The 72,089-nt window shown below is 32.8% G+C and overlaps 3 protein-coding genes across 3 annotated transcripts in view; all 3 read left to right on the top strand.

Moving 5' to 3' along the window:
- Positions 1–3,777, top strand: part of LOC139502697 (uncharacterized) — a 17,392-nt gene extending 13,615 nt beyond the window's left edge. The window contains exons 15-17 of the mRNA XM_071292240.1: positions 1,313–2,026; positions 2,540–2,688; positions 3,533–3,777. Coding sequence (XP_071148341.1) covers positions 1,313–2,026; positions 2,540–2,688; positions 3,533–3,763 — 1,094 coding nt within the window. The 3' untranslated portion in view covers positions 3,764–3,777. The remainder of the gene's footprint in view (positions 1–1,312; positions 2,027–2,539; positions 2,689–3,532) is intronic.
- Positions 3,778–12,772: 8,995 nt separating this feature from the next.
- Positions 12,773–24,153, top strand: LOC139502808 (sodium/hydrogen exchanger 9B2-like). The gene is made up of 11 exons (XM_071292392.1): positions 12,773–13,221; positions 14,596–14,690; positions 15,125–15,303; positions 15,767–15,942; positions 18,004–18,110; positions 19,005–19,169; positions 19,869–19,977; positions 20,855–20,991; positions 21,761–21,932; positions 22,513–22,875; positions 23,420–24,153. The coding sequence occupies exons 1-11, from the start codon at positions 12,786–12,788 to the stop codon at positions 23,863–23,865; spliced, it is 2,385 nt and encodes a 794-aa protein (XP_071148493.1). The 5' UTR covers positions 12,773–12,785; the 3' UTR covers positions 23,866–24,153.
- A 12,988-nt stretch (positions 24,154–37,141) lies between these two features.
- On the top strand, positions 37,142–67,197 carry LOC139503456 (NEDD8 ultimate buster 1-like). The gene is made up of 17 exons (XM_071293231.1): positions 37,142–37,279; positions 38,527–38,661; positions 39,149–39,316; positions 40,030–40,200; positions 41,701–41,830; positions 43,326–43,399; positions 46,103–46,209; positions 48,715–48,824; positions 51,129–51,205; positions 52,943–53,050; positions 57,706–57,757; positions 59,883–59,983; positions 60,639–60,727; positions 61,601–61,706; positions 63,014–63,097; positions 63,656–63,806; positions 64,738–67,197. The coding sequence occupies exons 2-17, from the start codon at positions 38,533–38,535 to the stop codon at positions 64,935–64,937; spliced, it is 1,857 nt and encodes a 618-aa protein (XP_071149332.1). The 5' UTR covers positions 37,142–37,279; positions 38,527–38,532; the 3' UTR covers positions 64,938–67,197.
- Positions 67,198–72,089: the final 4,892 nt, after the last annotated feature.

Here is a 72,089-nt window from a genome sequence, read left to right as displayed (position 1 = left end):
GGCACGTTTTATTTGTAGTATCATTTCGACTTATTAGTTTGAATGATTCTCTTGTATCTTTCGCCTCTCTTTTGTTATGTTAAATGCAATGGCAATGGTGTTATAGTCGATCTAATTATGAAAAAAAAGGATTCGTTGATTTCAACTACTTGATTTTAAAAAAACAAAGACACTTACACTGTCTGTTTTGCTTTAAGTATAACACCTAGGTCCTTTACTGATTAATTGCTATTTTTCCCCCGGGAAAAAGGACAAAAATCTAAAAAAACAAAAAATACCTATTATGAATGATTACTCAACATATTTTTTATGTCTAACAAAAAAATCCAAAACTTATTAAAAACTTGCCGCTAATTTTCACATAGTTTGAAAATATATTTCATAAAAGTACACATTCTAGCTCAGTCTTTTTTTTTTTGGAATTGCGTTCCGGAAATTTTTTACTCAAACAGTTAGGGACGACATCAAAAGATCGATGTAGGATAAAAAAAAAAATTAAATCGAATAGTTTGGGGTGGGGGGTCAACGTTGCTGCAAGTTTTGTTAATCTAAAATCGATTTTACATATATCCATATAGGTAAATCAATTTTTCCCAAATTAAGTTAAGAAGGGGGTAGGGGGGTCAGCGAAAAAACTATGTGAATTAAGTTTTTTTTATCCTACATTGAACTAATGATGTCGTCCCTTAGTACGTTATATATTTTGAATTAGTCTGTGATTTGTCAAAACTACAACTTAGTCCAGTTTTGTTCATTGCTCATCTGAGCGGATCAGTACTGTGTCAATACATAACATTACACAATACGATTAAAATTACTTTAAAACTTTTGTTTATAAGATATTGAATTATTAGTACTTAAACACCGAGGTTTTGCAACCCCCGGAAATAGATTGCCTTCACAGTATCTTGTATAACCTTTTTTGAATTTTTGGTTTATAATCAACAACTTTATATTTGATTTGCGCGTAACTGATGAGTGTCAAGTAGACAAAACGCACATCTGCATGACCATGGCGTGCCAAATTAGTAGCCTTGTATCTTTGATGTGTTCTAAATCCCAACAAACGAAGATAAACATGGATCCGAAAGTGAAATTACTATATAGTACTAGTTCATTCCCTAAATATCAATTTCAATATCTGTTATGTTGATTGTTGTTGTTTAAATTGATAAGTAAAAACTATTCTTTATGTTATAATTTTTTTTTGTCTAGAATAAATATCAATTTAGCCGGAAAGCTTTAAAAATAAACCACATTTTACCTAGTACAAGACCATAGTATTTTTGTAATAAAATTAACTCTTTTACAGAAAACTGTTTGTATGGTGACAGGAAAGGTATCATATTTAGTAACCTTGGTTGGACATGCGCGGATGCGTATGCTAACAATCCAGGCCTATGTACTTCTCAACCTGTTGTGTCTCAATTTTGTTGTGGTTCATGTTTCCCTGAAACAACGACATTGCCTATTTCAACACAACATTACGTCACTAGTACAGAACATTTTACAACAGAGGGCTCGGATACAACTACGCCGTTAAAAACAACTCCTACGGAACCAGAAACCACTTCCGAAACTATAACAACAATGGAAAAATCTACTGAATCAAAAACTACAACTCCCGCAATTCATACAACAATGGTAGATACTACAACACCTCAAGTAATAACGACCAACCCTTCAACAACTTCAAGTGTTGCAACAACACCTAAATCATCATCGACGGAACAGGTAGAAACTACATCAGCTACCACTACAAAACCGAAAAGTTCAACTAAAGGTGTGACTACAACAACGGAATTAACAACGAGACTTGAAGAAACGTCAAAATCAACAACAGAACATGTTACAACTACCACAACTGTTCTAACCTCAACGGCCCAAAAAGTTGGTACAACCAAAACTATAACAGAATCAACACCCACACAGAAAGTAACATTAGTGTCGACAGTCACAACTCAGCAGTCAGAGACATCTTCTGTCAATGTAACTGATGTTATAGATAATATTTACGGTATTATAGGTAGGTTAACACTGTAAACATCAATTCAATTGATAATTAAAAAGACATTTTAAACTTTAATTATCAGAATTCTGATACTAGCTGTTTTACTTGATTTTATATTTGTAAGAAGAGGAACACCGCTGAGGTCGTTTTTGGTTTTCTGTATTGAGTGGCTACTTATCTTTCCCGTCAAAGCAAAGCGTAGAACCTCTCATGCTCTCTTTCGCTCTCTTGTCGATTACTTGTTCGCTTCTCTAATACAAAGCTCTGTATCCTTGTCGGGTTTGTATCCTTGTTCGGGTTTGGCTTTACGGTTGGTAACGTTATTTTAAGGTTTAAATTACAAATATTGTTGTATCCAGCATCACGGAAAAATCAGAGCAATGTGAATCTTATGCAGTAATATTTAAACAGTAAATTGTATTCTTACAACTTTTACTACTTATCTCCCTTTTTATATTATACAGACAACTAAATTAAATTTAATGAATAAACAAATTACAATAAATACGCTTTTTATTCATATTGTAGACCCAGTTGTGATAGGAGTAGGAATTCCTGTGTTTGCTTTAACAATCCTTGGCATTGTTATAGTTTGTCTAACAGTGTACTATAGAAGACGTGGAAAACCATCGAAATACCACAGTCGGAGTAAAAAGGAGTTTAAGAAGTCTTCAGAGGTATGACTTAGATTCATCATTAACAGATGCACGACTTTTGTCACATTTGAAATGATTAACTCGTTGGTATTCTTCGAACAACATCCTATGTTTTATGTTTTTGTTTTGCATTGAACATTGTGATGTCAAAGATTATCCGATACCAACATCTTGTTAAGGTGGTACCCAACACTTTCACTAAAATTATTTTGGCTCGTTTAATTTTTCATAAAATTTTGTCACAGTATTTACTTTGACACTTTAACAAAAATATAAAAAAATTTAAAAATTTGAACCAACCGTTTTGTCAGAAAAATTACACTGGTTATATAGCAATTTGACAAACACCAAGTTTGATCATTGAGAAGCTTAATATTCCGTTTACAACACAACATAATTAAAAAGTTTCGCTGACTTTACATAGTTATCTCCCTGTAGTTTTAGGTACCACCTTAACAACCAAAAACCGTTGATTTAACTATATGTTGCTTAAAAACTCTTTCAGAATAAGGTCTTAAATGCTCTTCAACTTCGAACTTGATTCAACTTTTTTACTTATTTGAAAACCGATAAACTTTTTTCTTTGCTTTCTCCTTAAAAACGTTGACCTAGTCATTGAATAAAAGAAGCTAAAGTTTATACAAACGTACAAACATTCGTACATGCATTCATATGAAATTCAGACAACCGAACGTGTCATGTTCATCGTTTTGTTTCAACGAGAAACAAGTTTGACAGAACTTGTCACTGCAAGCATATCGAAGAAACCCGGCAAACAAATCTGGATACAAACAAAAACAATGACGTCATTGTAATCACTTTTGATATTACTTTACACTAACCTGATGAATGTCTTTTGTTTCAGCCCGATTATTTTGCATACGACAACCTCTCAACTCCGGTAATGGTAAATGGTACAACATCAGGAAGATGGCCGCGGAGGGTTTTGTACGGAGAACACTATTCACCACATGATATATACGATAACCAGTCGACAATCTCAAAAGGAGTAATAAGACCTGTCTGGAATGCACAGTATCATTATCAAGATCCTAATTCAAAAATGGACGCTTATAATTATGTAGACCTATATTAAATGTTTAAAACGAATTGCATTTTATTATTTGTACAAATTCATTCAAATACACATATTATGAAACACTACAGACTGTTTACAAATATAGACATACAATTGAGAATTGAAATGGGGAATGTGGCAAAGAGACAATAATCCGGCCGATGGGCAGAATACAGCAGAAGTCCACCAATGGGTCTTCAACGCAGCGCGAAAATCCCACACACAGAGGCGGGCTTCAACTGGCACCTAAACGAGTTGTCTGCCAGTTAAAATAAAATTAACATCACTCTAAACTCCAAAACATATAAATGAACTAAATATAAAAAAAACCATACAAGACTAACAAAAGCTAGAGGCTCCATGACTTGGAACAGGCGCAAAAAAATGTACTACTGCGTATACATTTTAGCGCATAACATATCATCGTATGATATTCATTGTCAACAGAAAGCTAGTAAAAATGTACCGAGCGCATGGGTGAGAAGAAAAAAAAGACATACAATTTAAAGTTCAAATATAGGACGATTTTGTATAATTGCCAAAACAACAACTATCTACCAAAGACCAAATGACGTAGAAGTAAGCAATTATCTATATAATTTCTTATGGTGTTCTTTCATGTTAAAAGATTGGCATTCTGCACATTCTTTAACAAGATTTAGAAAAAAACAGAATCTTTCTTTTTTTATTGTCATTTGCCTCGATCGTGTTCAGAGGTAAATATATCATGCAGATTCTAGACAAGAATATTGTATCAATTATAAATCTCAGTAATGCAAAGTGAAATTTATGTAGCACTCGTATAATGCAGTTGTTCATGTACATAGAATTGAGAATAGAAATGGGGAATGTGTCAAAGAGACAACAACCCGACCAAATAAAAAACAACAGCAGAGGGTCACCAACAGGTCTTCAATGTAGCGAGAAATTCCCGCACCCGGAGGCGTCCTTCAGCTGGCCCCAAAACAAATATATACTAGTCCAGTGATAATGAACGCCATATTTATTTCCAAATTGTACACAAGAAACTAAAATTAAAATAATACAAGACTAATAAAGGCCAGAGGCTCCTGACTTGGGACATTGAAAAAGATGCATTGAAAAAGATGCTGCTCATTTCGATGAAGTTGGTCTCGTTCCGGTTTTGTACGATTTCAACTATTTCAGGGTTGTACAACATGTATATACCTTAGCACAAACGGATGCTATATGAATATAAATCAATATACTGCCTTCTTTGTATGAAATAAAGTCATTATAGGAGTTTGACATAAAAAAAAAAAAGGAATGACGAAATGTCTTTCGTTTAAAATGTTCTTAGTTTGTATACCACATGGCCCCCATTTTTAAATGTGAAAGCTCGCTAAATAATGTTTTAAACTAATTTTGTCATGTAAACGTTTTCCTTGTCATATAAAACAAATATCTTCTGTCAGTAATTTCATTTTGAGAATTATTGTTAACGTTATTTGTCCTTTTAACAAATGAATATAACTAGCTTTTCCAGGAAGCAAAGGTGTTAAGTGTCAAGTTAATTTTTTAAAACCTAACTGACAGTCAGTAAGAAAACCACACCTATAAATAAACAGAGAACCCATAAATAACAGTCTAATAATAGTGTTGTTCAGTGGTTGTCGTTTGTTGATGTGGTTCAGAAGTAATTCTCGTTTTAAAAGATTAGACCGTTGGTTTTCCTGTTTAAAGGATTTTACACTAGTCATTGTGGTGCTCTTTATAGCTTGCTTTTCGATGTGAGCCAAGGTTTCTTGTTGAAGGCGGTACTTTTACCTACAATGATTTATTTTTTACAAATTATGACTTCGATAGAGAGTGGTCTCATAGGCATTCATGCCACATCTTCTTATATCTATGCTATTTATTTTCATCGTTGAAATCCTTCATTCTTTAATTAACAGTTGTATTTAGCAGTAACTTATTACTATTGAAAATCCTACATGTAGTGTTTACTTTCACAAGATTTCGAACAGAGTATATATCATTGTACGATCTAGATTCATTTCAAAAGAAAACACGAACTGACAGGACCTAACTTCTACTAGATCATTTGTTTTCATTTCCGGGTTTTGTCCTTGACCTTCGTTGGGTTTGTCACTACCTATAGTGTCATCCTACCCGGACACATTATTTTGATTCAAGGCAACATTTCTTCGCTCTTGTAATCCTAATACCGCTTGTTTTTTTAGGGGTTCGTGTTGCTCAGTCTTTAGTTTTTTATGTTGTGATTTGTTTATTTGTTTACTATTGTTTGTCTGTTGGTCTTTTTTTCGTTTTTAACATGGGTTTGTCTGGTTTTTTCTTGGTTTTTTATTTGGCATATGACTTTCAATGTACCTCTTTGGCCGCTTTTTTTTTTTATAGTGAGACAGGATTTGTTTCGAAAGACAAAAAGACCTTTAACTTGATGAAATATTCCTTTTTATTGATATTTTTACAAACAGAATCTTAATTGCGCTTTTTATTTTAATTTCCAACCAAAAGTCAATCATCAAAAACCAGGAATGGCAATTGCATGATGATGAGATGTTGAATTTAGGGCAGCCATTCTCTATATAAAGTGGTATATTTGAGATACACAACTACCAACAAATATGTGTGTTCTTAATTTGAAACCTAACGTAATGATTGTTTTTTGGGGTTTTTTTTCGTGCTTTTGATAGATTTGCGTTGAGTTTAGTTCTTTGGTCGACTGTTTTGAATTTGTTTTAAGCATGTTTTTTTCTCAAAGCTAAATAGATGTGAATATACCCTTTATCTTGAGATCCTTTTCTTTACATTTAAAGATTTCCAATTAAATATTCATTCTTTTTTTCAAATTAAAGATACCTTTTTGAAGAAGCGTGATTTCCAAATTTTGCTATTAGTAGGTTAGTTATATTTGTCAAGGCAAAGCCAACACGCTTTCTGTTCGTTACCAATACATTTATTACCAGGTTCGTTGCAATGGATGGAGAATGTGGTTCCTGCATCCTTCCTCTGCCCTAAAAGGGGCAGTTTACGAGTCCCTCTAATCTTAATGTAGTGATTCCACTCAGGTCTGTCTCAAGTTACGTCTCTCGTTTCCTTCAAGCTACCCATTTCAATGACTCAATAAATTTACTGCTATGTTTGTTGGGTGGAGAGCGGCTACCCGTATCCTTCCCCAGCGCTAAAAGATCGCTGATTCAGACTGTGGCGTGACGGGCGTGCAAACAACCTTAAATTTACAAAGCATGGGTTGTCTTCCGCTTAATTTAGATAGTTTTACTTCAAAATAGTTAAGTTTGCGCCCCCCCCCCCTCAAATCCTGGATCCGTCCCTAGACGCGATATCAGCGACCCTTAAATCCCAATCCTGTGCCTCCACTTTTCTCTGTGTATTTAGTTAGTCTGTAGGTGTCCCTCATTAATATGACTGAAGATTGACCATTGTAATAAATCGTATTTTATCTGTTGACACACCTTTTCATTTATCGTTTTTTTTTTTTTTTGTAACGTAAAGTTATGAAAAATAAAGCACGAAAAGTTATACATGTATACCAAACATGCATCGTTGGATGGAGGACGATTACCCATATCCCTCCCCACCCGTTTCTCCCAATGAAGTGCCTCCACTTATTTCTGTGTTAAGTTACGTATCTAGGTGTCCCTCATCAATATGACTCAAAATTGACCACTGTAATAAATCGTATTTTATCTCTTCTCACACCTTTTTATTTATCGTGTTGTGTAATGTTAAGCGATGAAATAAAGTCGAACGAATAGATACCAAACATTCATCGTTGGATGGGAGGCAAATACTCGTATCCCTCCCCATTCCCAGTAGTGGCGTTACCCGCGACCCTTAAATTCCAATGTAGTATCTCCACTAATTTCCGTGTCTTGTTACGTCTGTAGGTGTCCCTCATCAATATGACTCAAGATTGACCAGTGTAATAAATCGTATTTTATTTCTTGTCACACCTTTTTTATTTATCGTTTTGTGTAAACGTAAAGTGACGAAATAAAGAACAACTTAATATAACATGACATAAAATTCTGTATTCTAAACAATTACGCTTTTGACATACATACATCCATTGATGCATTGCCATCTTATGGTTGTCATATGTTAGAGTGACAGGGAGGACTATTAAGATATATTTTTTTCGTCAGTTGGAATTTTGTTTGTTTTGAAAAAGAGGCTTTAGAATTGCGGACACAGGTACGAATTTTAAAATTGTATTTAGTTGTGTGTTGAAATAGTGTTTGTTTTGATATTGGCATCGGAATCACGGAAAAGGGTACGATTTTTTTTTATTCAATTGTGTTGGGATTTTGTTTGTTTTGAAAAAGACGCATCGGCATTGCAAAAACAGGTACGAATTTAGATATCTTATTTAATTGTGTTAAAATTGTGTTTTTTCAAAGGTCATTCCTTAATTATTGTAGAATAATATACGCCAAATAAGACGAATTCCAATATTTTATTTTGTTTATATTTGTTACTGTATGCATAACATTACATATATTTAGTACTGCAACCAATTGTATATCACATGCAAATGTACACCTTTTTTTTTTAATTTTGTGTGTGATACGAGTGCGCTTAATTAGTGCAGTCACCACTATGCAGAAATCTAATTACATGCTTCTGAACATTTTTATTCGGTTGCAATGTAAGCTTTTTAATACAGTATATTTTGTTGATGAACAGTTTCCAATGATAAAAAAAGGCCTAGGAAAATCTCAAAAATTTAAGAGTGAAACAAATAATAAAAAGTTTGAGAATATTTATGAAATTATCAGACCACTAGTGCATTAAGGTCAACACTGCAACAAAAGTATCGGTCAATGCATATCACGTTAAAAAAGAGTATGTCTTCAGATATTTGGAAACTGGCGAACGAAGCTAACTTGTACAACTTCTTTGCATGCGATGATATTCTTAATATAAGTATACTTTTATTTGAGTGTATGTTTAACTTTTATTGTATTCTTAATAAAGCACTTTCTTATACTCATCTCACCAATGAATTAGCCAGTAAAATTTTATCTTGTGGTTTGCAAATGTTTGTCAAAATCTCAGGAGCTCTTAGTATTAGAAACAAGTTTCTACATTTGTCAGTAGACCAAACCTTTTCTCGATTGTTAGTGGTGGGACCAGGATTTCAAAAAGGGTTCAGCAAGGACCCACAAAAATATAAAATTGAGAATTGAAATGGGGAATGTATCAAAGAGACAACAACCCGACCATAGAGCAGACAACAGCAGAAGGTCACCCAAATAGTATACCCAAATGTCAAAAGTCACTCTGGAAATTCAGTCAGAAAGGGGAACGCCCCACTTCAGCATCATTTTGGACCATCCGTAGTGGTCAAAGACTAAGGAGTAAGAAAAGATTCAAAATATGTTGTTTTATAGATATAATGAGATGTGGTATGAGTGCCAATGGTCTGGGTTTTTTTTCTTTTTTTTCTTCTTTTTTTTCCTTTTTACTGAAATGGCAATAATACCAAAACTGAGACGATGTAATGAAGGCTGGCACGTAGATGACATTTATGACATTTGTCCATAAATGGTTGATAGATATGTTACAACTATTCTTGTCTCGTTTTTCACTTATCCGACACAAAACATCATAAATTTGTTTGGCTCGGACATTATTTTTACCACTTGTCAAATTAATACGTCATACCGGGGGACATCACATCCATGTTTTTATTTTATTTCTTAATTTTTCCTAAAAATGGAAACCACTCCCATTGTTAATGATTTCCTTAATTCGTTCTTATCCTTTTCTCGTTTCGTTTCTTTCTAATTTCATTAGACTTCATATATGTGGTACTCCTTTAACTATATTTTATTTTGCATGCATGTTTCTCTCTTCGAGTATCTTACGATTTGCTGTTATTACATTGTACATACAATGTAGCATGTTTACAAATGACATGTGGGTTCAATTTCTTAAGTCAAAGTTGACAGTTATTTTTTAATGCTGTCATTTCAAAATTGACAGTTACAAGTTCGGAGCTTACATTTCTAGCATCCAAGTTAGAAACTTAGAAACGAGAAATTAAGAACAAAAATGTCCCTAATAGTATATTGATCACAAATGTAAATTAGGATAGCGCCAACAGCTACAATTAAAATTGCCAATACATACCATTAGAGAGAACAACAGCATCAGCTAATGGAGACTAAATGTTGGACCTTTGCACGTTTTATCTATGTTAAATTTGTTTTATTTTTCATCCTATCCACACCCTATTGCCTGTTACTGGCAGGACAGCACAAGTCAAAATCTGCTATACAAGATTGCTAAAACATTTTTTAATAGCAACCAGGAATACTGGTTCTGTTGTGTCTGACGTACCAGGCGTGTTCTTTGTTTCAGAAATTATCTAACTCTATAGATTATCAAATGAAATGTGTGTAGAAAAAAGAAAGAAGAATTGCTTTATATGTTTAAAATCGATCTATAAAGAAATTTGCTATAAAATGTTACTCATTATCATTTGATATAAACTGCTTTTAGAAGACATATAGTTTAATGAAAATGACAAAAAAAGTTTATAGCAAACGGACAAAGAGTTAGTTCTGTTTGGACTTATAGAGAAATCTTTGACATAGTAAATGTCTTGTACTGATAAATGTTCTATAACTAATTTATTATTGTCTCCATGGTATCCTTTCCCTCTTTCCTCTTTTTGATTACACATTACGACTTTTTGCAACTTTTTAACTAAAAAAAGATATCTTGAGCAAACAGGTTTATATAAGTAGATTTAACAATTCTTCCTAAGAATTTACATCATTAACAATTAACAAAACACACACCAAAAGGCATGTTGTGGTCATGCTGTACATAGTCGTTGTGTTCCATCAAATAAAGGAGGTCTAAAAGTCACGTGTAATTGTAATGTCACTCCATGCCATCGTGCCTTAGGACAGTAAATGTTGTAGTGTTTTAACCTTGTAAGAGACAAAAACTACAGATAATTAATATTTTAAACATGCATTATTAACGAAAAGATATGTTACATAAGTAATTATATTAACTTTTACAACTTTATAATTTTCATTAATAAAACTTACTAAAAAAATCTCTGTATCTCCGACCTCGGTAATCTGTAATATTATGTTATTTGACTAGTATGTGTTGTTTAATTATTTGTATTAATTATTTTACAGCATTCTAGTGGTTGAATTATTTAAATCAGGAAATACCACAGGCATTCAAAACTTAGTACATGTATATTTTGACCTACTATGTGTTTTTTTTAAACTATATCCAAATTTAGTCAGAATGAGATTAATTGCTACCTCTTGGTGTCATTCGTTTTTTCTACATCTTTTTGTCGTTGTCTTGCTGCTGTCTCATTTATTTTATTCGCTTAATCTTTGTGCGCGCGACACAAATCAATGTACTGTTCTTTGATGAGGTCGTAATGTGTGCATTTATAAGGGATCTGAAAATACATATTTTTTAAATCAAATTACCAAAAATTTAAAAACAAACTAATTTTCTTTTGAGTCAACTGATATTAATTTTATTTGAACAGGTTCAGATAACAGAATTTATCCCGAAGAAAGTAAATTCACTAATATCAATAGACCAAGGTTGTCTCACTAAGACGCCATTATAATATTTTCTTCTTCGATACAGAGTTTATCCATCCGTGACACCCAAATCAATACATACATATTTTAGAACTTTGTGTCCTCAATGCTGTTCAAATTTTTACTTGTTTGGCTTTATAAGAGATGTCTGTTCAAGTCAGGAGCCTGTAGTTTTGTAGTTGTCGTTGTTTCATGTCTGTCATATTGGTTTGTTATTTTTTAATTTGTTTTGACAAATTGTTAAAAATAAAGCTGTTAATTTTTCATATTTTCCCTGCCTTTTATAGGTGACTATAAGATATGTTTTCTTTATTGTTGAAGGGCGTACGATTTCCTATAATTGCTTACATCCACTTCATGTGAACTTTTGTTGATAGTTGTCTATTAATTTTGCAATCATACCAAATCTTCTTATTTTTATATTAATCAGAAATTAATTTAGAAAATCCTCGATAAATATACTTGCGTCCAAATACTTTCAATGGTCTGTAATTTAAAGACACCATAAATGATCAACTTCCGAAGCAAGGTTGTCGGCTCTCCGAACTTTCACGAAGTTCTGCGTTTGATTGCCGAGTTTATGAGCTTCGGTCCTTGCTTGGAAGTTGGGTCTGTAAATTAAAGACACCATAAATGATGTCCGAGAAACCATACTAGATCATTAGTTCGAAATTATTCAATATTGATTAAGAGAAACTTGAAAGGACTGTGTTCGACATTTATTGTACATAGAAAGAAGAAAACTGTTAACTAAGTCAGACGAAAAACTGAAAGGAATTTTCGATAAATATACGAAGTTGGAGTATTTCCGCACAAAGGTGACTTTCATTTCGTTTGCTTACATAGTTTCTTTTACAAAATAAAAATTCTCCAGAATTTGCGCAATAGGTTTCTATGTATTTCAAAACTAATGGCGCAATAAGGTGTGATCCCAAAGGACGCACGGACGCAAAAGACTATGACAAAATTAAACCAGTGCGCTTTATTGTTTGTATGTGTTGACATTATAAACTGTATATGTTTAACAAACAACAATATGCCTCGAGGTATATTTTCATTGTACAGGTCATACACTTATGTTTTTGAAAAAAATTCAAGCATTCATTGTATATGTATACTATATTTTTAGTGATTGACGGTCGGCGATGTACTAAAATAATGTCAATACCCCCCCCCCCCCCCCCCCCCCAAAAAAAAAAAACAACATTAATTTATAACGTCGCACAGAAATTCGGGGGTTTGGTCCAAACCGATTTAGATTTGGTATTGACCGACACAAGTTAACATATTGGTCCAGTCCGTCAAGTTTAGATTGACAAGTGACCTATCCAGATCCTCATGTGTAATTTATCATACTCATAAATATATGTATGCCAATACAGCGTGTGACTAAAATATGATCTTTACCCATATATTTGTTTTTCAGAACTAATTGCAATAAAATGAATGGAAAATCTGAAATACGTCAACGTGACATAAACCATGGTGCCGGAAACGGAAAGATTCCAAACGGACATAAAGATAAAGATGAAGACAACAAAAAAGACAACGAATCAAATAAAACACCGAGTAAAATAGATCAGATACAAGATACATGTACCACGTGTTGTATACCATGTCTTACGAGTCACAACCCCCTTCCGGAGTATCCATCACGAATACAGCGGCTCGGGCATGCCTTCATGTTGCCTCTTCACGGAAATATTGCCACCTATCTCCAGTTTACTGTCGTCTGCGTCCAGTTGTGGATTATTATCTATTCGTTAACTCACGGACAAGCACTTCCGGGAGGAAATTTGTTTTCTTTACTGATACTGTTTATTGGTTGTGCTATTGGAGGCTATCTGATTTCTCTTATTCGATTACCTCCCTTATTAGGTGAGATAATTGTAAAGATAATTTTTCATATATATAATATTATTTATATTCATTTATTTCATTTAAATTATTTCACATTGATAAAATTTTGTATTTGATATACTTATAAAAATGGAATATTGTGTATAAATTAAAGAAAATGATAAATGTCAGAGAAACAAACATGGTAACCTGCTATTGGTACATAGACATAAAAAGGTACTTTTAAAAATGAAACTAGACGAAATATGATGTATAGAGTATCTAAAGAAATATTTGCCCGAACCAGTTAAAAGAGTAATGGTTGTTGCGCTTTACACTTCAGCACAGACGAAAATCATGTCAACACCAAATAAAATGTATCAAAAAAGTATATATGCAAATTGTTTGTGGAAGAAAACACTATATCCTTCATTCATCGTATATACTTGTTACTTCGCATCACGGTGCGGAGCTATTAGTTTCAGTCGAAATACACGCCATCTTGAATAAATTACGTATAGATTCTGATTGGTTGCATTATAATGAGGCTGAGATACAACAACAGCTATTGGCTTACATGAGATTCATAGATTATCGTTGATCATCTCAACGAGATTGATATTCTCGCTTGAGCCGAGACGGCGAAAGCGAGAAAGGCAATCGAGTTGAGATGATCAATGATAATCTGTTTATCGCTATTTCACCTATGACGACGATGTCAATTTCATGCCAATTTCGTTAGTAACGCCACGTGCCTGCTTAGTTTCTAGCGATAATTTTCCATCTCAAGCGAGTAGCATGATATGAAAATTGTCACAAAAACAGATCAAAGGAAAAATGCACAAAATAGCGATAAAATAGTTACAGACTTTTCTCGTCCAGGATAAGACATCAAATGCCGGAAAATTAACTATGTGTATATCAGTTTCCATCAACTGTCTTTAATTCATGATCGTTTTATTATGCATACATTTCACAGATGAATTCAATATTGAAATATCAATTATTAATACGTGTTTAATTGCTTTGTTACTTTGCCATTTGCACTATTTGCTTTGCTAAACAATGTACCTATACAATGTTTACAAACATAATTTATCTGTATTTTATAACTTCTGACAATAAAGGCACACCTAAAGAGTCGTGTCTAAATTTCTAAATTTCTAATTGTTTTAATTTTCAACAAGATTTTTTTTTAAAAGCATGGGTGTATAACGCACACTCTTAAAGTACATCCATTTTATATCAATCAATATCTAAATATACCACATTTCCAATACTAATTTAACAACTACATGCACACATATAACCTTGAATTAGTGTAGAGCGAAGCAGTCCATAGCTTTTTAGAAAGCTAAAACTTGTAGTACTTATAGTGATGCTGATAATGAGTTTATTGTATTGTATATTTAGGGATGTTGATTGTTGGAGTATTACTTAGAAATATACCTGGTGTCAACACAGTTGGTGAAAGTATTGACTCTAAATGGTCAGGTGCACTCAGGCAAGTTTTAATAAATAAAAAGGGTATTGGCGGTATGAATTGACATTTATTTTTATTGATACATGAACCATTATTTGTACGTGTTCATATAAACATGCTTCTTTAAAATTCGTGTACTAGTAACATTTTATTTTGAAGGACAATTATATGCTTACACCCTCTATTATACCGTTATTTTTAGAGTTTAGTGCTTAATTTTCTAATTTTTATTGTATGTGTTATTGTGTGTATAAAAATAAAATTGAGAATGGAAATTGGGAATGTGTCAAAGAGACAACAACCCGACCATAGAATAGACAACAGCAGAAGGTCACCAACAGGTCTTCAAAGCAGCAAGAAATTCTTGTATGCATATTTGTCCTGGTGTACGCCAACAGTATACTTAATTCCATAAGTCGTAACTCATTTTTAATGTTTTACTTGTATCTTTGTAGGAAGATAGCCTTAACTGTCATACTAACCAGGGCAGGACTTGGTTTGGATATTGTAAAGTTACGGAAGTTATCCTGGGCTGTTCTACGATTGGCCTTGTTACCATGCACTTGTGAGATCATAACGGTGGGAATAGCATCACACTTTATCCTCGGATTTCCATGGATATGGAGCCTTATGTTAGGGTAAGCAATCAGTGATAGTTTTGATTCGGATCACATTTGAAATCGAAGCGACCCCTCTTATTTGCACATTATCATATTTCAAATACTTGATCCATTAATGTTTCGTTGTAGGAGGGTTTGGATGGGGTTAAAAATGAACATTAGAGAATAACGGGCAAAAAAATGAAGATTAGAGAAATGCGTGGTCTAATTTAGAGAAAAAAGGGGTTAATTTTTTGAAGATTAGAGAAAAAGGGGTGAAAATTAAATGTTTACAGAATAACAGACCCCCCCCCCCCCCCATTCCAGCCGTCTTGTAGCAGTGCTATGTTGATAAGTTATGTCTTGAAATTTCTTACTATTCTATGTACACGACAATAATGCTGGCATAATATCTGTTACTTGTATCTTGTTTTTGTTTTTAATTTAAAAATAACAGATTATATAATTTTAGTTTTCAACGAATTGCTTTTTATTATTCAAGATGCATTTTGGGAGCTTTGTCACCGGCTGTAACAGTACCCTCCCTCGTAAATTTACAAGATCGTCAGTACGGAGTTGAAAAGGGAATTCCAACAATGTTATTGGCTGCTGGAGGACTTGACAATGTCCTGTGTGTCACGGGGTTTTCTGTCTTCATGGGAATCATATTTTCTGAAGGTATGGACTACAACTGTCAAAGTAATAATTTCATGATTATTAAAGCTGAGTTCACACGTAATTCGAATTCGATTCGCATTAACAAATTCTAATTAGTTTAATTCGCATTCGAAACGTTTTACGTCCTAACGTCAGTTCTAATTCGAATTTCAATGCACTTTAATGTCCAAACGACGTTAACTTTTAATTCGTATTAACAAATGCGTATTTCTAATGCGAATTGGATAATTCGAATTAAAAAAGAATAGTGTGTGAACGCGATTAGCGAATTCGATTCGCATTCGATTCGAATTAAATGTATGTGTGAACGAGGCATGGAATGTATATACTCAATGATGTTGTTTTGGTTTTTTTCCTAAATAGTTAACTAAAACATATTTAAGATCATTAAATGGCATTCATATGTAATAGTAAACACGTTTCGTATAGGTCTGGCAAAGGTTATATGTAAAGCAAAAAAAAGTTTGCAAAACCAAATATATTAACAGTCCATTTCGATTATTGTCTAGCGAATGCTGAACTGTGGTAAATTTTTGAGATATAAGACGAAAGACAGGATTCCGACTCTTACCTCCCTTGTCTTCTCTACAGACACACTCATAAGTAGGTAGACGACTGAAAATAAAACTTTCACAAAGCTAGTACATGATGCAATCGAACATTCCAACAATTGTATTTAAGAATTGAATGCTTCTTTTTGTAAATTTATTGGGGTATAAAAGCGTTGACCGAAGTACATTTTGTATGAAGGTGTCATACCACCAATTACGCCCTTAAATTTAGAACGTATGTGAAAGTAGGCCTACTCGGACAAAAAATAGTGCATTTGATGTCACTGTTTACTTAAACTAACCAACAAATTGGCAGAAATGAAACTTTTGGTGAAAGAGAAATATATTAAGACCATTTTGAGCTAAAATTTACCTGTTTATGATAGATATAGGAAGATGTGGTGTGAGTGCCAATGAGACAACTCTCCATACAAATAACAATTTAAAAAGTAAACCATTATAGGTTAAAGTACGGCCTTCAACACGGAGCCTTAGCTCACACCGAACAACAAGCTATAAAGGGCCCCAAAATTACTAGTGTAAAACCATTCAAACGGGAAAACCAACGGTCTAATCTATATAAACAAAACGAGAAACGAGAAACACGTATATATTACATAAACAAACGACAACTACTGTACATCAGATTCCTGACTTAGGACAGGTGCAAACATTTGCAGCGGGATTAAACGTTTTAATGGATCCAAACCTTCTCCCTTTTTCTGAAACAATAGCATAACATCACAACAAAGAAATGAGTTTGCATTCAAAATTGAGGATTAATGCAACCCATAGTATACTAATTTAAGATTTCCAGAAAACCAGGGGTTATTTTTAGTGGTGCCTCCATTCGGAAGACCTTTTCTTTTTTATATGATTTTAAACACCTGTTGAAAATTGGCATGTAGAAAGCTGATACATGTACAATTCAGGATATACCTGGTTTCTATGAAGTTAAACTTAAGGTAAAATATTTAGAAAGCTGTGAAAATTGTAAAATTTGATTGAACAGATAGGGACTTTTAATTGGTGGTATGACACCTGAAGCGCGCAAGCGCTTCATTCTAAAAATGTACGCACGGTCAACGCTTTTACAACCCTATAAAGTTACAAAAAGAAGCATTCAATACTTATAATTACATTTTTTAGCTAGGATCATGAAAACACGATTTGTATCAAGTTTTATTTAATTCACCTGTGCACTTTATTGTTAGACCTCGTGTCATCATGAATGATAAATTTTATTGTCTGATGCAATTGCTTACGGAATAACATGTGATGTGCAGTTAGCCAATCAGAATAACGTATTATAATGAAATATACATCTAATGTAATTATTAAGAAATGAACAAGTCGGATGTCTTTCGTTATCATAGTCAGTAGGAATTATAAAGGATGTATGGGGTTTACATTTTTAAGACATCAACCTAACAACTCAAAAAAATAAAAGATATCTAGAAGAAAAGAAACTGTCTCAAAAATAAAACAAAGATTTCTTTTTTTCTCCTAGGTGATCTAGCTGTGACTATTGTGAAGGGTCCATTAGGGGTATTTGTAGGCATAATCTATGGATTTGTTGCCGGGATATTTCTATGGTACATTCCTTCGAAAGACAGCGTAAGTGATGATTACTAGTGCTCAGGATGCATGTTAATTAAGCTGTGAAAATATAAAAGTTACATGTGTTTTACGGTGGCAAACATCATCTCACGGAACAGGGACAATTGAAGGAATGCCATCCCCAAAAAGTTATTTATAGAAAAAATCAATGTACATATGTCCTCAACAGGAATATCCCCACATTGGCCGTAACAAACAAACATATTTTAACGTTTATACAAAAATACGTAATTTAGAAGTTTACGAGTGCATTTAAATTATCATTGGGATTGCTGGACAACAATAAAAAATGTGGGATTAATCAAAGATATTCATGAAAATGTTGCATACAAAATTGTATCAAAATTAAAAATGCAGGACATATTTTGAAACCTATACCATCAATTTGCATTAGATAGGACAACTGGATGTTACGATTTATACGTAGTTGAAAGATGAAGTGGGCTCATGTTTATTTGTTTGTACTTTTTGTCATCGGAAAATACCGGATCACAGAACCAGTTTCAACTGGATACCAGTAAGATTTTTGTACCAATTTAATTTATCTTTGTAATGTTTACAAACTTGTTTGTTTAGGGAGCTACCATTTGATTTTTATGGGGGGGCTAGGATGAAATTTTAAAAAAATAGGCAGGACAGGAGTTTTGAGTTAAAAAAAAAGGCAGGATGAGACACTTTGCAAAAAAAAAAGGCAGGATGACAATTTAGGTAAAAAAAGTCAGGATAAACTAATAAAAAAAAAAGGCAGGACCGAATAGAGTGAAAAATAAAAAGGCAGGACAGAGATTACAACTAAAAAAAAAGGCAGGACAAAATTTTTCATCCTAGCCCCCCCATAAAAATCAAATGGTAGCTCCCTTAGTAGTTCTTATCAAGATTGTATATTTGTAGGCAAATAAAGTGTTTTATCGTTCTTTGTTATTATTTGGATTCGGGATGATAGCCATATTTGGAAGTTCAGAAATTAGACTATCAGGAGCTGGTCCCCTTGGATGTCTAACAACCGCAACTGTTGCAGGTTACAAATGGCGCCTACGACGTAAACCAGGTGAAAAGGTAAAACAACTACCGTGGTAACAGGAGTCTTTAATTGTCGTGGCAAACTTTTTCTATTCCGTTCTCTATTTATTTTGCCCATTATTCTAAATCTGGTTTTTTAAATATAGCTCTATATTATATTATTTTATTTTATTCATTTTTTGGCATATTTTCTTAAATTTTGGTGGAGTCGATTTTTCTGTATTCTTTTGGTCCATTATTTCCTATTCTGTAAACTATACAGCCTGGAATTTGTTAATGGCTAGATATAATTACGAACTTCAGTTCCAAAATTCCTTTACGGATCCATAACAAGATGTCACATCAATTTCTTAGAGGATGAAAGAGGGGGATAGGACCTTTATCGGGACTCCGGGATCGGGTGTTTTTAAGCTCGGGATTTCGGGATTGACCCTTTCGGGATCCGGGAATTCTTTTATTCGGATTTCGGGACGTCGGGATTTACTTTATTTAAATTCGGGACCTCGGGATTTCGTTTTTTTAAGTTCGGGATTTCGGGATCAGGACCCCTCCTATTCCCCCTCATGAAAATATCACTAAAAAAGTTAACGCATGCACCGTGTTACAAAGTATAAACCTGTATTTCCGTAAACTTTCAATCACTTCAGCGATAAGTAAATTGTCCATATTTTTGTATTGCATCCATTTTTTTTTAAATTTAATGTACAATAATGATTTACATTTTGTAACATTTAGGACGAAGTATCTGGTGTCATGGCTTTGATATGGTTGATTGCTCAACATTTTCTATTCGGATTGATTGGTGCAGCAGTTGATATTGGGAAAATACAGTCAAGTACAGCTGGTGGGTACTAATTCGACATGATCATTCAATGCAATGATATTGACCATTGTTCAAACTTGAATGCTCTAATAGACCATCAATGACGGCCATCAATGACGGCTTTTGAATCTCTGGGAATTTTATAAATAATTATATATTTCCAAAAATATGACGAATTCATGTTTGCTGTATTTTATTAGACAACACAAGTATTTGTTTTATTTGTCCTAATGTTTTATTGTCAATTGCCTTCTCACAATGTCTCGAAATTTTCCTGCTGTTCATCATAATGTCGGGGGAGAGAGGCGGAGAGTATGAAAGGTGCATCCTTAATTCCGTCTGGTTAAACTGACAACATTTGTCAAAAACTAAAACTGCGGAAAACTAAAGACTGAGCAACAAGACCCTCTTTATATAAAAACAACAAAAATGTTGAACAATTGTGGAAAATTTTGGTTATAAAATTTGTAGAAATATAAGTTCTATTTAGTGCTATATATTCTACATTTAGGCTGTATTATATATTGATTATAGAACAGCTTTTCTCGGTCAAGCAAAATTTTAACTGTTAGTATCTTTTTATATGCATTACCAATTTGGATTTTACATTTGACGTAGTGAGGCAGCATATGGCATTTGAATGAAAACAAAACAAACAATGAAACAAGTGCCATTTTACTTATATAAATTGTTAAACCTTTGATGACGGTCACCTCTATTACCAAAACATTCGTCTTGTCAGTTTACTCTTCTTTCCCTGCTACAGTCATACATATCTATTTTGAATCTCAGTTCACAGATTGATCCTCTGATATGATACTTTTACCCTGGTCTACGTGATTTAACTGAATTTTCACCTTTATGTTGATATTTCATTGTACTTTCTTCTTAATTACAGGTTTAGGAATACTTACACTAGCAATTGGTCTAGTAGTGAGAAGTGGGGTTGATTTTACAGTTACACTGCGTACTGGATTTAATATCAAAGAAAGAATTTTTATAACTCTAACCTGGTTGTCTAAAGCCACTGTGCAGGTAATATCACAACGCTTCAATATAATATAACTTTATCCAACCCCCTTTTTTGGTTAACCACTAAATATTAAGCATCCAACAATCAGCCAATCTATTTTCTGGTAAACTACATTGAAACAAAATGACTAAAATAAACGTCTTGTAGACATCTTTTATTTAATATTTTATTTTGAAAAAAAACAGTTAATATAATGAAATTTACAAACAAACAAACAAGATATTGTTTCGGGGCCAACGACAATTGTTTTCACAGAAGTAAAAAAACGTGTTGACAAGAATGGAGTCTTTGAACTATTGAAGAAGGTTGGATAACAATGTTAAAAGTCACAAGTTATAACGTGGTCTGTCAAATGGTATATGAAAATGGAACCTGTACAAGTGTTGTTAGATGTATTAGATTTAAAAAAATCACAATAGATACCATTATAAAATTGTGAACATCAGACGCGCGTTTAGTTTACAAAAGACTCATTATGTGACGCACGAATCAATAAAGTTAAAAAGACCGAATAACGTACACAGTTAAAGAGCATAGAGGTTCAAACATTCCGAAGTTGAAGAATCCAAAAGGTTTTGCCAAATTATTGAAGTAGTCAAGGTGGAGATCATGCAACGAATGTTTGCAAATGCATAACACACCTTCTTCACTAAGTTAAACAAAAATGTTTTCAATCTCATAACATGGTTTTTGTAATATTTTCACAAATAGAAGGGAGGAGCATGGTAATGTTTACAAAATTAAAAAAAAACATTATTTTGTTATTTTTAGGCTGCTATTGGAGGACTTGCATTAGATAAAGTAAGGGAAATGTCGAATCCGGACCAAGAAATGTTGAATTATGCTACAGATATTTTAACATTGTCAGTCCTTGCAATTATAATATGTGCACCAATAGGAGCAACCCTTATGGCAGTTCTAGGTCCAAAATTTCTACAAAAAGGTAATCTATTTATTTATAAGATACAAAAACTGATCTGAAAATGACTGATTACGATTTTCGAATGTTTTGAATTATCTTGAATTAAGCACTTCTATTATCAAATATAATGTAGAAACGTTAAAAATACAAATGTGTTTTCCTCCTTATTTCAATTGAAAGGTGAACTTTTGGGGTTTGTTGCTCGTGGTGTTTTGATCTAGTAGACGTTTCCCGTTTTTTGTGGTATATGCCCTTTATTTTACAATTATTTTTAGATTTTTTTTGCTACAGAGAAAGCTGGCTTTACGATACTACATGGTATTGACCTTTAATTGAAGGCAGTCAGTTTATCTGTAACTAAATAGAATAGCCACAATTGTCTGAATTCAACTTTCTTGGCGGGAAATGTTAATATTTGAAAACACACAGAGAAATTGTAATTTTTTACCATCTTTGTCAAATGAAAACGTATCCTTCAAATGCCAAACTATTCTGCTTTTGATTTCCTAGTACATTAATTTTATTGATTTGCTCATGATGTTGAACGATCAATATATGTCCAACATTGAACCCCAATTATAAAAACCTTTTTCTTTCGTAGGATACTTAGAGGAAGAAGTCATCGAAGTTTGCACAACTAACCCGGATGTTAATAATAAACATATCCAGATGATTGATATGACAAAGATGAAAGGAGAACCAATCGAATTAAATGAAAAGCCTGAAATGACTGAGATTGTAATAGAACCACTTGAAAACACGAATTTTGAGATTTCAAAACCATCATATGATACCAAAGATACAACGACAGAAGCCGAAACACAAAAGCCGTCACATGATGCCAAAGATACAACGACGGTGACAGACACCGAATCTCAGAAAGGCTCAGTTGTAATTGAAGTTCCTTTGCATAATGAAGAAAAATTAAGTCAAGTTAACGATGAAAATACTCCTTTAGAATCAGGTATGTAAGCAAAGCTTTATTATTTTTCTATTAACTTATTGTAGGAAGAAAAAGATGCTTGTAGGAAAATGGTCATAACAGCATATCTTTGAACAAATAGAAAATTGATATTGCTTTATACAAATGTTGATAAAGAAATATAGGGTATTGCATTTGAAATTGTCTTCATTTTAGTATATAATCTTATTTATCATTTTTTTTATTTATCCTTATGCTTCTAGTATCATTTGAATAAACTTTGCGTTTATTTGGCAGTCGTTAGAATAGTTGTATATTTATATGAATGCAGGAGATACAAATAGGGAAATACGAACACTTTAAAAAAAAATGAGCAACACAAATCCCCTCCAAGACTTTCGTGTTCTCAGATGCTACAGAATGGTTTTAAGATGCTAAGTAACATGTGACATTCGTCGTGTTACTTATATATCAATTGATTTCGCAATAATGGACCAGTAATTTACTCTTATCTTACCCTAAATTGTCACAGAATGATTAAACCATTGGGTAAACCCTAAAACTGTATGCTTGTTTTGTTTTGCAGATGACTTTGACGATACGATAGACATAAATCATCCAGACTATCCAGAGGTCTACAAATCTCATTTGAAAGTGACTCTGTCAGATTCTAAAATAAAAGACACTGTATCAATAGTTCAAGTTGAAAACCCAAAGGTAAAAGACACCTATTCAATTGTTGAAGCTGAAGACCCAAAAATAAAAGACACTGAATCAATAGTTCCAGCTGAAAACCCAAAAGTAAAAGACACTGAATCAATAGTTCAAGCTGAAGACCAAAATGTTAAGGACATTAATTCAATAGTTCCAGCTGAATACCCGAAAGTAAAAGACACTGAATTAATTGTCCAAGTTGAAGACACATCAAACACAAATGAACACAAAGGGCTGGATAATCCAGGCTTTCAAAATACAGACAGTGGAGACGAATCTCTGGACAAGAACATTGATGAAAAAACAATGCAAACTTGAAGATTGAGATAACGTGCTATTGTTGGCTAACAAAGAATGAACATAGAAAGATGTTCGCCCCGTTTCGTTGAGCTCGAAAACAAGCTTTGTTGAGCTCGAAAACAAACGTTTATTCTAGGTGTGGTATCAGAGGTGTGTGGTTATTGAAAAGTAATAATATGACCAGATCGACCTTCAACGTCTGTTGTGTACGCATTTGAAACTGTACTAAAGTCTGTTTTTTTTTCTGTTAATTGTTATTGTACTGTTTTTAAATCATTAATAATAAAACATTTTGTAAATTCATAATTTTGATGATTTATGCGTATTCTATTTTAACTGAGATCTGAGACGAATTTAAGATTGAATTATATTTTATGAGAAAAGCAGTACTATGTCAACTAGGCAAATGAGGTATTACATTTTAATTTACGTCAGTTGTCTAGAAATGTCCCAAATATCAAATAATTCTCTCTAAAAAGGCGATTAGGGGAAACATGTGACAAGACATCGACGAACTGATTTTGTGGCTAGTAAGTTATAGTAGGTATAAATAGCATTTAGATGTTCTAAATTTGCAAATATAATCAATCAGAAATAAATATTTGTATGACTACTGGTGTAAATGTGTCACTCGTGCGATTTGTGGCTCAGTCAAATATTGCTGACACAATCAGTAAAAGTTAAAAATAAAGGATTGTCTTATTAAATACTAAATTTCAATCCTGATATCTATGATGAGTTTATTTACTGATATTTGAATGTATAAGATTGCAACAAACATTTCTCCCGTAAGTTGAGGCACAGATCCATCGTATGCATCATCTAATGTGTGATAATGACTGTAGAACTAGAGTTATGTTTATTTCAGTCGATTTTCAGCATAATGATGTTTGCAAGATTTTATTCTTATGCCCCACCTACGATAGTAGAGGGGTATTATGTTTTCTGGTCTGTGCTCTGTTCGCTCGTCCGTCCGTCTGTTCTTCCGTCCTTGCATCCGTTCAGGTATAAAAGTGTTTGGTCCAGGTACTTTTTGATGAAGCTGATGTCCAATCAACTTAAAACTAAGTACATATGTTACCTATAGTATAATCTTTCTAATTTTAATGCCAAATTAGGTTATAACCCAATTTCACGGTTCATGGAACATGAAAAAGGATAGTGCGAGTGGGGCATCCGTGTACTTTGGACACATTATTGTTTTTTTTTTTTTTTTTAATTTGGGCTATATAAATTAAGGCAACAGTAGTAAACCGCTATTCACGTATAAGGCAAACTGACAAACACCAGTACACAAAATACAACATAGAAACTAAAGACTTAGCAACACGAACACCACCTAAAACTGGGATTTATCTTATGTGTTTGAAGGGTAAGCTTCTGATGAGGAACTCGTCTTGTTGTTCATGCAAGTATAAACACGGTGATAAATATAATTCGGTAAGTGACATTCGGGGAAAAGGCGACGGGATTGTAGTTATAAAAATTGGAACTTATACTTTGTCTTCTGTGAAACACATAGTATGAAATTCAAAACAGTGTGGCTGTGGCCATTGATTGACCCATCAAAATCATCCATTGACTGGGACAATTTACGTGAACGTTTATCTGTAACAACCACTGTTCATGACGTACATACGATAGACATTTAAACTGTGGGGTCAACAAAGGTTTCTTAACGCCTTTAATTATAAAATAATTCGAAAAATTAATCAGGAATAACCTTTGTGTTTTGATTTATATAATTGATATAAATCAAAATATCGTGTTATTTCTGATTAATTTTTCGAATTACTTTATTTAGGTGTTGAGAACCTTTGGTGACCCCATAGTTTAAGTGTCTTTAAAAAGTACATAGTGAGCATTGGTCGTTACATACAAACGTTCACCTAAATTGTCCCAGTCAATGAATGATTTTAATGTGTCAATCAATGGCCACAGCTACACTGTTTTGAATTTCATACTATTCCATAACGGACGTAATGGCGTCTGTAAAATGTGCGATGGGGTGATTTCAACTTCATCATTTTTTACTTTTGATCTAGTGAGCTCTATTAAAGAAATCATTATAGGAAATGCAAGACCTGGAATATCGTGTCGTAACTTGGAGATATATTATACTTCGTATAAAGGCTCTGCTGGAATGTTGCTATATAGAAATGGAACGTTTACAATTGGGTAGCTGAAATCAACATTGTTGTCGTCAGATTTGTTTTCAACCGACCTTCCTTGTAAAGGACAAGGTTCACTAATGGCACAAAATGGCCTAAAATATCAACTTTATCATAAAACACCAAAAAGGTCTCAATTTGGTTCGTAAATGGGTCTATTTCAAAAGTATAAATGCTTAATATATCAGTTCTTTTCATAAGACTACCAGATATTCGCCAAAGTAAGTCCATTTTGGACATTTTGTCAAAATATGATAATTTTGCGCATTTTTCAGACCTAAAAGCTTTTGAAACACCTTGGCCGCCACCTACGATCCAGAATGTGTTGTAACCAAAAGATTCCAATTTTGATATAGATTTCATCAATATCAAAACTTTTTGGATCGCAGATGGAGGCCAAGGTTAATTATGCCAAAAACAATTAAAATTATGGACAAAAAGTACCAAAATTGACCTTTTAATACAAATTATGCTCATTTAATGGGACATTGCTCCATAAATAGGAACGGGAAGTGCCAGAAAAAATATTTTTGTCTTAGTAGTATTATCACAAGTATTTCTATGTGAAATTTGTAATTTTTTGGCACGATTTAAAAAACATAAAAAAATCAGGGCCAATTTTAACCCTTCGTGAACCTTCTCCTTTCTAAATGTAAGACAATATTTGAGACAATATGCGTTGTATCCTTTATCTGAAGATCGATGGGATAGATCCGTTTTATAAAGTTATCAAATTTTGATTTATTTACTGAGAGAACATCATCTTCTATAGTATATAACGGAAAGTGAATTTAAGGTATACTGCCACCTTCTCTAATTTCTTCCTAAGACGGTTCTGATATTACCTGTTTCAGATAACATTTTGTTTCAATCAGAGCGATTTTGTTGTTTTCCTTGCTATGTTCTAATTGTACATGACATGACATAAACTCAAACAGGCAAACAACGAGGGCATGTCTCCAACTTGAAGGAAATCATGATTCATTTCGTTAGTGTTCTGACATCTCCTGTAACAAAATGTCTGCAAAGTTGATGCTGTGAATATTTCTTTTTTTTTATCTGCGCAATCCTTGCAATTTATATTCAGACACTTAAACGTCATAAATAATAATTTATAAAATATTTTACTAATGTAATTGACCAAACATGATCGAATCGAGGTAGTGTTGGTCACCGTGGTACCTGAATCGGCCCAATGACAACACACCACTTTTGAGGGTCTAGACAAAACAAAATTGTTGTTTTCTATCTCTAATCTATTATATTCTCCTATCCTAAAGTTTCATGTTATCTGCATTATTCAAAACATGAGTTATGCCTAACAAGTACATACATTAGCGACTTTATTTCAAAATTTAAACTTACCTTCATAGGGTATTTTGATTAAACATTACTTTATATTTCTGTTATATTTCATTCTGGAGATTTGATAACAGGTTCAAAGATCTGTTTAAATAAATTCAAGTGAAGTGAAGGACATCATGGATATTAAACCCCATAAATAAAACTAGAAATGACAAATAGACAAACAACATTAAACAAGCCTCAACACAGGAAAACAAAGTCTGAGTAACAAGAAGCCCAGCAAAAACCGATGGTGATCTCAATTGCTCTGGAAGGGTAAGCAAAATAGTACTAATTTAAAGTGGCACAGTTCATGTGCATGTAAGTTCAAACCCGATGATAAGTCTATAATTCGGTAGGTCACTCTAGAAAAAGGGGGAGAAATGCTGTTATGACAGTTGAAACACAACCATAGTCATCGATAAAACAGAAATTCCATAAAAGCGGGACGAAAGATACAAGAGGGACAGTCAAACTCATAGATCGAAAATAAACTGACAACACCTTGGCTAAAAATGAAAAAGACAAACAGACAAACAATAGTACACAAGACAAAACATAGAAAACTAAAGATTAAGCAACACGAACCCCACCAAAAACGGGGGTGATCTCAGGTGCTCCGGAAGAGTAAACAAATCCTGCTCCACCTGTGGCACCCGTCGTGTTGCTTATGTGATAATAAATCCGGTAAATAGTCTAATTCGGTAGGTCACATTCATGAAAGGGAAGGGGATTGTAGTTACGACGTGAGGGACATATCCGATATCATTTGTGAAACGGTTACTTCCATAACGGTCAATCAACTCGTGATGGCGTCCGTAAAATTTACGAAGGGATGATTTCAACTTAACCATTTGGAACTCTTGGTTTAATAGATTCATTGTGAGCAGCAACCCTCTATCAAGAAAATCACGATAAGAAATACAAGTCCGGGAATATCGTATCAATTGGGAGAACATCTGTCTACTCTTCCAATGCAAATAAGATAAAATCCGGGTTTTAATTTAGTTCGAGTTGCTCAATCTTTAGTTGTTTTATGTAGGGTTGTGTGGATTAATTGTGTGTCTTTTCGTTGTTTATCGTTTCCTGTCATACTACGTTGTCTGTTTCTATTTTACTTTTGAATGGTTCTGTGTATTATTTGTTCAATTATTTGTCTCTAAGACTTTTTCTAATTTTTCCATTTAAAAGATTTTAAAAACAATAATTTGATGAATGAAAATCCCTTTTAAATTGATTGTAAACGAACGCTTTATTATATTTTAACGACCACTCGAATCAAGATGTTGCATCTACAAAATGTACAAGATGTTACAAGTCATGGTGAGAATCTTGCATGTGTTGTTTTTGATTTGTAAGTATTTAAAACCCTTAGCAAGCTTATGTATAGATATGTGTTGTTTTTATATTATTGTTGACATAGCTATCAATTGTTCAGAAATAGTAAATGTATTAATTGCACTTTATTAGCAGCTGATCATCTTATAAAAAGTATTGTTGACAGTAAATCACAAAAACTAACTAGTTGTGTGTAACGAATAGGAGTATATTTAACCCCGCCACATTATTTATGTATGTGCCTGTCCCAAGTCAGGAGCCTGTATATTCAGTGTTTGTCGTTTGTTTATGTGTTGCATATTTGTTTTTCGTTCATTTTTTAACATAAATAAGGCCGTTAGTTTTCTCGTTTGAATTGTTTTACATTGTCTTATCGGGGCCTTTTATAGCTGACTATGCGGTATGGGATTTGCTCATTGTTGAAGGTCGTACGGTAACCTATAGTTGTTAATGTCTGTGCCATTCAAGTTGGTCTTTTGTGGATAGTTGTCTCATTGGCAATCATACCACATCTTCTTTTTTATATATATAAAGGATTATTTTAGCACTTGGATATACCGTAACGTCACCGCTGTACGATACAATTAACTAAGTAAACCATTATTTGACGACAAAAAAAAACATCATGGTTTCATCATCCGAACTATAACCGTCCATTGCTATAAAGCTACCATTCCAACAAAACCTGCATAAGGAATGTACCAGTTGATACGACTATTTCCTTGATAGAGGATTACTATATACTTACAAGGAAGCTTTGAAACAACTTATTCCAATTCGTGAAGATGAAATCATCCATTCGAAATATTTACGGACGCCATTACGAGGTTGTTGACCGTTTTGGAATATCTTTTTCATAAATGACTTTGTTCATGTTCTAACTGTCGTCAGTGGCGTAGCTAGGCCATTTTTACGTCGCCCGAACCTCGATGAGGGTCCTGAAGGAAAAAAAGAATCGTACAATAACAATATGTCATCCGACCTCCATCAGGGTGACATAACTAATTTCAGCTGATCTATTGATTGTTATCCCTCATATCCAATTTATCATAAATAAATCGAAATATTTATATTTTTCCGTGTTTGGTTTTTATCAGATATTAATAAAAATTGATAAATGGTTTCATTTGTGTTGTACAGTGGCAAATTCAAAAGGGACACATAATTTAAAGAATAAGCATATTGCTTACTGAATAGATAAGAATGACCAAAAGAATGACAGAACAAAGAAATATAGAAATGATTACCCCCCAAAAAAAAAAATCCCTGTTGCCCCCAATCCAGACCCTCGTATATCAATGTGACAGATAGTTCCGTTAATCTAGCTGTTTTTTGTCTTCAAAAAGAATATTTTATTTGTGTACAAAGTGTTGTTAATATACCATGCCCTCTCAGCCGAAGTCCTCTCAGCCGAAGTCGTAATCTAATTTCAACGAAAGAAAGTATTCGAAAGCTTGCCTACCTGTGCAATATGTTATTAAACGGTGGCCAGATCGTCTGATTTAAATTGCACAAAAATACGACCGCCTGATGGTATAAAACTAAACTAGAGGCTCTAAAGAGCCTGTGTCGCTCACCTTGGTCTATGTGAATATTAAACAATGGACACAGATAGATTCATGACAAAATTGTGTTTTGGTGATGGTGATGTGTTTGTAGATCTTACTTTACTAAACATTCTTGCTGCTTACAATTATCTCTATCTATAACAGTACTTTCTGGGGAAAATGTTATGGAAAATTTTCAAGTTTTAAGAAAATTGTTAAAAATTGACTATGAAGGGCAATAACTCCTTAGGGGGTCAATTGACTATTTTGGTCATCCTGACTTATTTTTAGTTCTTACTTTGCTGTACATTATTGCTGTTTACAGTTTATCTCTATCTATAATAATATTCAAGATAATAACAAAAAAACAGCAAAATTTCCTCAAAATTACCAATTCAGGGGCAGCAACCTAACAACCGATTATCCGATTCATCTGAAAATTCCAGGGCAGATAGATCGTGACCTGATCAACAATTTTACCGCCTGTCAGATTTGCTCTTAATGCTTTGGTTTTTGAGTTATAAGCCAAAAACTGCATTTTACCCCCATGTTCTAGTTTTAGCCATGGCGGCCATCTTGGTTTGTTGGCTGAGTTACCGGACACATTTTTTTAACTAGATATCCCAATGATGATTATGGCTAAGTTTGGTTAAATTTGGCCTAGTAGTTTCAGAGGAGAAGATTTTTGTAAAAGATTACTAAGATTTACGAAAAATGGTTAAAAATTGACTATAAAGGGCAATAACTCCTAAAGTGGTCAACTGACCATTTTGGTCATGTTGACTTATTTGTAGATCTTACTTTGCTAAACATTATTGCTGTTTACAGTTTATCTCTATCTATAATAATATTCAAGATAATAACCAAAAACAGCAAAATTTCCTTAAAATTACCATTTCAGGGGCAGCAACCCAACAACGGAATGTCCGATTCATCTGAAAATTTCAGGGCAGATAGATCTTGACCTGATGAACAATTTTACTCCTGTTAGATTTGCTCTAAATGCTTTGGTTTTTTAGTTTAAGCCAAAAACTGCATTTTACCCCTATGTTCTATTTTTAGCCATGGCGGCCATCTTGGTTGGTTGGGCGGGTCACCGGACACATTTTTTAAACTAAATACCCCAATGATGATTATGGCCAAGTTTGGTTAAATTTGGCCCAGTAGTTTCAGAGAAGAAGATTTTTGTAAAAGTTAACGCCGGACGACGACGACGGACGACGACGGACGCCGGACGCCAAGTGATGAGAAAAGCTCACTTGGCCTTTCGGTCAGCTGAGCTAAAAATAAACGAACAAAATGTTGCTTCAGAAATTAACCATGAAAAAAAAAATCAAGAAAGTTTAATTAAATTCGACGAACGTTTAAAAAAAAGTAATTGATAATGTAACAAATTTTAACTTTAACCTGTAAATGCAAAAAGAAATTCCTTTTATTCATAAAATACGGGAAAACTCATCATATATAATTTCGTCACTATGCTCTCCATACTCGTTTGACCATTAACAGTTTTTGTCCAGCTACCGTAAATTTTACGAAGGTTTGACAAAGTTCTTGATACTTTCAAACCTTCACCGCGTAATGAACCTACATGTACATAGTTATATTATTGGCACCGCCGACGAAAGTTTGGACCGGCATGTCTCCTTCGTGACATAAATGTCAATGACTTGACAAAAAAATTCAAACCAGATGTCGAATCTTAGCACATAATGGATTGCTTTTAAAAAAAGAAGGAAAGTGAATTAGTCTAGAATTCACGGTAGATTAAGACTTTGACAGAAAATGAACAAATATATAATATGATACTAATTTTCGTCACTTTTATTCGCAATTACAAGCCATTGAAGAAAGACGTAGAAGGTTGATGTACTACTGTTAACCAATTCTTCATTTTTATTTAGATGAAAATATTTTTTTTTACCAAATTCAAGTGTACGCCCGGGCGTTTTGACGTAAACGTAGCTACGCGCATGGTCGTATTAACCAAGTACACAATTGCGTTTCTCGAAAATGATCTATCGAATAAGACGTACATTATGTATCACCAGTTATGTACCTTCTTGAGTAACTTATGCCACATTTGGAGCAGGATCTGCTTTTGCAACCGGGGCACCTGACAGCCCCCCCGATTTTGACCGTGAAAATGTCAGTATACGATTTCGACTTTAGGGTTTGATTATCCCTTTTTTGCCTTTTTTATTAATTAACTACAGGCAAATAATGTATGTTAATGTTAACATTGTTATATATATGATCCTCAACAATAGAAAAACATTTACACAATACAGGTAAAACAATTAATTGCCTCAAGTCTAGACAACTATAGCTTATTAGAATCTATGAAAAATCTGCAGCTAACTCCATTTCCAGTAAAGCAATTTCGATCAACGAATTGACCAAAAGAGTATGCATACTAAAAACAAAACGTTTGATATATGAAAATTTCAGAAATATATAAATGAACTAAAATCATAAATCATACAAGACTTACAAAGATAAGAGGCTCCTCTTAAAAATTGAAAAAGTGTCATATCTGTCACTATTAGTATTCATATGTAGTTTTCTTTGTTTGACGCGTATGTTAATATTACCAGTCCAAATCGAGCTTGAATTCAGTGATACAGTGTTTTGACAACAGCTTTATGTGTTTTTCAATATTAGAAATAGATCATAGAAGAAAATACAGTCAAGCAGAAGTCAATATAACAAGTTTAGTGCTGTCATAGGTCTAGAACCACTAATTCATGCCCGGTCGGAAAGAGCATACAAGAAAGTAGTACATATTTCAAACAAAATAGTTCCTACGCTTAGCTGTATCTTTGCCAATTGCGGGTATATTTGGTTATTTATGGTATCAAACGAAGACCAATGAAAGCTTTGGGACTTGGGATCACTGTAGAACCCTTGTTGAAAGATTAATTTAAATTATAAAGAAGTATATGAAATTTTGATAGAAGGGAACATTTCACCTGTTGTTCAGATGAGAAGTTCCTGTTTTTGTACTATCAACCTTCAGTACGCTCGAATATACAATTAAAGGTATGTTGATTTTTGCAGCACAAGTCAGCATAAGTTACAGTTTTGACATAAAATAACTGCCATTTTATTTGAACTTAAGACAAAGAAGCCATTAATGCTTGAAATTGCAGAATTTAACATGGAAAGCAATGGGGCTATGAACTAGTGGTTTTATACCTATTAATGATAATTTCTACCCATTTTTTTTTGTTTTTTGTAACAATTAATTATTGTCGTCGGTCAAAATCTAGTCGTTGTAATTGTAATTCATGATGTGAACGATAACTGAAATTGATTACACAACTTTGGTACTTTTTTGTCGAAAGTTTGATGCTAGCTTTCTGAGACAAACCAAGGATCTTGTAGTAACTGTTTCTACAAAACACGTACCGACACGTGATAGCAATCTGAATAAAATATCAATTGCAGTTATCGTCCTTTGATATGGATGTTTGCAATTTTCTCAATGATTTATTAAATAAAACATGTTTCGACAATTATATTTGAAAAGTACATAGAATGATGAAAAATCATCATGTAAATGATAGCAAAATATCATAAACATACTTCTGTCAGATAAAACTGCAAGAAGGCAATTGTAAAAATACCGAAGCATACAACATTTTGGTTGAGATTTAAAGTTTCATGTCAAAGAACCCTTAAACGTGCTCCTCACCTAATGAAGTTTAACTGAAGGTGAGGGTGCCGCATTTCTCTGATATTGGTAGACAATGGTGTTCTCCTGGATATACTGTAATTTTTCACAGCGGAGTAGAACATAAGCATTGCTTCTGCCAGTCAACATAGAAGTGGACTCCGTCCTGTTGGGTTGTAAATTGCCTATGAGGATATCTAAGGATAGGTAATATATAATGGTAAGTAAGCACGAGAGAGTGAGTGAATGAGCGAAAGAGAGAGTGAGTGAATGAGCGAAACAGAGAGTGAAAGAATGAGCGAAACAGAGAGTGAAAGAGAGAGTGAATAAGCCAGTGAATGAGCCAGTGAGCAAGAATGAGCTAGTGAGCGAATGAGCTACACAGATAGTGCGAGTCGGAGAGGGAACGGGGGAGAGGGAGCGGGCGAGTGGGAGAGGGAGCGAGAGAGGGAACGGGCGAGTGGGAGAGGGAGAGAGGGAGCTAGCGAGAGAGCGAGCGAGTCAGCGAGTCAGCTAGAGAGAAAGAGAGATGGGGAGTTAAAGAGAGTGAGCGAGTAAGCTAGAGAGAGAGGGAGCGCGAGCGTGGGCGAGTGAGCTAGACAGAGAATGAGAGAAAGGGTGAGTGAGAGAGTGAGCGAGTGAAAGACTGAGCGAGAGATCGGAGACTGAGCGAGAGATTGGGTGAGCTAGAAAGAGTGAGCGAGAGAGAGAGCGCGACTGATCAACTAGAGAGATAGAGCGGGTGGGCTAGAGTGAGTGAGAGAGAAGGATAATGAGGGATGTCAAAAATGCGGCGGGGTTACAAACATGTTTGGTGCGATCACAAAATAAGCCTACCCTTATACCTCTAGCCATGTAGAAAAACAAGCACACAGCAATACGCACAGTAAAACTTAAAATATGTGTTACTCAGGTGACGATGCATATGTTCCAAAAAATGTAATGATTAAAATCCGGTTCCATATTCGCTTAATGTGACCTATGTAATTAGAATTATCTTCGGATGTGTACGCATACATTCATATTCAGGATCCTTTGGTTTTATCCACGTAGTGCTAAAAAGAATGCTTGCTAAACCCTACTTTGTTTTCATAATTTCAGGGCCCCTACGCAGTGGCGGATCCAGAACTTTTCATACGCAGGGGCCCGTTGACTGCCTAAGAGGAGCCCGCTCCGGTCATGCTTCAGTGATTCCCTATATAAGCAACCAATTATTTTCCAGAAAAGGGGGGGCGCCCCCAAATCCGCCTCTGCCCCGACCCCCCCCCCCTTTAATGAATGTTCATAATATACAGATAAGCGCTAAAATTATTCATGTGTCATTAAAATTAATAGAGAACAAACAAAACAAAAGGATTTTTTTGTGGAAAAAGGAGGAGCCGGGCTAGAAAAACAATTATCCTGTCCCAAATTACCTATGACTTTTGATACCTTTTCTGAAATACTCAAGTCACTAAATGTTTTACATAAAAAAAGAAGATGTGGTATGAATGCCAATGAGACAGCTCTCCACAAGAGACCAAAATGACACCGAAATTAACATTTATAGGTCACCTAACGGCCTTCAACAATAAGCAAAAGCCGATACTTCATAGTCTGATATAAAAGGCCCCGAAATGACAATTTAAAACAATTCAAATGACAAAACTAACAGCCTTATTTATGTACAAAAAATGAACGAAAAACAAATATCACTGAACCACTGAATTACAGGCTCCTGACTGGAATGTTCATAATACATGTGCACTAAATGTATGTTCATAATAAATTAATAGAAAACAAAAAATGTGAATTTTGGAAATAAAGGAGGAGGGTTAAAAAAAACATTTTCCCGTCCCCAAGTACCTATGACTTTTGATACTTTTCCTGAAATTCTCAAGTTATTAAATCTTTTACAAAATTCTTCCTACAACACTTTACATCCTTTCAAATACGCCCTAAATGCCCGCGATTTCGCGGGTGTGTTCTAGTATAGTTTAAAATTCCATATTTGAAAATCTTTAAAAAAATCCATATTGTTTTTTCATAGTTTTTAAGAGAAAAAAGAAAGAACCAATGCTAAATGTAAACAAAATCTAGAGAGAATCATTTCCTGCCGATTTTTTAATGGCTTGTACTCAAAACCAAGCATATATATCGGACCACTTATTTTTTCTGCCTTTTTAGTTACTTTATTTTTCTACTTTTAATCTATAGGGCCTAGTCTTCTAAAAAGCTTGTTATCAGTTTGAAACTTTAAATAGTAGCGAACATCCTTTACAGGATTTCAGATGTTTTACATGCCAACATTTGTTACTATTTGACTGACACTTTAGATAAACCATATTATTGTATAGCAATATAATATTTCCCACAGAAAGTAACCAAAAGTTAACGTGCAATAAATTCCAATATTGCAATAGTGCAATAAATCTTCAAAAATCCATGACGTCATCAACGTCAAAACTCTAGTTTAAACCAATTTTTACTTTTAAATATTATATTGCTATACAATAAAAGGGTTATTGCATGAATATTGGGGAATATTGTCCCTCGTAGAACATATATTGCACTCGCAAGCTCGTGCAATATAAGATTCTACTCGGGACAATATTCCCCAATATTCATGCAATAACCCTATATTACTGGCTTGTATGAGGTATATATTAACATGTAGAATTTTATATGTGGAGCAGAATCTGCTTACCCTTCCGGAGCACCTGAGATCGGCTCAAGTTTTTTTTAAATGGTTCGATCTCAGTGTTTTGTTATCTATGTTGTGTTTTGTACTGTTGTTTGTCTCTTTGTCTTTTTCCTTTTTTAGGCATGGCGTTGTAGTTTCATCAGTTTTCGACTTATGATTTTTAAATGTCCCTTTGGTATCTTTCGATTCTTCTTCTGTCATTCTGTCGTTTTTCTTTATTATTATTAAAACTATTTATGCAACATGCTATTCTTGATAGTCCAAAAACTTGAACACATTTAAACTCTTTAAATAATGATCGCCGACAGGCGATAAGCTTGTTGGGAAAGCTACTATTTGTTGTAAACGTTGGTGCTCCAAGCAACGGAGGAATTAACGTACATACAATACAATTGTTTCGGATAATTATTTAAATGCACATGCATTCTTTAAAATACAGAAAAGTTTTATTTTAAACCGGTAATAGATAAAAATAAATACATTTAAACACAATATAATAGCAAACGGGGAGAATTTAAAAGAAACACAGTAAACCTTGTACGAAAGTACGGTCCTCCTGACCAAAACATTGGAAAATCCGAAAAAAAACGTTACAAGCATAAAATGAAGTGACATCATACATGTATCTATAAGCTAAAACAGCAATATCATTCTATGTAATCCGTTGGAAAAGGTAACTTAATCACAAATGTTGAAAATGAAAATAGCCTTTGCAGACTTAATGATGTGTTGTTATGTATAAATAGAAATTAAAACGCATATATGTGTTTAGAAAATAATTTGTGAAACATTTTCAGGTAGGAAAGATTTAGAGCTGCCTTTTAGAACTGAGGTCAATTATGGTCCACCTTTCCTCTGAACCAGCTTTACAGACGGAGATAGTATAAAGATTTTCTCTGAATATATAATCTGATACCATGGATACTCTTTATCTAGTCCGAGATTACTCTGACGTCCAAGGGCTGTTTTGCCAGACAAGCTGGGGCCGTGGGACGTCAGAGCTCATCCCATATCTAAAAGTGGATATTTGCCCACCCAAAATAGATGCGCTGCTTCGTTGCTTCTGGTGCCGAATGACATTCTTGGAATTATATAAATCGGGCATCAATCTGTTCATTTTTCATTTATCTCTTCGTTTATGTAAGTTTCACCTACCTGCCAACCTTTATTTTCTCATTATAAGACTGTTTTCACAGTGACCCATCGATTTCGGCATTTTGACTTTCACTTTCAAATGGACGTCAAGTTACGAGAGAGTTCGTGGTCTCGAGACTCAAAATATGCAAATATTTATATTTTTTCACCTCCTTTATAGGAGATCGATGTTTAACATTTAGTAGCCAACCATGATTTTTCACCTCCTTTACAGGAGATCGGTATGAAGCATTTAAATAGTTCCGACCATGTTACAATCGAAATCTCTTGGACATTTAGATAACTTGCATCGTAAATGAACAAGGTGTTACATTATGGACATTTGCATAAATCATCACTGTTTTCTCGTGGTCACGTGTTAATCTTTGAAAATGAAAGGCAAAATGCCGAAATCGATGGGTCACTGTGAAAACTGTCTAATGATGAGAAAATAAAGGTTAGCAGGTATGTGAAACTTACATAAATGAAGAGATAAATGAAAAATAAACAGATTGATGCCCGATTTATATAATTCCAAGGCCATCAATCGGAACCAGAAGCAATGAAGCAGCGCATCTATTTTGGGTGGGAAAATATCCACTTTTTGATATGGGACGAGCTCTGACGTCCCACGGCCCCAGCTTGTCTGGCAAAACAGCGTTGGACGTCAGAGTAATCTCGGACTACTCTTTATCATGTTTATGCAATTCATTTTAGTGTTTGTTTGTCATTTAAGATAACTTTAAACAATTTAATAATTGAATAACAACATGTTTTTATTTACAGAACGTCATGATGGCAGAAAACTATACAAAAGAGCTAAACCAGAAGAATGTTAGAGAAAAGTTAAATTCCGAGAAGATTAAGCTATGGCTACCACCTTATACAACAGAAAGTGATGAAAAAGGAGACATACCTAAAGTATGTTCATGTAACAACAACTCAACCACTAGCAGCAGAACCATAGCTCTAAGATCCTTATGATATTTTTTACTATTTGCTAACCATCTATCTAGTTAAGAGGAGCATTAACTGTACTCTAAAGTTTCTAAACACGTTAATGACTGTTAAATTAAATGAACATGATGAATAGAAATTGTTTTTTAAAGAATGATTATCAAAGAGACGCTCACTCACTCGGTAACCAAACAACAAAATTAAAAGCTTAATGAAAATAGAAATATTCAATAGTAAGAACAAACAGTGATATGGGGTATACATGTGCATCAATGAAACTAACTCATCAACAAAATCAGTTTGCACAAAAATGAAAGAAAAAAAACTATGCATGTTTCAAATTTATTTTACTTCTCTGTTTTTAGAAATATATTAATACAATTTGAACCTGTTAAACTACATGTATGTATACTTAAACTGTAAAACAAGCATATTTTTTATTATTATTTAGGATTTAGTTGATAGATTTAGTAAAGATTTAAAATTACCAGAAGATGAAATCACAGAAATATTTGAATCTTTGAGAGTTCATGCTATACAGAAACTTCAGGAAAGAAACAAGTTCCAGGAATCTGGACTAGCCACAATCAAAGTCAAAATATCTGGACAAAAGTCAAAGGTATATAGTTACAGTTAATAACATAAAATGAGGGGAACCTAGCTTTTATAAATTTTATTTTTGCCCATGAATGGTCTTCATTATAAGTACCAAGATGTCACTGATGTGAATATTGTAGATAGGAATGAAACATATTCTACAGCAATGTAAAGGGTATACAGTCAAGGTAATTCCATTAAATTCCTTCTTGATGGTGAATTTTCAAGGACAGTTAATCTTAGGGAATTTGTGTGTCTCTATTTAAAAAATCTCCATATTAGAATATTAAGGGGATGCAGTATTATTACCAATGAGAGAAGTATCCAGCACAGTTCAAATGATGAAGGTATAAGCAATTATAGGTCAAAGTACATCCTTCAACAATTAGAAAAACCCATATATAATTTATATGAATGGAAGATTGGAAGAACAGAAGTTATTGATTTTCTTAATACCGTAGAATCAAAGTAGTTCACTTATGCTTGTTGTAAAAGAATTAGTAATTTTACAAGTGCCTAGCTACAAATTTTAATATCAAAATGGCTGTCCATAACATGTCTTAAAGGTCTGCTTTGAAGTATAATTTTTTTTTATTTTTATATTACAAATGTATTAGAATGAAAATTATTATTTCAGGTCTTGCCTTATGCTCATTTTAACTTATTAAGCATATATATTTGTTTCTTTTTAATTTGATTTTTTCAATTTATTGCATTGGTATTTATGTGTTTCAGGAAGAAACTAAACATAGTCTTACATCTGTAGAGATTTCATTAGACAGTAAAGGACAGGACTTTAGAAAGATGATTTCAGATAGAATAGGCATCCCACAAGATCAGCTGAAAATCATTTGTCAGGGAAAAGTTGTCGGGAATGATACAACATTGAAGGAACAAAATGTCAAAGTATGAAGTTTGATATATAATTATATAAGGGGCTCTAGAACTTATGTACCAATAGGAGTAAAGTTGTAGTTTATTTTAAGGCTTTTTTATCATCATGAATGTACGTGGATACATCGAGAGATTTTGTTTTTGAACATGGGTCCTTGGCAATTAATTGTTGTATATACAAAGAAGATGTGATATGAATTTCAATGAAACAACTCTCCACTAGAAACCAAATGGTGTATATCAATGTAGCATTAAACAACCAAAGGCCATTTTAAAGCCTTGAACAATGAGCAAAACCTATAGTGTATAGTCAGCTATAAAAGGCTTCAGAATGATGTAAAGCAATCTAAATGAAAAAAAAATTGCTGATTAATATATAAAACAGTGTCAAATTTCCAGGTAATGTCTTGAATAAAAACTCATTTAAAGTATGTTGATTGCTATTTATTAGTCATTTATGTATATTTTAGATGTTTAGATAGCATACAGTTGTAATATTAGTTTTATCGTCCTCCTAACGTACCAACAAATATATCTTCATTTGTTCTTTGTACACACTGTAGTTTATGTTCAGACAATAACAAGGAATAAAAAAGTATATCTATAATGTTGATCACTATATTGAAATATAGCTTTTTCATCAATTAACCACTGGACAATAAGTAAGCAACAATTAATTAATCATTTTGAAATAGGTGAAACTTTATTTACAATGTAAGTGAGAAATACGATTCATTTTAGAAGTATGCAAATGCAAGACATATATCCTACTTTATTTTAAAGAGTAGCTCACAAGTTTCAGTCCTACATTTACCCCAGTGTCAGAATCAGAGGCTGCTAAACAACAAGGGGAGATAACAAATTTCATGTCTTTTTTAACTTATTTATTAGAATAGTTCACAAGTTTTGGTCCTGTGTTTATCTGTGTCAGATTCAGAGGCCCATAAACAACAAGGGGAGTTAACCAAGTTCATGTCCTTTTTATTTATTTTTCAGAATAGTTCTCAAGTTTAGTCCAGTGTTTATCTGTGTCAGAATCAAGGGCTGTTGAACAACAAGGGGAGATAACAAAGTTCATGTCTTTTTTATTTATTTTTCAGAATAGTTCACAAGTTTTCATCCTGTGTTTATCTGTGTCAGGATCAGAGGCTGCTAAACAACAAGAGGAGATAAGAAAGGTCGTGGTTTAAACTTATTTTTCAGAATGGTTCACAAGTTTTAGTCCTGTGTTTATCTGTCTCAGGATCAGAGGCTGCTAAACAACAAGAGGAGATAAGAAAGGTTGTGTTTTTAACTTATTTTTCAGAATGGTTCACAAGTTTTAGTCCTGTGTTTATCTGTCTCTGGATCAGAGGCTGCTAGACAACAAGGGGAGATAATAAAGTTCATGTTTTTAACTTATTTTTCAGAATATTTCTCAAGTTTCAGCCCTGTGTTTATCTGTCTCAGAATCAGAGGCCCATAGACAACAAGGGAGATAACAAAGTTCATGTCCTTTTTTTCATTTTTCAGAATAGTTCACAAGTTTTAGTCCTGTGTTTATCTGTGTCAGAATCAGAGGCTGCTAAACAACAATTGGAGATAACAAAGTTTATGTCAACAAAGAAAGCTGCTGAACTCTTGTCAACACAGGCAGGGAAAGGTTGAACATATAATTTTAGTTATTTATTTTCATGGGTACTAATTTCAAGGATTGAGGAAAACTTGCATTTTTTGTTGATTTTTTATTTCATGATTTAAGCAATATGTGCTAATTACAAGCCTGTAGAAAATTTGTAATATTAACTTTAAAATTGTTGTTCAACTCATAAAATCCAAGAAAATAAGTATCCCACAAAAAAAAGAATCCACACATTAATATATATAATTTGTATTGAAAAATTAATGTAACCCCTGCACTGCACTTTTTTTTAATTATGAGACTTTATAAAAAAATTCTTGCATTTTTGATTACATGCTTATTTAATATTTGTGGATTATTAACACTCCTGGTTAGTTGGGTCCAACCCTATTCTTTTATATTGCAGGTAGATAGGGTGTCTTCCTCCATCTTGGATTTTGAAATACATGTACCAGAAACGGGCCGCCAGAAACAATTGGTCTAGATCTTTAATAAAATGTGTAAATTTTGAGAGTAGTAATTTATGTGAAAGAATTTTATAGAAAATGACATGCATGTCGTATATATAATATGGTTTTATTTTACAAAATAACAGAATACTTTTGTTTGAATCAATTTTTTCCAACTTTTCCACATATGGGGAGGCAACTCAAATGTAAGGGCAGATAATTCAGATAAAGTTACTTTTACAACATAATGTTTTAGGAATTTACCTATTTTTAATGTAGCAAGAAAATGGGTTCTGTGACCCCATTTTTTCTTTTTCTTATCTGAAAGCATAATATTAAAGCTATCTTCTCATATTTTATCACAAAATTCTATGGTGTAATTTTTGTTTTTATGGCAGAAAATTGGGTTTTCCATGCAGAATCTTACAAAATATGTCAAGTAGCGTGAAAATAAGCCCTTTGACCCATTCTTTGAATTTGTATTGTAAAAAGAGCATGATATAACCTACAATTTGGCAAATGTATTAAAAAATTCTATGGATTATCATATAGACACCCTTTCTACCTTAATGTATATAAACTTGCATTGTATATTGCAATATGTTCGAGGGATAAAATCATAAAAGGAGATGTGAGTATACATCACAACAACAGAATATCATTGAGAGAGAAACATGCAGTCTATTTTGCTCCCTTGTACCTTTTAACGCCTCCTAGAAAATTATAGAATTTCAATTTGATTATTTTGTAAGAAAAACAAACAAATGTATACAGTATTAGACAGTATGATATTATATAAGACAGTGATATTTTTGGAAATTGAAATTAGCTAAATTTTATTTTTCAGTTAAACATGTTAAATGCGTTGTTAACGCCATGAAACTTGAGGAAAATTTAACACAGAAATAATCAACTGAATCATCTTAGGCTGTTAAACTCAATCTTGGAACAAACCATGACTAAAATAAAACATTGATATATGTATCTATGTCTTACATTCCATATGACATGTATGATGCAAAATTTTAAATGTATTTTGGTGATTAATTAAGTGATTTTCCCAACAGATGATGACGATTTTGAAATACAGATAGCTGACCAATCAGGCAGACCCCTGCAGTTACCAGCAGAAGAAAAGAAGGTATTGTGTATCTACTTAAAAGTTACTCTACCTTAATCTGAATTGACTCCAGGGATTGCCAGTTATCCTGCTGAAGGTCTATAATTCACTTGAGCACTCAAGTTTCCTTGATCATTACAAACTGACCGAAAAATATAACCCAAAGTGTTGAATGTATTGTAAAAGACAATTCAGTATTCAATGTATTTAAGAACCTGATTTCCATTTGTTGCAAAAAAAAACCACAGAAGGTAAAAATTTCAGATATCAAGTTTTAATTAACACCGTTTCTGCATAAAATCTAATGAATATAATAATTGAAAATTATATAGGATATTAAGATAAGTTTTACACCACACTTTAGTTCCTAATACTGCAAATCTAGCTTGCCTTAAAGTCACAACATTTAATTTTGTAGTAAGATTAAGAATTGTTTATGGTAAGAGTTGTTTCTCTTTGCATGTACAGTTTTTGTTAATGATACAAATCTACCTGGATATTGAATAAGTTAAACTCAACTGTTCTGGTTTATCATGGTACTGCTTATCGTATACCTAACTGACTTAAGCATATGTTCTGACATTAGCCTTGCCTTTAGTCACTTTAAATGAGAAAGGGATCAATGAAACACGTCTTTTCTTGATGTGGATCATAATTATTTAAGGCCCTGACATTAACAATGGCTTTAAACAATGTTCATTTTCTGGGTCATAATTGTTTTAGACTCTGACATTAACCATGACAGATCTGTGAAACAATGACTTATTTATTTATATATGTGTCATGTTTGTTTTAGGCTCTGACTTTAGCCATGAATTTACACACAAAAAAATTGATCAATGAGACGCTTTATGTCATTTTATGAGTCATTTTTGTCTGTTTTGCTTTTGCTAATAAGCTTCTGGGACAACGTTTTGAAGAAAAAAAATATCATGTAGAATGTGAAGTTAATTCATATGGCTTTTTTTTTTGCACTACTATTTTGTTTTCAAATATCAAAATAAAGAGCTGTGTCGCATATTTTCAACGTTTATTTATGCCTGGAACTTTGAAGAGTTTTAAATTGCACTAATATTCTGTACTACATACCTTGTGCGCTTACCTCTACCTAAAAGTTTTCTGTAAGAGATAACTTTGTCCTGGTTAAATATGTCGGGGCAGACATACATTACTGTTAGAAAAAGTCCCTAGAGTGTTTAAATTTCCAGGTGTGCCCATGTTTCCAATACTAGAGGCTCTAAAGAGCCTGTGTCGCTCACCTTGGTCTATGTGCATATTAAACAAAGGACACAAATGGATTCATGACAAAATTGTATTTTGGTGATGGTGATGTGTTTGAAGTTCTTACTTTACTGAACATTCTTGCTTCTTACAATTATATCTATAATGAACTTTGCCCATTAGTAACAGAGAAAAAAAAATTGACTATAAAGGGCAATAACTCCTTAAGGGGTCAATTGACCATTTAGGTCATGTGGACTTATTTGTAGATCTTACTTTGATGAACATTATCGCTGTTTACAGTTTATCTCTATCTATAATAATATTCAAGATAATAACCAAAAACAGCAAAATTTCCTCAAAAAGATAAAACCCGACGATTCTGGTAAAAAAGTTTTGAGCGGGAAATACCAGGGTTGGCAAAAACCCGGGTTTTATGAGTATTGCCCAGCCCAGTGGGAAATACTGGGAAAACCCGGGTTTTACTGGGTTTTAGTGGGTAATACTGGGCAATACTGGGTAATATAAAATATTTGTCTGAATTTTAAAGAGGATTCAGTGATAAACACAAATGCAATACATTTAATAAAATATTTATACCCTACTTTGTTTGTTTAGCATTTGTCTAGATTGGCAAACTGTAAATAGAAAGCAAATGAATAATTTTTTTTTCAAATGAATATAGCTCCTATTAAGAATTAACAATTACATGTACATGTATTAAAGAAACATCACATTTAAATAATGTATATGTACTGTCACTAATTAATAAGTAATTATTCAGATTAGAACATAGATTTGTTTATGTAACAATAATCAGTCCTTTCAATTTTATAAGTGTTAATGGCATGACCCTGTCATTTGCCTGTAGGGTGTTTATTTAGCAATATGAATGTATAACAATTAAAATTAACAATTCAACTTAAACACTGCAATAAAATGCATTTTTCAAAGTTTGGATTATTGAAACAATACTTGGTTATTTGAAAAAAAGGTATCTTTAAATGTGCAAATCTTGTATTCTGCCTACATATAAAATTAATAGAGAAGAGAATGAAATTGAATTTTCTAGAAATTACTGTCAATGGTTATCTGTATAAAAAGTATATATTTAGCTGTTATACTATGAAACTATAACAAGTCTTTACTATTTTGTGTTAAAATAAGCTTAAAAAATCATATTGCCCAGTAATGCCCACTATTACCCATTTCTGGGAGTATTGCCCAGCCCGGGAAAACCCGGGTTTTCCCGCCCGGGAATTCCCGGGTGGGTAATACTTTGCCAACCCTGGGAAATACAAATATAAGATTTTTGGTAGGACGAAAAAATAAAATAAAATAAAATCTTGCTGGTAAATACAAATAAAAGATTTTCAGGCGGAACGAATTTATAGGGTCGGTCGGTAAAGGGCAAACAAACAATATTTTAATTTAAGCCTTAATGAGAAATAGATCTGTGAAACAATGACTTATTTATTTATATATGTGTCATATTTGTTTTAGGCTCTGACTTTAGCTATGACTTTACATGAGAAAGGGAGAGTCGCTCTAAAGAAGAAAGAAATAGCACAAGCATTGTTACTGTTATTAGAAGCAGATAAAGAGTTTAGGTAAATGTGGTTCATATAAGACATATTGAATAGTGGATACTAAAGGAGTAGGTTCAGTAAGACCCCTTTTTGGCCCAAAAATATAGCAGTTTTAGAAAAATGTGAAAATGTAATCTTTCAGCTATATTTTGGAAAGTAAAATGCCTCTGCTACATAAATATGAGCTGTTTTTTGACAATACAATGCACAAATATCGCGTTCTAGCATCATTAAGTCATGCTAAATTACTGAAATCTTCAAAATTTTACAATTTTGGTTAATTTTTAGTGGCATATTTGATAGATTTTTCATATTTAAGCTTGAATCAGAGCGTTTTTAATGACTAAATCAGTTAAAATCTTTCACATTAACTAATCAAATCAATTGAAATAGACACTAAAAGTGTTTAAAAAGTGTCCAAAAACTTTCGTTAGATGAACCTGAAATTTGAGGCCAAAAACAGCTCTTACCGGACCTTCTCCTTTATCAGTATGAATATCAAGCAAGCCTGCGATGGCGAGCTGATATTTGAGCTGATGAAGTCAGTTTTGAAAAATTGAATGCCATTATTCTTTTTATCAGCAATCTGTCTTTACTCTATGTTTTTTGTAAAGAACATGAAGAATACGAAATAATAAGTAAAACTACTTTTACTAATACAAAAATGTAGTTCGGCTGTGTTAATGAAGTTGCATCACGACATGCATTTCATTGATAAATTGAAGCAGATGCACTGTTCACAAAAACCAGAACATTTTCCTATTTTGTCTTTGTAAAAGATAATTTCTTTAAACTATCTACCTTAACCATTTTTTTCTGTCAAAAAGCAGGAACAAATTAATGTATATTTCATTTTTGGCTTAAGACAACACACTGTAAACTACTGAAAAAGCAACTGCACCTTTGATGGGTTAGATTTTTTTCCTTGCATAAGATTATTTCTGCATATAGTGTCTATTTGCTCCTGATAAAAAACTATTTTAATAATGCCACCATTAAAAGTATTTGAAGATTTTGATTTTGTAACAGGTGAAGATCTTTAAAAATCACACTAGTACAAGGCAAGACATTTTAAAATACAATAATGCAAAAAAGGTTATATAGAGTGTGTTATCAGACCAATAAGAGACGATTAATTGTAAGCTCTTCCATACAAGAAATATAGAAATATTTGTGTTGTGGATCCACCACTTTAACTTTATTATGCTACTACTGTTATAATAAATGCTGAAAATTCAGATCTGAAATAATTGCAATGTTTTTAATGCAAAAAAATGTGACAGCATCAGATTTGCAAAATTAAAAATGTGCAGTATTCATTTCATAAGCAATTTTCCTCAATAAAATTTGACAATCAGAATTAGATTTAACATTATTGCCTAATTGCCAGAGGTCAAGGATTGGCAATAATGAATGTGTAATACCCAAATTAACATAAGTTTGAAGGATAATTGATAGGGCATTTAGATATTTGACTTTGCAAACATCATAGTAACATATTACATGTATATAAAGACATATTATTTTATACAGTAAGTGCCGAGCTGACATTTTGAATGCAATAGACAATTATGCTGTTTTATGTTTGAACATTGTGTGGTGTTATTTACAGGGTTGGCAAAGTATTACCCACCCGGGAATTCCCGGGCGGGAAAACCCGGGTTTTCCCGGGCTGGGCAATACTCCCAGAAATGGGTAATAGTGGGCATTACTGGGCAATATGATTTTTTAAGCTTATTTTAACACAAAATAGTAAAGACTTGTTATAGTTTCATAGTATAACAGCTAAATATATACTTTTTATACAGATAACCATTGACAGTAATTTCTAGAAAATTCAATTTCATTCTCTTCTCTATTAATTTTATATGTAGGCAGAATACAAGATTTGCACATTTAAAGATACCTTTTTTTCAAATAACCAAGTATTGTTTCAATAATCCAAACTTTGAAAAATGCATTTTATTGCAGTGTTTAAGTTGAATTGTTAATTTTAATTGTTATACATTCATATTGCTAAATAAACACCCTACAGGCAAATGACAGGGTCATGCCATTAACACTTATAAAATTGAAAGGACTGATTATTGTTACATAAACAAATCTATGTTCTAATCTGAATAATTACTTATTAATTAGTGACAGTACATATACATTATTTAAATGTGATGTTTCTTTAATACATGTACATGTAATTGTTAATTCTTAATAGGAGCTATATTCATTTGAAAAAAAAATTATTCATTTGCTTTCTATTTACAGTTTGCCAATCTAGACAAATGCTAAACAAACAAAGTAGGGTATAAATATTTTATTAAATGTATTGCATTTGTGTTTATCACTGAATCCTCTTTAAAATTCAGACAAATATTTTATATTACCCAGTATTGCCCAGTATTACCCACTAAAACCCAGTAAAACCCGGGTTTTCCCAGTATTTCCCACTGGGCTGGGCAATACTCATAAAACCCGGGTTTTTGCCAACCCTGGTTATTTATGTATATAATGACATATTATTTTATACAGTAAGTGCCGAGCTGACATTTTAAATGCTGTAGACAATTATGCTGTTTTATGTTTGGACATTGTGTGGTGTTATTTATGTCTAAAGAATGTCGAAGATTTACCTGATGCAGGTTAGTATACTGTGGATTCATTATTATTCATTGTACACCAATTATCTTGGATTTCGTGGGTACAGGTGAACCACAAATCTAAATGTTCAAACAGTTGCGATTTTTCTATAGGGTTGTATGTAGATTTTGGCAAAACCAAAAAATCAAATATCTAGGAAAATTAGAGGTTTTCCTCAATCCATGTAAACTAGAGGTTTTCCTCAATCCACGAAAAAAACGATCCACAGTAGATCTTTATTATGAAGCACTGTTCAGGGCCTTGGTGGCCGAGTGGTCAAAGTAGTCAAACTACCGGTACTTCATCACTATCCAATCAACACTGAGGTTGCCAAGTTTCCAATCCTGCACGGGGTAGGTCCACGTGACTCAAATCTGAATTGACCAGAATTGTCAATTTTCCTACCAAGGTTTTCTTTGGACATTTCACCTCCCTCTGAAAATAAAAACTGACTGCAGAAAAATAGCACAATAGTGTTGACAGTGGCTTTAAACAATCAATCAATTACTGTTACATAATGTTCCAACATGTCCAAGTTAGTTGAGAGTCAGGTGCTAACAAAGAATTGTTTCACAGTTTGTCTTTTGAGTTGTTTCACAGTTGTGTTTTGAGTTGTTTCACAGTTTGTCTTTTGAGTTGTTTCACAGTTTGTCTTTTGAGTTGTTTCACAGTTTGTCTTTTGAGTTGTTTCACAGTTTGTCTTTTGAATTGTTTCACAGTTTGTCTTTTGAGTTGTTTCACAGTTTGTCTTTTGAGTTGTTTCACAGTTTGTCTTTTGAGTTGTTTCACAGTTTGTCTTTTGAATTGTTTCACAGTTTGTCTTTTGAATTGTTTCACAGTTTGTCTTTTGAATTGTTTCACAGTTTGTCTTTTGAATTGTTTCACAGTTTGTCTTTTGAATTGTTTCACAGTTTGTCTTTTGAGTTGTTTCACAGTTTGTCTTTTGAGTTGTTTCACAGTTTGTCTTTTGAATTGTTTCACAGTTTGTCTTTTGAATTGTTTCACAGTTTGTCTTTTGAATTGTTTCACAGTTTGTCTTTTGAATTGTTTCACAGTTTGTCTTTTGAATTGTTTCACAGTTTGTCTTTTGAATTGTTTCACATTTTTTCTTTTGAATTGTTTCACAGTTTGTCTTTTGAGTTGTTTCACAGTTTGTCTTTTGAGTTGTTTCACAGTTTGTCTTTTGAGTTTGTCTTTTGAGTTGTTTCACAGTTTGTCTTTTGAGTTGTTTCACAGTTTGTCTTTTGAATTGTTTCACAGTTTGTCTTTTGAGTTGTTTCACAGTTTGTCTTTTGAATTGTTTCACAGTTTGTCTCTTTTGAATTGTTTCACAGTTTGTCTTTTGAATTGTTTCACAGTTTGTTTTTTGAATTGTTTCACATTTTTTCTTTAGAATTGTTTCACATTTTGTCTTTTGAGTTGTTTCACAGTTTGTCTTTTGAGTTGTTTCACAGTTTGTCTTTTGAATTGTTTCACAGTTTGTCTTTTGAGTTGTTTCACAGTTTGTCTTTTGAATTGTTTCACAGTTTGTCTTTTGAATTGTTTCACAGTTTGTTTTTTGAATTGTTTCACAGTTTGTCTTTTGAATTGTTTCACAGTTTGTCATGCCAGGCTATTTTAAGGGGTCCTCATTGGGGGGTTCCAATCCCGGATCCTGCTTACTGTTTTGTCAGATTCCCGTATCCCGCTTACACTATGTACGTAACCAATTCTCATTTTTTTGTCATTTCCCGGGTCCCGCTAGACCTCATTTCCCGTTTTCACGACACAATAATTTGATCTTCACGTGTCACGCTTACAAAAAATCGGCAATCCCGTGTCATGCTTAGACCCTATTGAGACCCACTTTTAAAGCTAGCTTGATATACAAAATAAGATTTGCTCATTGCTGTTTACATTCGCTTCATTAATCTGACATATGTGGCTTTAAACTTATTTATAAGCTCTTAATATACCACAAAGTTTAATGTCATCTAAACAGGTTTAGTTGTTATTATAAATGAAATGTTTAAAAATTTCGATTATATGTGATATTTGAAATATTTGATCATTTTTGTTCGTTTGTCTGTCTGTCTGTCCTGCCTTAGTTAAAGTTTTTGATCAAGGTAGTTTTTGATGAAGACAAAGTCCAATCAACTTGAAACTTAGTACAAATGTTCCTTATGATATGATCTTTCTAATTTTATAGCCAAGTTAGAGTCTTCGCCCCCATTTCACGGTCCACTGAACATAGAAAATGATAGTGTGAGTAGGGCTGTTTTGAAATAGCTTGATATTTTTCATTGTAATAATGCATATTTTTTCAGAAAAAAGACTGAATATGAGTGAAGATTGTTTTATCAGAAGTTATGGATCAAACTTTGAAAGACTAAATGCAGTTAAAGTAAGTTAAAAATGAACTTGTTCTCTTCTCAAAGTCAAAATCTAGAGAGTTGTGGTGAATTTCATAACAAGAATATATATACTAAACTTTGTGGAAAATTCTAAAAGGAAAGTCTCTAAGCAAATGGCAAAATCAAAAGCTCAAACACATCAAACTAATGGACAACAAATGTTATATTCCTGACTTGGTACATGCAATTTCTTATGTAGACATTAATGGTGGATTAAATATGGTTTTATAGCTAGCTAAACCTCTAACTTAATGACAGTCATATAAAATTCCATTATATTAACAGCAATGTGTGACAAAATAAACAGACAATAGAATTAGCATGGAACAATTTTCTCTTTTAATCAGGTTATTTGGTTGTGCGCCTGATGTTGTAATTCATTGACTTTGAATATTTTACATAGCCTAAATACTCAAGTATTTTCGTTTTAATTTCACATTCGCATACAGATAAGATATAATTGTTTACATTTTAAACCAGATTTTGAAAAAAATTGTGCTATTTCGGATTCTAGTGTCATCGTCATGTTTGTAGTACTGCTATAAGCACAATTGATACAGATTTATTTATTTATTTTGGTTTTAATTTCCCCTTTTGTGTTGATGAAAAAGCATGTTTTTTTTGTGCATCTATCAACACACACAATTTATTTATGTGTTCTACTAATGATAGATATAAGAAGATATGGTATGAATGCCATTGAGACAACTCACCATCCAAGTCACAATTTGTCTAAGTAAACCATTATAGGTCAAAGTACAGCCTTCAACATGGAGCCTTGGCTCACACAAAACAGCAAGCTATAAAGGTCTCCAAAAATTACTATTGGAAAACCATTCAAACAGGAAAACCAACATATTTAAATTTCTTTTCGTTGAGACTTGGGTTTTCCCCTGTGGAATAGTTATATAATTTATAAGTTCAAAACTGGTTAGTGAGAGTAGTTGTATAACCAGTTCTTGTTTTGGTTATAAATATAGATGGGTAAAATATGCACGTGAAATACTTTGGCGGTTTAAAAGGTGGGGTTCCGTTATATTATATTAAGAAATTTGTAGGTGTCATTTTGCAGTTTATTGTGTCATAAGAATGTATATGATTATAATACCTAGTTTTATTTCTGTCTATTTAAATGTATTGGACAAATGTGTTTGTACTTATAATATGTTGGATTATAATGTTATTAAACATTGCTTACTAGAAAAGGAAAAGTTACTGCAAGCAACTAAACCTATATCTAGAGTTTTGTTTTATTATGCCCCACCTACGATAGTAGAGGGGCATTATGTTTTCTGGTCTGTGTGTCCGTTCGTTCGTCTGTTCGTTCGTCCGTCCGTCCGTCCATCCGTCCGTCTGTCCCGCTTCAGGTTAAAGTTTGTGGTCAAGGTAGTTTTTGATGAAGTTGAAGTCCAATCGACTTCAAACTTAGTATACATGTTCCCTCTGATATGATCTTTTTAATTTTAATGCCAAATTAGAGGGTTTACCCCAATTTCACGGTCCACTGAACATAGAAAATGATAGTGCGAGTGGGGCATTCGTGTACTGGGGACACATTCTTGTTTATTATACCAAGGATTTAGTAAAGAAATGTTTTAAATTCGCACGAGCATGGCGAGGGAAAATTTAAACATACAATAAGTATATATGCTAAAAAAATCATGTGATCATCCTGAAAATGCATGTTATATTTGACACTGTGCATAAGCAGTCAATCTTTTTTATAGGGTGGAAGTGGAACTGAGCTGGCATTGTTTATGAGACTACATTTACTACAAGGAATAGTAGCCTTTCATCAACACAGGCTCCAGGACGCCAGAAGACTATTATCAAAGGTTAGTGATAATATTTCTGTGTATATGGAGTTAGTATGATTGCCAATGTGGTGTAGTATTAAGACCATATGACTATAATATTTCTGTGTATATGGAGTTAGTATGATTGGCAATGTGGTGTAGTAGTAAGAACATATAACTACAAACACAAAGGTTCCTGGTTTGATAATCGTTCCGGTGAGAAAATTTCAGAGACTAAATTTACGGCTCTCCTTTGACACCATTTGCGAGTATGGTCTTGAGAAACACTGATAGTCCATTGGAAAGTGACGGTACATGACTGACCCCTGTTAGAGTGAGAGAGAGCAATATCTCTTGCACCTTAAAGACACCCTTGTAGATTTTGAAAGAGCAGGGTAATGCTGCTACAAGGCAGCACTCGCACCAGCAAAGTGGAAAGGGATAAATATAAGTTATAATAACTTGTTTCCTTATCCACTATAAATAAATATGTTTAAACTATTGCCAATGTGACAACTATCAGCTACACTTCTATAGCAATTATAGGTCACTGTATTGCCTTTAACAATGAGCAAAACCAATGCTGTACATAAACACATAACAAGCTGTTAAAGGCAGGCCAGTAGCAAGGAATTTCCAAGGGGGGGGGTTCGTTGGACTCACAAACTCGACTTTAACAGTCACAATTCGAACAGAACATTGACTTTAACAGTGCTTATTTGTTTTCCCCCGAACCCCCCTGGCTACGGGTATGAAAGGACCTGACATGAGAAATGTGAAAAAATTCAACTTAGAAAATTAACAGCCTTGATGGTGTTTATGAACTTTTCACATAGTTAAATTTTAAATTCTTTTAAGCAGAGATCTCATAAAGATCTGTTGTTGATGCCAAATTTAGCTTCTTGACTGATGTCAAACATTTGGAAATTAATGTTAAACTTGTTTTCCGTATGGGACATTAAACCTCTGATAATTGAAGAAAAATCATTGAATCTGTGCTCAGAAAGCAAAAATTAATAGCAGAGTATTTTATGAGAGCTTCAGATCACAGTTCAACCTGTTTATCATCAACTCAGTTAACTGAAATACCCAAACAAGTTTTGGTATTGCTTTCATTTTCATTCCATTTCTATGACTGTCTTGTACATAAATATTTGAACAAATTGGAATAAAACTTAATTTACTTAACCACCATAATCATTAAGACATGAACTTAAAAAAGTTGATACAAAACATCTTGACAAAAATTAATTTGGCTCGTTTAATTTTCATAAATTTTTTACAAAATCAGTGTTCTCCCCAGATATTTTATATAGCATCCTGGTAAACAAGGAAATTTGAAATACCATCATGTTTCTAAAAACTATAGCATCACATCCATAACACAACCTTAATAAAATTAATTCAGATAGCATCACATTCAGAAATATAGCATCACATTACCATGATGCTAAAAGATCCTGGGGAGAACACTGAAAATATTAAGTTAAACCCTTTGACAAATTATTTCAAAAAAGTTGAATGTCACACTTTATTGGAAAACATTCATCAGGGCCATGAAAAAGTTTGAAATAAAACCAAATTGTAGTCTATTTGGTACTTTGTCCTTATGATATAAAAGTTAAAACTCAAGGCCATATTGGCCTAATTGGTGAACCTTATCATTTGCCCAATTCTGTTTTGGTGAAAACTGCTAAAATATCCTGATGCCAAAATTACCTGATTTACAATATTCAAACAAGAAGCTGAAGAAACATCAAATGTTATTCACATTTTAATGTATTGACTTTTGAAATAAAGGTCATTTGATGCTGTGTTAGCCCAGAAAAAATAAATTGCTTTGCATAAATATTTAGATCAAGGTTACTCCATCCAGTTTCATCCTGTATAAGAGGATCCTCATGGGGCTTTTGATTACGTGATTACTTGGCCATTTTTACAGTGATAATTATTTGTTAATCTTGGCATGTTTTTTTATTATTTTATTATCTTGTTTTAAAAATAATTAATGATTAATAAAAATAAAAACGTAGGGGCGCCAAAATTCAATCATTCAGTCAATGTATTAGCTATAATTTATTGTGATATTGGTCAATAAATCCGAATTTGAAATTTACGCTAAAAAAGGGCGCCATTTTAGGACCTTATCGAACATACTCCTTTAACCCGTTTTAACTAACTCGGGTTGATCACTGTTTAAAAAGGCATAGTGTGAACGGGTTATTGGAGGGCCTCATTTAAACTGAGGACATCATTGAAAGGCTATTGATCTTATAATATTATTGTCATTTCATTTTAAGGTTATTTTATTAACAGTCTAGAAATTTTTAATCGCAGCAGGTGTTTTTGGGCAGTTTTGTGAACAGTTTGAGAACAAGATATTTATTTTTGTTGTTTTATTAGGCATGTCAATTTGGAGAATAAGAGTGTTAATTTTAATAGCCATAGTGTAAATTTTTAGCCTGGTTTTGATAACTATTGTGTAAGTTTTTAGTCTGCTATTGATAGTTTTAGATAAGAAACAGGGGCGGATGCAGGAATTTTCGAAAGGGGGGGTGCTAACCCAGGGCACCCAGGGCAAAGGGGGGTGCAAAACATATGTCCCGATACAAATGCATTGATCGGCAAAAATAAAGGGGGGGTGCGCACCCCCGGAACCCCCCCCCTGGATCCGCCACTGAGAAAAGAGCATTGTTATAGATTTATCCACACATTTCAGCGTCAGATATCACAATGACAGGATATATATATAATGCCAAACATAAAATAACTTAATATGACCTTCACTTTCTTTTATTAATTTTAGTTAATAATTCTGTCCTTTGTATTGTGTTGATTTAGAATCACAAAAAAAACCCATCTTCACAATAATTACTGAGGGGGAGGACAGGGGTAAGGGAGACAGGGAGAAAGGGGGTGGGAGAAAGGAGAAAAGGGGTAGGAGAAAGGAGAGGAAGGCTGGGAGAAAGGAGAAAAAATAAAATATTTCTCCTTTTAAAATTTTTTCTAATATTTCAAGAAAAAATATCTCAAAAGGAGATGTTTTATTCTAATGGGAGAAAGGAGAACGGGGGTAGGAGAAAGGAGAAGAGGGGTGGGAGAAGGGAGAAGGGTACTCCCTGTCCTCCCCCTCATTACTGTCAAAAATTTATTTTGAAATTGTGACAAAAACTTACATAAATAATTTGTGTTATTTTGTTAGATTTTGTGTAAAATATTATTGATTCAATATCTAATTCATCATGTTATTGAAAAGCAAAAATATTTTATTTATATAAATTAATTAATTCAACTGTCAAACATAGTTTATTACTTTTGAAAAAAAATGAGTTGAAGAATCACCAAAACAAAACACCGTTTTGATACATATATAGTCTTATATTGTTGTGATGAAAAAACTTTTGAATATGATTTAACATGTTGTGTAAGTCCCAGGAAATTCCTTTTAGTTCAATGCAATTATTCAAAATTGGTGGATCAGATTGGTTTAGCTAAATTTAAGTCCTGGAGTGGTCAACAAAAAGAAAATATAATCAGCGAATTCAGCCATTTAAAAAAAGGGAGGGTTCTCAACCCAGGATAAAAGAGGGGGTTGGTTTCCAATCACATGTCATAAAAAAAGGGGGGTTCCAATCCCCGGGACTACCCTTCTGGATCTGCCACTGATAATCTATCCTCAAGTTTGAACATGTTGAAGGGAATGTAACTTCTGAAGGAAAACTTAGTTTGATTGAAAAATTCTAAAAGACTCAATTGAACTTCACAAGAAGGTCTCATCTTCACTATGCGTGAAATATTTTCGACCAGAACAAATTTGTATCATGTTGTTGTCCAATTTATATTAACCCGGCTGCATTTCCTTTTATTTATCAAAGGATTCAATAACTAATAAACACTCAAAGTCACATTTAGCAGATCAATAAAAAGGCAAATTACTTTAAAAGCCCTAGCTAGGGGAAATATAGATTCCTACACTGCAACAAGTGTATTACGATATTTCTCCACTCGAGACAGTTAAATTTTATTATTTAAAGCGCGAGGCTTGCCGAGCATTTTAAATAATTAAATTTAACTGTCGAGAGTGGAGAAATATCGTAATACACGAGTTATAGTGTCGGAATCTGTTTCTCTGATGACTTTAATCATTCTTTTTCAAAGATTTTCAGAAACTTGTGTTCTTTATATGCGACGTCATCAGGCAAGGTCGCCTTTTTTCATGACGTCACAATAGAAAAATTGAGAAGAAAACAAAACATTTTGACGTCATAATTAAAATTCGACTAATCATTTGCCGAGAACAGATCTTTCACTAGTGAGGAGAAATATTTTTCTCACACCAGTCAGGAAATGTGAAAATAGCACAAAAATTAGAGAATTATGTTTTCCTGTCTGTGCATCTGTTCATTCGTCAGTTCGTTCCCCATCTGTCCCTCTTCAGCTTAACATTTTTAGTCAAGGTAGTTTTTGATGAAGTTGAAGTTCAATCAACTCACAAAGTTCCATCATGTTTGATGGAAGATCTAGGGAAGGGTAAGTACACATATTCTCTACGACATGAACTTTTCATGGTCCACTTAACATAGTGATAGAAAATGATAGTGCCAGTATGTATGACATCCGTGTGCTATGGACACATTCTTGTTTATACATGTAATATTATCATGGTTGTAAATTACAATATATTTTTCTTTCAGGCTGAATTTGAATTACAGCATTTAGTTGTTGACTCAGAGAAGTTAACTGAAGGTACAGTATTCATTTGAAACAATCCCACCTGTGACCTGGGAGGGGGGTCTGTGAGCTGACATTTTTCCCCCATATGTTCAAAACTGGGAATCAGATTAGTTTAAAACTGCACACAGTTAGCTCAAAAGTGACAGGGTAAACTGCAGTGTTACATTTTGTATTCTAAAATTATAACGGCTTTCAACATGATAAAAACCCTTACCGTAAAGTCGGCCATAAAAGCTTAAGGCTACCTCATGAATAATGTAAACAATTCTAATTAGAAACAAACGATCTTATTTATAAGACTTACCCTTGCTTAGCATTCTGGAGCACATGAGATCATGAATGTCCATCTGGTATCTTTCACCCTTCTTTTATAACAAAGCAATTCCGAGAAACAAATAATACCCTCTAAATGTCGTTTGAGTTTCTTTGTCGTTGGGTTGTTTTCTCATTTACTTACACTTACATGCATGTCATTTATTAATATGAATGTGAATGACACATTACTATGTAGATCGATTGGACTTACTTTTATCAAGATAAATTAATATACATATTACCTATTTTGGGTTGTAAAAGAAATATATGAAAAGTATGTATAAATGTTTGAAAATTTACTTGAACCTTATAAAACATGTACATGTACAAGAGTAAGTCTAGTTATCAATCAGATGTCGTTTTATCAATACATGAAGTAAACATTAAAATTGGACGTCGATTAGGGTATCAAAATATTGTACATCAATTTGTGAATGTGACGTTCAATTTGGACATCGATTTGAGGAACGGACGTTGATTAGAGGCCGGAAGTCGATCTGAGTCTAACATATATATATGTTACATGATATAAAATATCTTGGTTTGACAGCTTAAGAAAAGAATATTGTTTTCATCACTTCAAACTGTCAATATTCAATTCACACAATGAGATTCCCTTTTAAAAACTAATATTAACACTTCTCTCTCAGTCTTCAGTGCCCTTTTATGTTTAATGTCCAGTTTAATTGCTTAATCATTGTTAAATGCCCATTTTGACATTGACATTCTGCCCTTTTCAAATCTTAACTGGAAGTTTGGAACACTGATACCTATATTTGCTATATAGAGTCATTTCAGTATACATGGTATATACATATCCTTCATTAAAGGATAACCTGACTTTTACTGTATTTTTCATGGTTGAGGAATTAAAAGTCAGTTTTTGTGTCTGTTTTTTATAATTAGATAAGATAAGATAATTTTTTTTTTTTAATCTAATCAAGAACCTATAAAGGGCATCATTTTACAACAATATTACGCACAATATGATTAGGAAAACAATAAATAAACAGAAACCTAATACCATACTATAACATTATGGACAGGATCAGAGCTTAACACAACATGTGTCTTACATAACTATTATATTAGATCTTATAACAATAAAAATATTTAATAGGTAAATATTCATCTGACAGAGTTCATTTGACCTTTACCACTTCATTTGACCTTTACCACTTCATTTGACCTTTACCTCCATTCATGGTTCATTAGTCAAAGTTAAAGGTCAATTAATATTATAGTCAGTTGATAAAGATCAGTATGTGTATAGGTCTGTCTGATAGTTTTCATCTGACCTTGACCTCTTGTTCATAGTTCAATTGTTGATTTCAACATTTTATATAGGTTTTATTTCTTAGATACTACAAGTAATAAGCAATAAGTAAAAATATTATGGTTAAGGATGTTCGCTACTCTGTTTCAAAATAACAAGCTTTTTAAAAGACTGTTATAAATTGATAGTATATAAATAAAGAAACTAAAAAAGCAGAAAAAAATGGTGGGTCCGTGTGCTTGTTTTCAAGATATAAGCCATTGAAAATTTGGCGGGAAATGATCCTCTCTAGATTTTTCTTACATTTAACATTAACACCTTTTTTGTTTAAAAAACTATGAAAAAATAACAAGGATTTCATAAGATTTTGAAATATGGCCTTTTAAATTGTATGTAATAAAAATGTGAAAAGAAAAGTGGGGGTTAGTGGGCAAATTTTTTTTAATGTTAATATATGGATAAAACCAGAGGATCCCAAAAATCTGACAAAAATTCAAAAAATAGAGGAGCAAACATCCTTCAGTTATTTTTTTCTTTGTTTTTTAGTGATGACAATGGGATTCAATGAAAGAGAGGCTCGTCTTGGTCTGCGGGCATCAGCTGGACATATAGAACAAGCTGTGCAACATATAATGCAGAGAAAGGAGGTATTGAAACTTATTATATAATCATCCCCATTTACTTAAATTGTGCTTTTGTCTTCTCTATCGGAAGCAACTAAACTGAGACTTGATTATAAATATATCAGTCTTATAAGAGTGAGAAATCTCATAGCAATGCCCTTGACATTGCATAGAACAACAGTCATATACAAATAAACTCATCATAGATACCAGGACTAAATTTAGTATATACGCCAGACGCGTGTTTCGTCTACAAAAGACTCATCAGTGACGCTCGAATCCAAAAAAGTTAAAAAGGCCAAATAAAGTACGAAGTTGAAGCATTGAGAACCAAAATTCCTAAAAGTTTTGCCAAATACAGCTAAGGTAATCTATGCCTGAGGTAGAAAAGCCATTTATCTTTGGTCTTACAGTTCCTGTAATTTTCTCTGCTACATACATCATCTTAAGGCTATTCGATTTTTTAATGAGATAGTAGACGAGAAAGTCCCTCTAGTTTTTAAAACTAAAGTTATATACTGATGGCTTGTATAGATCATGAGTTCAACAAACAAGCAGAACAAGGACTATTATCAACACAGCAAAACTCTTCACTGAAAACTCCCCAAAGCCCTAGGTAGTGTGACGTTCTTTGTTAGATGACAATCAGGTTACATCTATGCATCATTTATTTTAACAGGAGAAAAAGGGAATATCAAAGAAAATTAAAGAAGAAAGAAGAAAAAAGAGAATCCAGAAAAGTTTGGGATTAACAGCTAATAAAGACAAGTATAAATCTATTGATATCTTTAGAAATTACCACAAAAAATCTGTTTATATAAGTAGTTTAATTGTATGAGAGATGGATGGTGTCATTGATGTTTTTAAGTCAAAAATGAAAACTAGTTTCTTAAGAATAAGAACTGTATATTTTGTATAAATATTATTATATTTCTTATGTCAGTATTATTTAATATTTTTTATTTTAGTGTTCTCAAAGATTATGAAAAATTCCAAATAATGGTCAACTTATATATGGGAAAAAAGCCTGATAAAAATATGTATACTTGTAAATCAGTTACTTTCATTGAGACAAATTGATTTTTTTGTGGTTATGTGATTTCATAAGGGGGCTTCTAATCTATATAAAAAAGGAGAAACGAGAAACTCTTATGAACCCCATCAACAAATGACAACCACTGAACAATATGTTCCTGATTTAGGACAGGTGCAAAAAATGCAACGGGGTTTAGACATTATAACAGGCACCAACCTTCACCCTAACCTGAAATGATAGTGTAACATCAATGTCTACTCTGAAACAGAAACAATGTTGGAACACTTGAAAGAACTGCCATTGTTTCTGTATTCCCGAATTTTATTTTTAAAAGTTGTTCTTTTTACTTTAATTCAGAACTTATTGCCTGCATTTATTATTGCGATTTTGTTATTTTAGACTAAAATGTGATTTCAATTTTTGCGATATAAAGGAAAATCCTGTTTAAATTATATAAAATATATTAAAATGGGAGTTTAAATTATTGCAATTATATATAACAATGTCGCATTTTTCGCAATAATAAAAACTGAAAATTTCTGAATTTACACTACAGTATCTTGTACAATAAAATATAAAATAACTGTATGATATATATTTTATAGAGTGAATGTTGACAGTTATGAAATGTTGACTAATATGGGATTTGGAGGAGGAGCTGCAGCAGAGGCCTTAAGACAGGCAAACAATGATGTTGGTCAAGCATTAGAGGTAAAGATTAGAGAAGTAATAGATTATTTGCCAGTTTCAAATTAGGGTTCTTAATTTTGTATATTCAATTTCATGTGTTGGTAGCGTAATGTTGCTGACTTATATGAATTTGTTATTAATTTGAAAGATTTGTTTATTAAAGGGGCACTAGCTACGATATATATAAAAAAATAAAGTATGATTTTTTTTTAGATCAATCATTAATCAAATTGGAATAATGAAATAATAATTTGCTTTTACCATTCAAATTCCTTTAATTTTGTTGAAATAAGCGATTAAACATAATTTTTGACTGATTCACTTGCAAGTGAAAACGTCATCATCATTCTAACCGGTATTCATGTGAACTTCAAGTTCACCCCTAGCTAGAGATTGACAACGCATGCATTGTACGTGTACTGGTTATTTTAAGAAAAAGAATGTCAACAATGAAAGTGAAACTACGGTAAATCATTTGATTACTAATTCGATGCACATAAAATCATTCTTATATGGTTAAAAACAATGAGAAACATCTATTTTTAATCTATAAAATAAAATCAAACAGACCTATAAAAATGCAATTGCACGTGTTGGTTTAATCTATTCGTATCTTTATTTTTGTTTACATCGCTTATATGGTCATCTGAGGTCAAATCGATAGTTAATTAGATGGCGTCTGGACTAAAATACACACGAAACGAACCTATATATTATCTACCCCATGCTCTGTAAACTGTTTATTTTAGACTTTTGATAGTTTGGATAAATGTTTTACATTGTTATAAACCAAATATGAGAATTTGAGTCAACTCGGTTACAATGAATTTGACAGCTAGTGCTACTTTAAGTATCTTGTAAAATATTTGGCTAAAAATTACAAATAGGCAGTTTCTCAAGTTTTTTTGGTCATCAAATAAAAAGAAAGTGTCATTTTAATATGAAATATGTAATGTGTCAAAGAGACAACAACATGACCTAATACCTAATTAGCTGATAATTTTTTACACATACATCGTGGTGATGTAACTGATAAAAATCACTCCATCAATCCTCCAGCCCTTTCACATATTAAGCAATTGTCAGGGTTAGTAACATCTCAGGATTAGATCTACTTATAATGAAAGAATATTCAATGAATATACATTCATCCTCTAATTGAATATATCCGGTAATCAGATTTTTTAGCTGACATTTTGGGTGTCCGATTAGCCGGAGTGTACTGTAGCAGAAACAGCCAAAGGTCACTATATAGGATGTCAACACAACTGTTTAAGTCTTGACAGTGGTCATTGCTGTAAATGCTTTAAATCTTTGATTTTTTTAAGGTATTAGAAAAGCATCCAGAGTTTCTTTCCTTACCTGACCCCGAGCACAAGGATATTACAATTACAGATGAAATGTTAGCTCAGGTAAACACAGAGATTTCCAATCAGATTATCATTTACCTTTTAGAATTTAAAGTGCACAGGTAATTTGATTGTTTATTCAAGATGAAATTAATTTTCAAATAAAGTCTTACATCAATCAATTCATTTTACTGTTAACCAACTATTGCAATCAGTTAATGTTTGTAATATTCCCTAGTTAAAAAAAAAAGAATATAGACAAGCTTAAACATGTTAAATTATCTCAAAATGTCAAAAGTAAATTGCTGCTAAGATGGCTAGGAAGTGTTGAGTGTGCCAAAATAAGCTGAATATACCCTACTTGAATATACCTGAGATCAAGGAAAATTAGTAACAAGACCAATACAGTAAAACCTGGCTAAACTGAATCCTGCGTAAACCGAAAACCTGTATAAACCAAACTTGTTCTTAAGCACCATCATATCAAATTGTATGCATTGTCAACCCTGATTAAACCGAACATCGGTCAAAACTGAACAAAATCATAAGTCCTGAAGAGGTTCAGTTTAAACAGGTTTCACTGTATAATAAATCTACTGAATTAGAATATTTATCTTAAAGGTGTACAGTTTGGGATTTGATCCAGAAATGGCCAGAGAAGCCTTAAAGTTGCATGCTGGGAGTATTCAGAAGGCAATAGATGAGTTAATACGCAGTGGTGGTATTCTAGCTAGAAGTAGTTCAGAAGGCAGTTCTGATGGTTCAAGTGCTGGTAAGTAAGCATTAAAGAGTCGATTTGAGCTAAATATATTTTGTTTAAGAGTTGTTGTAATTTTTAATACCATATGTAAATGTTTAGATGTTTAAAATATTTATGCTTTCATAACCCAACTGGCTTAATATCTACCAATTTTCCAGACTGAATCACTACTTTTGAGATAAAAAAAATATATACATCGTAGTCATCAACTTTTCAAGAAATTTTATGAATGAAATATATCAACAGATGTTCAAGTTACAAAATGTTGTACATATAACATTTAATATATATTTAAAATTGGAGTTATCTTCCTTTGTCCTAACTCATTACAATTATTGACAATGGAAAATTTCCCTAATTAAAAGTATTGCCTTCCATTTCTTCCAATACTTGTACATTGCATTTGTTATTTTAAGGAAATTCGCTGCTCACTTTTAACATGAATAACTTTTCATAACATTGGTATATATTGATATGGGATTAATTGAGGAATCAAAAAAGCAAAAAAAATATAGGGGTCAATGTGCTTGTTTTCGAGATATTAACCATTGGAATTTTGGCAGGAAAATATTCTCTCTTGATTTTTCTTAGCTTTATCATTGACCAGTTAAAGTTCTCAAAAACTATTAAAAAATAAATAAGATTTTATAAGACTTTTACAAATGGCTTATAATTATACATTATTTATAAAAAGAAAAATGGGGGTCCATGGGCTAAATCTTTTTAAGGCATTCAAATGGATAAAACCACAAGATTTCGAAAATCATACAAAAATTCAAAACATGACAAGCGAACATCCTTAAGCTCCAACTGCAAAGTCTTTACCCCTTTAGTATTAAAAGCTCATTGATATGATTGGTATTGTTAAAGCTAAGTATGCCAGGCTTATTTAATAATAAAATATTAACCTTTGTTTGATGATAAAATTTGTATTCTTTTGCAGACAGTTCACCAGAAGCAGGGCCTTCTAATATCAATAAAACTGAGGAGAAAAAAAGAAAGAAAGAAGAAAAGGAAGCTTTACAAGATTTTATGTCTGATCTCCCTGAAGATGAAGAAGACTACTTAGATTTAACATTGACTGAGGAGGAACAGTTTCTTAAGGAATATAAATCATTGGTTGATAGTCTTGGAGATACTTAAATAGTTTAAGCAATATAAATCGTTGGACGATAGTTTTGAAGATCGATAAATAGGTTGTCAAAATCAGAAAAAAATGATGAACGATCACTGCTTAGAAGACAAAACACTAATGTATTATCTCCCTTTCACAAGGATAAATGTTATGAGGTCTGGATGGGAGTCCTTGGTTTCTGTATTTAATTTTTAGGTAATTTGTTGTACTCTACATTATTTAACCAATTATTCTCTATTCTTTATATTAAAGCATCCCATAATCCTTTATTCTAAATTTATACCCATTTTCCCAAGATTTTTTTTGGCACACATTTTCTTAATCTGTAAACCCCATCCAGACCCTCATTTATTAATGATCGGAAAATATTTGAATTATAAATTGATTTTATAAAGGCAACTGTGGGTTTAAATATGTTTACATGAGGTCTTTATGACCAGTTCAGGCTTCTGGAAGAAAGCCTCTGGTTCAATTTTGTGGGTTTACATTCCTATATTTATATAGATCATATGAGCAATTCTGGCTTCTGGTGGCATCTGGTTCAATTGTGTGGGTTGAAATATGGATTTTTTTTTAATAACTGAGCAATTCAGGATTTTGCCTTCTAAAAGTCTCAAGTTTAAAATCATATTTCATCCTGCTTATCATAGGATAAAGTATAGGCCTAATAGCTGCCAAATTCAAAATGAAGTGATTTAAAAATTACCCGTTTTATGATATATTTAGGTTGATCCAAGCTGTAATCAGATATGACTTATTCATAAATACAGTTGGACATTTGACAAATTATTGAACTAGTAAGAAGTCAATCTCTACACAATTGTTGGGAAATGAGAATGATGGTTGATATTTCCATAGATGAAAGCCACCATTTAAAAGCAGTGAACAAGCCTATATAAAAAGAAAATTCTGAACTAAAACTTCGTATTAGTGAATCTCCAAAAAAAAAAAAAAGGTAGAAAAGTCTCCAACAATCATTAGCTACTACCATTCCTGAAAAAGAGTAGGGGCAATTAGACCAGATATTAGTGAAATTTTAAAAACTGAAGTAAAAGATATATAAATAATAAAACTAAAATTCATATATAACCATGTCAAGAAAACCATTGTTTATTTTGTTAACTTTTTTTGGAACAGCAAGTATATTCTGCTTTATTAAGTATGTGTCTTCCCAAGAAACAACTTAAAATTTGATGAGACTCGGTAAATTGCTACAATTAAGCTTCTTAAAAATTATTTTATCGTTTCTTGGCTGTGCTAAAAGAAAACAAGGGCTGAAAACTTTGTTAAATCAGCTTTTTCTGCATTTATGTAAAAAAAAAAGATGCACATTGATAATATAAAAAATCTTGTATAATTTATTTATGTTTATTGATCATATGCATTGCTATACATAAGGTGCATCGATGAAAGAAATCTAAAAAAAAAATTAACTTTTTCTCAGGCTAGAAATTGGCCTCAAACAAGTAAATGTAACCAACTTAAGAAAATAATGCATTCACAATACCCATTTAGAGCTTGAATTATAACCAAAATATCATGAAACTTTGCCATCACAGTTCACCTTTTGTTTACTCATTAAACAGCTGATCACTGCAACAAAACCAGAAAATGTATATGTTTTATGATTTGTTTTGACATAAGACTTTGATGTTCAATGTGGTAAGCCTTTATTACAGAACCTACCTATTGTATTTATTGTTAATTTGTTCTAGACCTGAATATGCATGAAATATTTGCCACTGGATGCTAAACATCCAACATTCAATTAGTGTGGTATGGATGTTAGTTGTGGCATTTCTTTATGTACTTTGAATTAATTTGTTAATTATTTTATTATTGTGGATATCAATTTTCTTAGGTTAATGTAAAATTGTACTTTTTATGGATATTTGATTTTGAGGTGTTGTAAATGTCTGAATACAAGCTTATAGAAAATCTGTACATTGTTAAACATTAAAATTTATTGTTAACTTTTAACCACAAAAATCAACAAAAAAATGTATCCTATGAATAATAATAAATTGACTTTATGTCTTCAAACCAAGATTACAACATCTTACTGTATAGTAGAAGATTATTTGACTAAGTATTCATTTTACCCATTTGTATTTGGACTTATATGCATATTAGTAATTAAGGTGTCTTGTTAGAGGTAATAGTTTCTGGGAGAAAATTTGATAATTCATATTTTTAATTTATTTTTAAACTTTACTGTTAATTTGTAATAAATTTTAATTTGTTGACAATAATAAAAATGAATAATTATTTATTTTGTCCTTATTTATTTCACCATAAGACTCATTTATGAAATTTCTTATACTATTATATAGTCTAATACATGCAACTATAAATCAGAGCTTTCTAAAATTTGTCTTCATATAAACATGCTTCTTCTGTCCTCTTTATCTTCCTCCAGTAGATCGATTGAGTACACCAACCTTACTATATGTACTATAAAGTTTGACAAATTTTCAATGAAAAACATTATATACAGCTAAATCCCTGTGGAATAAATTCTATGTACATTAATATCTGGGTTTATCTTATCATGCAATACTGTGTGATGTGGTTTCAGATTCATAGATCATAAACACTGGTTAACCTTCTTACACAACATGGCTATACATGAAATTTTCTTTGTATTTTTCTTACTACAAATAAGAAATTCCTGAAATTTGTTGTTGGGTTCATGTAGAGATAATTTACCATGTGATATTTTTTTGAAGATTTATCAAGCTTCAAATTCCTGTCAACCAAAATCTTAATGCAGGGATATCATTAGAGAGCTGAAGCTCACAATGTTACATGTTTTTTTCAATGAAGAATTTTGAACACAGCCAAAAACATGCGACTTAAAGAAAGAAATCACAATTCCTTAACATACTATGCTATTTATAACATATATATTTACGCTTTCTCATAATATGCATAATTGAAATTCGAAAATGTCAATAACTTTAGGTAGTATTTTCTTTTTTTTACCAAACATCTGTTCTGTACTTCAATTTGTAAATTTGTTGTATATGATGTATGATGTATAATGATGGCAGTTTTTTACGATCTCGACTGGATATACAGTTTTATATGATGTACACCTTCAGCTGTTGTCTGCTCTATGGTCGGGTTGTTGTCGCTTTGACACATTCCCCCATTTCCTTTCTCAATTTTACTTGAAAGATCAATTTATATTTCAATAGCTGGACAACCGATATGGTGTGTGCAAATAAAGGATTAAGGTCGACATTTAAGACACAAAATTGGCCCCGATTTATAGCTAAAATTTCAAATGAGAAATTTTCTTATAAACAAGTAAAAATTGCCTGTACCAAGTCGGGAATATTACAGTTGATATTCATTCGTTTGCTATGTTTGAACTTTTATTTGAATACGGACTTTACTTTTTTGAATTTTCCTCGAAGTTTGGTATTTTTGTTATTTTACTTTTTCATGACGACACAAATAGTACATCTTTCACATTTCATGAAGGCATGTGCGTCTGGCGTATATACAAAATTTAGTCCTGGTATCTATGATGAGTAAATGTACATTTTCATTCACTTTTGGAATCAAAAGAAATAGAGCATTCACCGACAAGAATAATCTTTAAACATAATGTATGCTATAACATGCTACATATCTGGTTTGAATATTTAGTTTGTGGAAGTCTGCTTTTTATGTTTCCTAGGTAGAAATCCTGAAGAATTTTTCAAATTTCTTCAAAAATCAATACGTGTGGCCTATTTGGGTTGTGCAGTATGGGAAAAGCTGCAGAAAACTAGTTCTATTTCATTTGCTTACATATCTTGGTTAGGGACTTTCCGTTTTAATTGAATTTTTCCTTTGCATTCAGTATTTTTTCGATTTTACTTTTTCATCAATTTTTGATATTTTGTTTTGTCTTTAAACTATTGACTTGATATTCGGGGCCAAGTATTCCCCAAACCCAATTTACCACTTATAATTAATGTAAAACCCTTATTTTAAGATATAAAGTCAACTTTAGTGATTACAAAGTTACTTAAAAGTACTCACTGAACATATACTATAGATAGTAGAGAATTTCGAAATGTTGAAAAAAACGAACTTCGCATATAATTATGCGTTTTTAGAATTAAAAACTATACGATTAAAATGCCGAGTGGTCTTAATAGTTGTTCTACGGTACCATTAGCCTGTCAACACTGAGATTGTGAATTCAAATCCGACACTTGGCAGGTGCATTTCACTCCAATCTTTATTGACTGGGATTGTCAGTTTTCCTACTAAAGGTCGGTGGTTCTCTGCGGGAACTCCGTGTTCCTCTACCGATAAAAATGTCCGCCATGATGTAGAACAATAGTAATGAAAGTAGCGTGAAACACCAATCAATCTATCATAAAGTGAAGCTATCTTTTTTATTTCAATTTCAATTTTTCTCCTGTTGATTAAAGATGTCTTTTGGTGCAGTATTTGACAAATTTATTTTTTATATGATATTGAAAGTGTTACATTTCAGATGGTAATTGAAAGTTATAATACGCTGTTTTTCATAACATTTCTAAATGTAAGTCCAATTTTATTTTCGTGATACAATTATTACAAGGTAAACATGGTAACGTACGGTGACCTATAGTTTTTCATGTCTGTGTCATTTTGGTCTCTTGTGGACAGTTGTCTCATTGGCAATCATACCACATCTTCTTTTTTTATATAAACATGCTAGACAATGTTTACATGACCTTTACGTCATATCGTGGTTCAGTGATTAACTTTAAGTTTCTGTGATTAGTTCTGATTTTCTGATATGGGATAACTTTATTTGGTGTATAAAATAAAATGTAGTTGTGCATACCTGTCTAATAGGATTCTCCGGACTTTGAGCTCAAAAGAGGGGTGAAAGATACCAGAGGAACAATCAAACTCATAAATCTGACATCTGAAATCTGAAAATAAACTGACAACGCCATGGCTAAAAAAGACAAAATACAAATAGACAAATATTAGTACGCAAGACACAACATAAAAAACTGAAGACTGAGCACCACGAACCCCACAAAAAAAGCTGCGGGTGATCTCAGGTGCTCCGGAAAGGTAAGCAGATTCTGCTCCACATGTGGTGTCAACGTTTATTTGTTCCACCTAACAGAAGTTCCAATGGAAACTTTGTTATAAACAATGGCATAATACCTGTTCCTGTCGGAACAAATATTCTATACCATGTATTCCGTTAGGAACATTTACTGTAATATTTATTCCAGTGGAAATAATATTCCAGAATATTGTTTCCATTTGGAACTTATATTATAAAGGAAATTCTATTCCGTGACAGTGGCACCCGTCATTTTTTTCATTGTTAGTTTTTGGTTAAAGATTGCATGATATGCAATCAAAACCCTATGGTACTGACTTGATATCAAAATCTTTCAAGGTTTATCACTAAGTTTTAGAACTTTATTAATGAAATATTCACATGCTCAGCTATTCAAGTTACTTAATGACGTTAGACTTGTCAAGAAAATTACTTAACATGTGCAAGGTGTAAGAATCTTAATATCGGTTCTAAAAGAATTCATGATTTCATTGCTGAAATAATTTTTAAAAGTGGAGTTATTTCCATAATTGTAGGTGAATCAGCTACAAACAATGCTTCATACCATTTGTCTCAACTCGGCCGATTCCGTACCCTCATCTAATAGAAGGAGAGTAGCGGATTCTACCGAGGATTGCCGAATGTGCTTCATACAATGAAATGTTTGAATATTATCTTTACCCTACAGTGCTTACAAGCACTTTGCTTAAGTTGTGTTTTTTGGGATTATGTCAGTTTCTCAGACACTTTGTGTAGAACGTTTCATATTAGGTTATAAAGTGATTAAGAGGTGTACGTGTCTGTACCACAGTCTCTTATACGACCTTTACTTTATTGCCATGTTTCAATGATCAAATTCGAGTGTTTACACTTGAGTCAGTTATTAGAACTACAACAGTATTTGAAGTATAACATGATGGTATGGTGTACATATTCTATGTTGTAGGGATACATCAGAGGTTGAAGTCATACAACTTTGCTCAGTGCTCGGAGCACAAAAATCATGCTTGAAACATGAAATCCAACATTTTGATTGGTTAATTTTAGAGTATGAGTACAAAAAACTGACTCGAAAGTTTTATTACTTCAAGGCCAGACCATTACCTCTTTTTCAGGGTTAACAAGTCAACAGTACAATATTGTGATTTTAATCAGTTTATCAGATATTTATGAGGGGGAGGACAGAGGTAAGGGAGGAAGGGGGTAGGAGAAAGGAGAAAGGGGGTTGGAGAAAGGAGAAAGGGGGTAGGAGAAAGGAGAGGAAGGCTTGGAGAAAGGAGAAAAAGTTGGAGAAAGGAGAAAAAATAAAATATCTCTCCTTTTAAAAAAATATCTCAAAAGGAGATGTTTTATTCTAATGGGAGAAAGGAGAATGGGGGTAGGAGAAAGGAGAAGAGGGGTGGGAGAAGGGAGAAGGGTACCCCCTGTCCTCCCCCTCATCTATAAAGTATAAAGTATAATTTTTTTTATTCATTCTTAAATTAAGAAGTCAGCTTTGCTGTATGGAATGATTTTAAGGTGTGCATGATCATGAGTGTATTCTAGGGTTTTTCTTACCATGAACTTACTCCATAATTCACTAGGAGAAAACAATTATAAACGGTACAAAATGTACGGCAACAGGTGTGCAGCGTTTTGGTTTATTTCATTAAGCTTCTTTTCTACATATAAATAAATTGTCAAATACATGCTATGTGTAGAGTGATTGTAAGGGAAAGATAACCGTTTGGTACGGTTCATCTGATCTTGCTCTCATTTGTTTTAAATTATTAATGTTATTATTTATTACAATTGATATAAACAATGAAGTGACCTTTGAAAAAAAGAGAATGTGGTATGAGTGCCTATGAGACAACTCTCCATTTAAGTCATAATTTGTAAAAGTAAACCATAGATAAAACAAAAATAGTGTATGTTTAAAGTACAAATCCGTATGACATTCGGCAATCCTCGGTAGAATCCGCTACTCTCCTTCTAGATGAGGGTACGGAATTGAGACGAATGATCTGTATGAGTGTACTCTTTGGTGGAATTATTCTAACGCCTTTGTTATGTAGGCATTGACGCATTATATATATTAGACCATGCG

This window comes from Mytilus edulis, chromosome 14, assembly GCF_963676685.1.
Source record: "Mytilus edulis chromosome 14, xbMytEdul2.2, whole genome shotgun sequence".
NCBI lineage: Eukaryota > Metazoa > Mollusca > Bivalvia > Mytilida > Mytilidae > Mytilus > Mytilus edulis.
The sequence above is the reverse complement of the archived record's forward strand: the minus strand, read 5'-3'. Positions and strand labels throughout refer to the sequence as shown.

Coding starts and splice junctions, on each gene's coding strand:
- LOC139502808 (XM_071292392.1), top strand. CDS start 12,786: ATGAATGGAAAATCTGAAATACGTCAACGTGACATAAACCATGGTGCC. Junction 13,222..14,595: donor TCGATTACCTCCCTTATTAG/GTGAGATAATTG, acceptor TTGTATATTTAG/GGATGTTGATTGTTGGAGTA. Junction 19,978..20,854: donor AATACAGTCAAGTACAGCTG/GTGGGTACTAAT, acceptor TCTTAATTACAG/GTTTAGGAATACTTACACTA.
- LOC139503456 (XM_071293231.1), top strand. CDS start 38,533: ATGATGGCAGAAAACTATACAAAAGAGCTAAACCAGAAGAATGTTAGA. Junction 51,206..52,942: donor AAAGACTAAATGCAGTTAAA/GTAAGTTAAAAA, acceptor TCTTTTTTATAG/GGTGGAAGTGGAACTGAGCT. Junction 63,098..63,655: donor CAGATGAAATGTTAGCTCAG/GTAAACACAGAG, acceptor TTTATCTTAAAG/GTGTACAGTTTGGGATTTGA.